The 72089-nt window shown below is 36.9% G+C and overlaps 1 protein-coding gene across 1 annotated transcript; it reads left to right on the top strand.

Annotated features, from left to right (window-relative positions):
• The first annotated feature begins 55284 nt into the window (after positions 1–55284).
• On the top strand, positions 55285–60632 carry PCDH20 (protocadherin 20). Its single transcript, XM_037133572.2, has 2 exons — positions 55285–55416; positions 56457–60632. The coding sequence occupies exons 1-2, from the start codon at positions 55285–55287 to the stop codon at positions 59181–59183; spliced, it is 2859 nt and encodes a 952-aa protein (XP_036989467.2). The 3' UTR covers positions 59184–60632.
• The last annotated feature ends 11457 nt before the right edge of the window (positions 60633–72089 follow it).

The raw sequence follows: 72089 nt of genomic DNA, 5'->3' as shown, positions 1-72089 counted from the left end.
CTTCCCATTAATTTATTAGAAATACAAGTTTATATAAATATATACATAAGTATATATATAATACACACATTTTGTATGATGTGATATATGTTTATATTATATGTATATGCATGGATATATTATATATGTGTATTGTGTATATATTTCATAATATACATATCATATATTTTATATATACATATATATTATCATCTCATTCTGTTGCTACTGACTTAATAAACAAGCTTAAATGCACGATTGATAGCAAATCATGAGAAATATTTATATTTTTGAAAATATAGAAGTATTTACATGTTTGAGGGCAAATAAAAAAAACGTTTCTACACAAAGGAGATTTTAAAAAAAGTGTAAGCAAAGATCAAAATTCTAATTTCATCATGTCCAAACTTAGCAATGGCAGTCATGTTGAGATAAGCGTTTGGTTCACTTACCCCAGTGCCATTTTATCTTTTTTACATTGACTGAGTGCAGTATTGTTCTAAGGAGCTGAAGCTGCAGAGATTTAGAAGCACTCCCAGTAAAGTATGGACCAGACATGTACGCTATTAATGAAATGAATGCAGCTAGATGCCAACTGGGGTACACATGAAGATATTTGGAACAACAGAGGAAGTAAACAAATAATAACATTTTGAGCTGAATCTTGAAGAATGTTAAGTGTTTTGTAAGATTATAAGGAGCAAGAAAGAAAAACTAAAATTGCATGGCTTAATGGGAATCCATAAATAGCCGAATGTGACTGAAGTGCAAAGCATATAATGAACAAATGTCGAGAGAGAAGGTAGGAAGACAGGCAGGACCAGCCTGCGGAGAGCCTTGTATCCCATGCAAAGAAATAGAGTTGGTATCCTGTGGACCTGGAGGAACCTCTGAAAGATGCTAAACAGTGGAGTGACATGGTTTTCTTTGTGTTTTAAGAAGAATAAATTACAATAAAATGTGACAGCAATGTAGAGACTTGGTATGTTCCTACAGAAATATTCTAGAAGGTCACAGGCTAGTAGTGCTAACAGACACACACAAAAATGTTTAAAACAACATAGATTGTGTTATCTAGTGATGTCTATAATGTGGTTTTGGATCAGAGCGGGGCCTGGATAATTCACTGAAGAGAGAATCAGATGTTGGTGGAATTTGTTCTGGTCCTTGAAGCTGAAGTCAAAGGTAGAGTGTGTATACACAGGTGTATATTGTTCAGGCAAATGATGCTCAGCCTGAGTACCCGGGGGGTATGGCAATGCAGGACATACTGGTGATACAAAGAGCTGAAATTAAAAAGAAAATTGGAGAGCCACATTTAGAGCTGCCTTATTCTGTAGTTTCAGACTTATTCTGTAAGCAAAGAGCTGCACTGAAGGAAGCCTTTTAAATAGAATGACATATCACCTTTCTTATGATAAAAGATGCCGGGAGAAAAGTACCAAGAGGAAAGTAAGAAGACAATACAGCATGATTTGTTTGATGATTCACTCCTTCTATAACATTACAGTATTAACATTAATACACTCCCTCATATTAACATTACAAAAGGCATCATAATGTTATTTTCTTTCCTGTTTGACTGAGACTGCCTTCGAAATTCCTTAGCCCCCCAAAATGTTTCTCCAGATCAGGGAACTCAAGATTCCCATCTTACACGAGTAAATGAGCTGATTTACATTCTACTCCTACTTAAGTGAACAATTTTATCTTCTTTTCAACTGATTATATTTAGTTGTATTTATTTTCTTAATGAACACTTTTTCACCTTCCCTTGTTCTTAAACACCTTAGTTACTTTAAAATATAATTCAGTTAAAACTAAAGAAAGTATTATATTAAAGAGGTATTAGACTGTTTCTTTTTCTATGGGGAGCTTTAATATTATTTAACCAGAGGGACTATACATGTTTAGTACATAAACATATATCTGGGATATGCTTTACCTTCATGCTCTTACTACTCTAGCAATAAACACTTAATTGCTGTTGTCAAACAGGATAATTTTTTAAAGAATGATAGGTTAAAATCACTGGAAAATTAAAAATAATCACACCTCTTTCTAAAATAAGAATATATCTAACCTTTTATTTATTTCTTTTTTCTCTCTCTTTTTATTGTTGTTCAAGTACAGTTGTCTCCATTTTCCCCCAACCACTTCCTCCACGCCAGCCACCCCCACATCGTACCCTCAATCCTACCCAGCTTTGGCTTTGGACAGGTGTTCTTTATAGATGTTCCTGAAATCCCTTTTCCCTTTTATTCCATTATACCTTCCCACCTTCCCTCTGGTTACTGTCAGTTTGTTATTAATTTCAATGTCTCTGGTTGTATTTTGCTTGCTTATTTGTTTTGTTGATTAGGCTCCATTTATAGGTGAGATCATACAGCATTTGTATTTCACTGTCTGACTTATTTCACTCAGCATAATGCTTTCCAGTTTCATCCATGCTGTTGCAAAGGGTAGGAGCTCCTTTCTTTATTTCTGCTGCATAGAATTCCATTCTGTAAATGTACCACCATATTTTTTTGATCCACTCATTTATTGATGGGCATTTTCTTTATTTCTCAACAAAATAAAAATACACAAAACTTAATTTCCAGACCGAGGTGCATCTTTTCATGAAAACTTGAGGAATTTACTTACAATTTAATCAATGATTAAAAATCTCATTGTTTTCTATTTCTGCCTCATATACTGACTTAAAACTTTAGTGAAACCCCAAAAGGAGTTTGTACCATCTTAAAGATCCTCAGTTTGGGGTAAAATTTGGAAAGTATAGGTGATTTGAATTGCAAATGTGGTGATAACTACTATTGTGCCCCTCTCTCAAAATACTGACCCAAGCCTTGATGAAAGGGGTCATTATTTTTCATTAACTGTATGTCAGTAATATCTGTCTGCAAATAGCAACTTTATGGGGACCACTCTTCTGACTAGTAAACTATTAGAGATTGTATGAGTCATTCTGTATGTAATGTAGGTGTTTCTTGAGATTATTTTACCCCAAACTGTATGGATATGCAAGTTTTCTGTTTACTCAGTGAATATTGATATTATCTCTTTATGGATATTCACTAAATATATTTGAGGATGATTATTCACATAGTATACTATCACAGAAGAATATCTTCATGTAAACACTGAGTAAACTTTATTTATTATTTTATTATTTTCAAAGCCTTGATAGAATGCCATTTTATTATATAATCCTATATTTGTTACTATGTTTATCAGCCACTTTAAAATGCTTTGGACTGAAATTTTCCAAAAAACAAATCTATTGATTGTTCTAAGCTTTTAAACATTAAAATTAATATCACCTATATATTCAGTTTCATTGTGGTATGGTTGCCCAAGTCTTACTATTTCAAATAAGATAAAAATAATAATGTTAAAAATTTAGACATTGAGTAACCTCACTTTATTATAAGAAAATATTCAGAGAAAATATAATTCTCCATATGAATAAATGATGCATGCTGTTAATAGGTTAAGTTAGTGCAGTAGACATCATTTTCCATCACATTTTCTTAGATTATTGCCATCCTACCAATTAAATTTCTCTTGCCCTCTCTTTTGCTCCTGGATCCTCCTCCAAAGCAGTGTCAAAAAGGAGCAAGGAATGCCTATGTTCCCATAATAAAGACATCTCAATAATTAGGTCACTTGGAATATTTAGCCCCTTGTTCAACATCAACATAAGAAATTGATAAAGAAATTGCACATAGCGATGAAAATATTGTAAAAAGTCTCCCTGAAAATTTAAATGGCAGCCACAATGAGCAAACATATTTTGGGTTTTCTTTGTTGTTTGCTTATTTTCGTTGTTTTTTTTTTTCCTCTTAAAGTATCCTTATTTACCACTTTGGGCATTAAAGATGGGTCAGCACTGCTACTGGCTAACTGCATGTGGCAATCATCTTCTTCTAAGCTCCACTCTTTAGTCTGTACAGAGTGATGTCAATGTAGACTCTGAAGTAATCCAGTTTACGGTCATTGTGTTCTGTGTTGACCAAGGGCTGTGACCAAGAAATCATCCCATTTCTTGGCTTTTAGTCTCTGATGTCTGGATATATTTCCTAGGGCCCTAGGCACCAGGTGAATTGGAATTAATAAACCTGATGGTGGAGACAGTGATGCAAGCTGTGAAAGATGGAGTAGCCAGGGAGGCACACAGAAGTGCAGGTGGACGAGTCCAACAAGATTGTGATATTCTGGATGCCACGCAAGAGCCAGCCCATCCGCAGGCTCTTCCCAGTTACCATGCCAAGACATGGGCTTTCTTCCGACAGCACAACTTACCAGAACTCATGGTCACAACTTAGGGATTCTTGAGAATCCCTCCTCTTAGACATCAGATGAGAAGGTTTCCACTCTTCATTCTTATTGCTGTTTGCTCTGTGGAGCACACTCAGTTCCATGGAGAAGCCAGAGAAAAAGGTAGAGGTGTCTGCAGGCTGCCTGATCAGGCAGGTGGGGAAAGGAACAGACTCTTTGGAAAAAGGACCTTGTTAATGGCATCTCTGGCATCCTCCAAGCTGAACATTGGTAGGCCATCATCTCAAATGTCCAATGTCTACCAGGTCAAGCTACTGACAATCCACAGTCCTAGAAATTCTGAATGGCAACAAAACTATCCCACTAGTAGGGAAAGTATCTTTCAGTGTAATATTTGCGAATCATCAGGTCTGGTTTGAGATGGCTGGCATGTCCGTGAGGACCAGAATCCAATAAATTAGAATGAGGTGCTAGGAGGGGGCAAAGCAGCATACCTAGAGGAATGACAAAAAAAGGGGACCATAATGAACAGGGCAGAAGGTGGATGTTCTGGAAGGAACACAGGAACAACTGGGTAGTTAAATAACATGGTGGGAGAGTTGAAAGAGTTGGTATTATTCACATCAGGGACAGCAGTGGGGAAGAAAATACAAAGAAGTGAGTGCTACATGGGAGTAGGGCCAGAAGAGTTAGGATTCAGGTTAGGAAATTTGCCTTAAAGGTAAATTCTTTTAGGAACATAATGAGGAGTTGGAGGCTGGGGTTGAAATGAGGAAATTTGAGGTAACTTTCTTGTTATTTTTGAAAGATGTTACTCCTCCAGTCAAGAGCAACAACTTGACAGAAGCTCCAACTAACTCTAACAGTTAGTTCACATGCCTCGCTCTGCAATGTGATGCCCATTGTGAAATGTACACAATCCTCCTCTCCCATTAGGCAAGTCACTGGGCCCCACAAAACAGGGAAATGGTTCCAGTTGCTAGGTTGCAGAGTGATCATGGGAAATGCCAAAAAGCAGAAATGGGGATGCACTGTTAGTCCAGATCCCCTGGGAAAACATGTAATTATGCCCATGGGGGCAAAGATTGATCGAAGTCCTAGGTTATAGTTAGGGTGTTGGGACTTAGGGGAACAAGTCTGAAGCAAGAATGAGCAAAAAGAAGTCATTACCTCATCTATTTAACTTATTACATTTTACAAAAAACTTTCACTTATTTATATAATTCCATGAATATAAGGCATCAGAGAAAGATATTAGGTCTATAATATGACCCAAGAGGACACTGAAACCAGAGAGGGAAGTGTACAGGAAGGCAGTGGGTGACAAAGCTGTTGCAACTACAACTTGGGCCAAAGATCAGAGAAGGGACATGCAGGAGGGAGCAGAAAACGCCACTTAGAGTCAGCATGACCCCCTCTCCTTTCTGGGCAGAACCTTATAGGGGTGCTTCAGAGTAGAATTTTACAGCACAGTTTTTGGTTAGTCCCTGTGGTTCTCAGATTTGTTGCCTAATCTTAAAGTGAGGCCAGAAACATAGCCCTGAAGCAGATATGGTGGCTCCTCACTGCTGATGCCTAGAAGCCAGTCATGGACTTTCTTGCTCACCGTGTGAGATGCTTACTCCATGTCAGGTGGTATGGGGGTTACTGCACCATCTCTGTTTATTTTGTCTGATGCAAATAATAAGGAATTATTTTTCCTTAAGATTCCTGGCTTCTTTGAGCACCACCCAAATTATAAGCACCTTTGGTCCCCTCTTCTGTTCAGTACTTTTAACACCATAATATTCTGGTGAAAATATTTTTTTTATTTTTTGAGCAAACACCCTTATCTTCCTACACTTCACAAAACTTTCAGTTGTACACTTTGAAAGTCCAACTACATGACTAAAACACTTCCAAATATCCTTAAACTGTTTTCTTACCCATTTCTTTCTTTCTTTTTTTTTTTTTTTTTTTTGCATACTGGTTTTAACTGTAACCTGGATCTCCTTTGAGGACATTGCTTCCCTTGAATATCTCTCAAGCAAAGACTTCTTTTCTCAAACTCTCAAATACTTCAAGGTGGGGATGTAGTATATCCTGGTTTCTTCTGACTTTGTTTAAGCCATTATTCTTCCTATTAAAAGTCCTCTTGCTCCATAGAAGCCTGTGCCACCCTCCCCCATTTTGCTGGCAAGGACACCTTCAAATCTCCTGGATACTCTCCTTCTTTATGAAAATTTTAAACTTGTCTCAAAGTTTTAGTCTTGCCTGCATCATCCATAGTGATTTCCATGTCCATGTAGATGAACTTATATGTTGCTCAAGCCCCTCATTTCTTTCATTTCAATTTTATTTTGTATGGTTTAGGTGTACATCATAGTAGTTAGACATATACTTCACACAGTGTTCCCCTTGATAGTTCCAGTACCCTAAATTGCGCCGTACACAGTCATCACAATATCATTGGCTATATTCCTTATGCTTTACTTAAGTCCCCATAACAATTTTTTAACTACCAATTTGTACTTCTTAATACCTTAACCTCTTTTACACAGTACCTCAACCATTCTCCCCTCTGGCAACCACCAGTTCACTCTCTGTGTCTATGAGTGTGTTTTAACTGTGTTGGTTCTATATTTTGTTCTTTAGATTCCACCTATAAGGAAAACAATATGGTATTTGTCTTTCTTTGACTGGTTTATTTCACTGAGCTAATCTAGGTCCATTCATGCAGTTCCAAATGGTAAGGTTTCATTGTTTATGGTCAAGTAATATTCTATTGTAAATCTATACTGCCACTCTTTTATGGACTTGTCTATTGATGAACACTTGAGTGGCTTCCATATCTTGGCTATTGTAAATAATGCTGCAATAAACATAGTGGTGCATATATTCTTTCAAATCAGAGTTTTGGGTTTCTACAGATAAATCTCCAGAAGTGAAATCACTGGGTCATATGACCAACCTATTTTTAATTTTTTGAGGAAACTCCATAATGTTGTTTTTTGCAATAACAACAGAATTTTTATTTACAATATCATTATTTAACATCAATGAGTAAAGAGCATAAGCAAAGCAATATTAACTTGCATAAGTATATTTAAAATTTCTCTGAATATATATATCTACCTTTGCACAAACTACTTACACTAGAAATACTGATTTTTATGGTCGCTGCACCAATCTGCATTCCCACCAACAGTCTACAAGGGTTTCCTTTTCCTCACGTGTTCACCAACAATTGTTTGTTGATTTATTGATAATAGCCATTCTGACAAGTGTGAGATGATATATCCTTGTGGTTTTAATTTTCATTTTTCTGATGATTATGGATGTTAAGGCTCTTTTCATATGTTGACTGGCCATTTGTCTGTCCTCTTTGGAGAAGTGCTTATTCAGGTCCCATGCCCATTTTTTAAGTGGGTTGTTTACTTTTTTGGTGTTGAGTAATATGAGACATTTTATAAATTTTGGATATTGGCACCTTGTCAGGTATATCATTGGCTAATATGTTGTCCCATTTAGTATGTTGACTCTTCATTTTTTTGATGCTTTCCTTTGCTGTGCAGAAACTTTTTGGTTTGATGTAGTCTCATTTGCTTATTTTTTTTCTCTTGTTTCTCTTGCCCAAGGAGATAGATGAGAAAAACATATTGCTAAGAAAAATGTCACAGATTTTACTGCCTATGTTTTCTTCTAGAATTTTTATTGTTTTGAGTCTTATATTTAAGTCTTTAATCCATTTTGAGTTTATTCTTGTTTAATAAATGGTGTAAGAAGGTAGTTTAGAGTCTTGTTTTACATGTATCTGTCCAGTTCTCCAAGCACAATTTATTGAATAGGCCATCTTTTTCCCATTGTATTTTCTCCTTCCTCTGTCAAATATTAACCAACAATATGGACATGAGTTTATTTTTCAGGACTCTACTTATCTCCATTTATCTATGCCTGTTCCTATGTCATCACTGTGCTGTTTTCTTTGCTATGACTGGTAATATAGTTTGATAACAGATAGCATAATACCTTCAACTTGGTTCTTCTTTCTCAAGATTGCTGAGGCTCTTCAGTGTCATCTGTGGTTCCATATATATTTTTGGATTGCTTGATCTAGCTCTGCAAAATACACCATTGTTTCTTTACAGGTATTATGCTGAATCTATAGGTTGCCTTGGTTAATATGGACATTTTAATAATGTTAATCCTTCCTATCCATGAACATGATATATGCTTCCATTTATTTTCATCTTCAATTTCTTCTTCAGTGTCTTATTATTTTCTGAGTGAAAGTCTTTTTCCTCCCCTGTTAAGTTTATTCCTATTTATTTTTGATCCAAGTATAAATGGGATTGTTTTATTTTAGTTTCCCTTTCTGATAGTTCATTATTGGTATATAAAAATGCAAACAATTTCTTAATATTAATTTTGAATCCTGCTAGTTTAATGATTCTATTTATCAGTTCTAGTAGTTTTTTGGTGGAGACTTTAAGATTTTCTATATACAATAGCATGCCATCTGCAAATAATGGCAGTTTTATTTCAAGCTTTCCAATTTGGGTATCATATATTTCTTCTTCTTGTCTATTTGCTGTAGCTAGGACTTCCAGTGCTATGTTGATAACAGTGGTGAAAGCAAACATGCGTGCCTTATTCCTGATCTTACACCTGTCTTGCCTCTGAACTTAAGGGAAATTATCTTAGTGTTTCTCCACTGAGTATTTTAGCTGTGTATTTGTTACATATGGACTTTGTTATGTTGAGATATGTACCCTATATTCCCACTTTGCTGAGAATGTTTTCATATATGGGTGCTGAAGTTGACAAATGCTTTTTCTGCAGCTATCGATAAAATCATACATTTTTTATTCCTTATTTTATGTGGTGCATTATATGTATTGATGTGTGAATATTATACCAACCTAATCTCACTTGATCAAGTGTGTGATCTTTTTGATGTATTGCTGAACTTGTTTTATTAATATTTCATTGAGGATTTTAGCATCTATGTTCATCAGAGAGGTTGGCCTATAATTTTCATTCTTTGTAGTATTTTATCTTATTTGGAAATAGGATAAGACTGGCCCCATCAAATGAGCTTAGAAGTCTTTCCTCCTCTTGAATTTTTTGAGAAAGATAGGTGTCAGTTTTTCTTTGAATGTGTGGTAAAATTCCCCTGTGAGACCATCGGTCCAGGATTTTTGTTTGCTAGGGTTGTTGCTGTTTTAATTTCATTAGTGGTAACCAGTCTATTCAGATTTCTAATTCTTCCTGATTCAGTTTTGAAAGATTGTGTATTTCTAGGAACTTATCTGTTTCATCCAGATCTTCCAATGTGCTTGCATACAGTTGTTCATAATATTTTCCAACAATCATTTGTATTTCTGTAGTGTCAGCTATTATTTCTCCTCTTTTCTTTTTGGTTTTATTTATTTGGGTCATCTCTCTATTTTTCTTTATGAGATTGATTAAAGGTTTGTCAATTTGTATATCTTTTCAAAGAACAAGCCCTTGGTTTCTTTTTTTTCTTTTTCTTTTTTGTCTTTATACCATTTATTTTTTCCAGTAACCTTTATACTTGTTTCCCTTCTTCTCACTTTGGGTTTTTTCCCCTAGATTTTTTCTTTTTAGGTGTGTGGTTAGATTGTGTATTTGAGATTTTTCTTCTTTCCTGAGGTAGGCCCATGTTGCTAAGAATTTTTCTTTTAGAACTGCTCTGCCTGTCCCATAAATTTTCCGTTGTTGTCTTCTCGTTTTTATTTGTCTTAAGTTAACTTTCAATATCTTTCTTGATATCAGTTTTGACCTAGTCACTGTTCAGTAACATGTTATTTCGTTTCCATGTGCTCGTGTGCTTTTCAGTTCTTTTCTTGCGATTGAACTATACTTTTCTCTCACTGCAGGCAGAGAAGATGCTTGATATGATTTCAAACTTTTTAAGTTTACCGAGACTTGTTTCATGACCTAACATGTGGTATATCCTACAACATGTTTTTATGTGCATTTGAAAGAATGTATATTCTGCTGCTTTGTGGTGAAATGCTCTGAAAATATCAGTTAAATCCACCTGGGCTAGTGTTTCATTTAAGGTGGCTGTTTCCATGTTAGTTTTCTGTTTGGATGATCCATTGATGCCAACAAAGTTTTAAAATCCTCTACTGTGACTGTAGTACTGTCGATCTTTTCTTTTATGCCCATAAAGATTTGCTTTATATATTTTTCATCTTGTATGTTCAGTGCACAAATGTTTGCAAGGGTTCTATCTTTTTTTGGTTTGATCTCTTCATCACTATATAGTGTCTTTCTTGTCTCTTATTATAGCCTTTGTTTTAAAGTTTGTTTTGTCTTATATAAGTATTACTACCCCAGGTTTTTGTTTGTTTGTTTCCATTTGTATGATATATCTTTCTCTATTCCTTTACTTTCAGTTGGTGTGCATCTTTTTTCTGAGGTGGGCCTTTTGTAGATAGCATATATATATATATATATGTATGTATATGTATGTATGTATATATACATGTATATATGCTGTCTATATATGTATATACATATATATATCTTGTTAGCATATATATATCTTCTTTTCATATCATTCAGCCACCTTATGTTTTGATTGCAGCATTTAAACCACTTATATTTAAAGTTATTATTGATAGGCGTGTATTTATTGCCATTTTATTCTTTATAACTATGTTTCTCTTTATTTTTTCTTTCTTTTTCTTAAATAAAACTCTTTAACACTTATTGCAATACTCATCTGATGGTAATGATCTCTTAACTTTTTCTAGTCTGGGAAGCTCTTTATTTCTCCTTCAATTTTAAATGATAGCCTTGTTGGTTAAATTAGTCTTGGCTATAGTCCTTGGTTTTGTTTGCTTTGAATATTTCTTGCCAAACCCTTTTAGCCTGAAATGTTTCTGTGGAGAAATCAGCTGACAGTCTTATGGGAGCTCCCTTGTAGGTAACTAATTATCTTTCCCTTGTTGCTTCTAGGATTTTCTCTTTGTATATATAATCTTTGTCATTTTAAAAAGTTCTATTCATTTATTTTTTAGAAATGGGAAGGGAGGGAGAAAAGGAGAGAAACATCAGTGTGTGGTTGCCTCTCATGCACCCCCTACTGGAGACTTGGCCCACAACTCAGGCATGTGCCCTAGAATGGGAATCGAATGGGCAACCCTTTCATTCACAGGCTGGCACTCAACCACTGAGCCACACCAGCCAGGGCTAACCTTTGCCATTTTAATTATGATGTGTCTTGGTGTGAGCCAATTTGGGTTCATCTTATTTCAAATTCTCAGCACATCCTAAACTTCTGCTGCTTTTTTCTTCACCAGGTTTGGGATATTTTCTGTCATTATTTCTTCAAATAGGTTCTTAATCCTTTGCCTTTTCTCCTCTCCTTTCTCGTACCCCTATAATGCAAATGCTGTTATGCATGCTGTTTACAAGAGGTCCCTTAGAGTATAATTAGTTTTTAATCCTCACGTGAGGATATGTTCATTGATTTTATAGAGAAAGTAAAGGGGGGAAAGAGAGAGAGAGAGAGAGAGATGTTGATGTGAGAAACATTGATTGGTTGCCTCCTGCATGTATCCTGACCTGGGGTCAAACCCGTGACATGTTAGTGTATGGGACAATGCTCCAAACAGCTGAGCCACCTGGCCAGGAATATTATCACTTCTTTTTTTTATTTTCACTGCTCTGATTAGGTGGTTTCTGCTACCTTGTTTTTCAAATTGCTGATTTGCTCCTGTGCTTCCTCTGGCCTACTATTGATTCCTTCTAGTATATTTTTTGTTTCAAATGTGGTATTTTTAATTTATGACTGGTTATATTTTATAATTTTTATGTTCTGTTTTAGGATTCCTCTCTTTTTTTGGTTCTCACTAAGTTTACTCGATCTTCCCCTGAGTTTCTTAAGCAGCTTCATAATCATTGTTTTGAACTCTGTGTCTGGTAGATTGCTTCATTTAGTTCTTTTTTCTGGGTATTTCTCCTGTTCTTTCATTTGGAGCATGTTTATTTGTCTCCCCATTTTTGCTGCCTCTCTATATGTGTTTCTGTGTATGAGGTACATCTGCTATGCTTTGGTACGTTGGACTTACATAGTAGGGGTCTGTCGGGGTTCATTCGTGTAGTCTCCCTTTTTGCCTGAGCTAGGTGGGTCAGGAATGTCCCTTGTCTGGGTTATTTGAGTCCTCCTGCATAGTGGAGTCTTAATTGTTGTTGGCCCATCATGGGTGGGTTTGCGCTGCCTGCTGACTATGAGGAGGGACCCTGAGAACAATGTATGAGCTGCTGTGAGGGGCCTGGTTCCACAAAGCTGAATTTTCCCCAACAGAGTCTGTTGCTTTCCAAGGTCTCACTTTGTGTGTGCTGTTTGTGGAACTAATTGTGTCATGTCCTGATGCGGTCTGAACCTCTGGTTGTATTGGTTCTGGAATCCTTGGGGAAGGATCTAGTGCCTGGTATGTTAGGGGTTGGAAGTGATAGGGCTTGATCTACCTGTTTGGAGCTACAAAGTGATCCACACTTTGTGGCTGCCTCTGCAGTGTCTGGTTGTGCCTGGAAGGAGCCCAGCTTCATACTAAGTCTAGTTTCCACCAGCCCCAAGTCTGGGGCCAGGTGAGTAAAAAAGCCAAGTATCCCTAAGACCCACATTTACCTGGTAGCTGCCTGTGATCCTTAGTCCCTAAAGGACCCTCTAGCAGTTCATAAGTCATTTAAAGGAGACTCTCAGTGAGTCACCAGGTAGGGGTGAGTGGTAACTACAATACTGATACAGATTCAATGTTGGTGACAGTGCTAGGTTTGAGGCCACTCAGCAAGTGTCTCAAGATACACCAAGGTCAGCTGTCCCCTGATGTGTGCCTGTGTACTTTTGTAATGGAGCAGGGTCTCAGGGACTCATTGGGGTGAGGTCAGCAGTGTTCATCACACCCAACAACCAAGATGAGGCTGTGTGAAGGGAAGGCTTTGCACAGGAACAGTGGCCAATGGTGCTGATCTGGTACACAAGGAATAATGGCCCCCCTCAAGAGTTACAGTTTACTTTTTTCTAAAGTCTGCCTGGACCTCCTTCAGAGTCTTCTGCCTTAGGAGAACAGAGTGGCAACAGCCCACTGACAATAATGTAGAATGCAAGCTCGGTAGGGTGGAGACTCCTGAGGGGGGAGGGGGAAGGTAGTGATTCTCTCTGGAAGGCTAGTGGATCTCCTGAGAGGTTGGGGCATGGCTACTGTGGCCTGTAGAGGGTGGACACTCCTGTTGCAAGTCCACAGCTGGACAAAGTAAACTGGGTCTATTTAAAATTCTAGAATTACTGATATTGTCAATAGAAAATAATCCAAATATACAAGGTCTGTCCATAAAAAGCCCAACCATTGTTAATATAAAAAGAATGGTTCGTGTAACACCTATGTAATCTGGTAGCCAAGCAGAGTGGACTGGAATGCACATGCATGAACAATGCATATACTAGTCAGTGGGGGCAGTAAATGCCATTGAGGGAGCATGTGTACTGTGTGGCCATCACATACAAAATGACTGAGCAAGTAAAGGAATGAATCTGCATCAAATTTTATGTTAAGCTTGAACATTCCTCTGCAGAAACTATTCAAATGATTCAGAAGGCCACAGCTATGGGCAACTTCATCACCACCATGCCCCTTCATGAATCATCTCATGCAGAGTTTTTTGGCAAAACATCAAATCACCCAGGTGACTCAGTCCCCCTACAGCCTAGATTTGGTGTCCTGAGATGTCTGGCTTTTCCCAAAACTAAAATCATTTTTGAAATGGAAGAGATTTCAGACCATTGATGAGATTCAGTAACATACTGGGCAGCTAATGGCAATTGGGAGAACTGTGTGAAGTCCCAAGGTGCTTACATTTAAGGGGACTGAGGCGTCATTGTCCTACGTACAATGTTTCTTGTATCTTGTACCTTCTTCAATAAATGTCTCTATTTTTCATATTACTTGACTGGATAATTTCTGGACTGACCTAGCTGGCATAGCAATGGTAGAGAAACAGTATTAAGTTTTCCTTGCAATAGACTACTTGGTATAATTATCTTATACTTCTTGTGAGCTAAAGAATTATTGTAGGCATATAAATGCCTTTATTAACTAAAGAACTAAAAATATATCCTACATAATACTGATATGTTTCAAACTGGAATAATTTAAAAACTTCTTACATATGCAACAGCACTATAATGTTCCTATTATATACATACAAAATTGTTATGCTTATCTATAATTATCTCAAAGTATAAAAAGCTACCCACTTATGTATATTTGTGCAATTCATATAGGTTTTTTATAGGAGTTATTCATTTCATAAACTCTGTTTCAATGGTTATGCATAAAATTAAATCTGAGAGATAAATGACGCAGGTGATCAATGAATCAGAAGACCACTATATACCTCTTCAAGAAAATAAATAGCCCTGGCTGGTGTAGCTCAGTGGATTGAGCATGGGCCTGTGAAGCAAAGGGTTACCTGTTTGATTCCCAATCAGAGCACATACCTGGGTTGTAGGCCAGGTCCCCAGTGGGGGACACATGAGAGGTAACCACACATTGATGTTTCTCTCCCTCTTGTTCTCCTTCCCTTCCCCCTCTCTAAAAATAAATAAATAAGATACTTTAAAAAAGAAAGAGAAAAATGCATAAAACATGTGGAAACCTAAAGTTTTATAATAAAAGCATGGTCCTCATTTAAGCAAACAACTGTAGCACGTTTTGGAGCAATTATAAGGAAAGAAGGCAATATGATTCCAAATTTTAATGCCATTGGATTGTATGTCCTTCACAGTTCTTAGTGTAATAGTAAGTAATGATTACACAAAAAAGCATCTTTTGTCAATGAGTTTTTACTGGTTTTTAACTTTTAAAGCAACCATGCTTCTCTATAAAATACAAATTATATAATTTTTTATAATATAAAATAATGTTATGGCTCACAAAAAAAGAGGAGAAAAGATAAGAGTGGAATTATCTAGATGAAAAATATTTAAAGTGAATGGATCAAAAGTAGGTATCTAAGTATATTTCTTAAAAGATCAAGGGTAGAATCTAAAATAACCAAAATACAACTAAGAATAGTGTGGGCATGCAGTTCAAAAAAGAATTAGAAGTAGTGTGTTCAAATTTTCTCATATATTTTTTTTAATTAGTAAATAAAGGTTTATGCTTCTCACTTAAATAACATTATGGCATATCTACCAGAAATAGTTACGATCACTAAAGGCCAAATGCGATTACCTCTAAAACTCTAAAAAGTGATAGAAGATATGAAGAAGAAGAAGAAATGAGGCAAGATTATACATATGTGTTTGTGTGTATCACACACACATTTTTAGCCTAGTACACTCTTGATATTTGATTTTCTATCACATAATGATTAAAGGCATGTACCTGAGACCAGACTAACTTGGTTCAAACATTAGTTTCTCTACCTACAACCTGTGGCCTTACTCAATTGACTAAATAAATATCTATCTTAGTTTTCTCTTCTAAAGATGGAAAGTTAATAGTACCTATTTTAGTGAGTTCCTATCAGGACTTAATGAATTAATATTTAAAAAGTGGTTAGAACAGTGCCTGACACTTAGTAAGCACTGTGAAAATGTTAAAATAAAAAGAAAAGAAATTCTATGTATATGAATAATGACTGATGCATTTCTTAATAACACATTACTTACATAAAAAATAACACTAGTTTTCAGTTTTTAGTATAAACATATACTTGGTATGAATTATTAAAAATAGTACTTTGATGATAGCCTCTGATGTATTACTAATATTTAACTTTATACAGATAATTTTTTGTATAAGATGATAGGCTCTCTAAGAGAGAGATAGATATACAAATAGATGTAAGTTTTGAATAATTTATTTTATAAGAAGGGAACACTACACGTTATAATATTTGGCATCACATATAATATAATTTATAATATTAGAAGCCCAAGTGAATGGGAATTGCAGAATTTCTGAATTTAGTAGTTGTAATTTCACTAGGCAATTGAAAGTGATTGTATATTATTTTAGCTCTAATCACTCAGTATGCCAAATAATGTGCTTATTTTCTATATATTTTACAAAATTTAAAAGTTTAGAAACTCTATGCAACATAGAAGGCCTCTTGAATCTTGAGTTATAAACCTTAGTCTGCCCCAAACTATTTTGATAGCTGATTGAATTGATGTATATCTTCAAATCCTTATCTGGAAAAGAAATAAAAATAAAGACAACCATCTCTCAATCTCACTGTTTTATTCAATCGTTTATCATAAATTTAATGTGCAATAATCAGTGGGTCTCATCCTGTAACACTTCAGAATAATTAAGATTATTTGTAAAATACTGGCACTTCCAACTTACATGTAAGTTGTATTATAAAGTTCATTTGTAAATCATAGAATATAAAGGTCAGAAAAGACCTTAGAGGCCATCAACTTCCCACCCTAGTATTTGTATAAACCCTTCTGGAACACACATATTACTGACAGATGGTCATTCTTCCTTTGGCTAAAAATGTCAAGTGATCACAAGCTCAGTAATTTAAAGGCAGCCATTTCACACATGGACAGCTAGGGTCTTTATTAAAATTACTGCTATCAAATTATTTCCCTATATTCATGAATTCTTACTACAAGTACTTACTTAATGCAAGATATGTAATCATTGAAATTACATAGCTTATAGTCTAATGAAAAACACACACAATAGTCCATTTATAACACAAACATATTATTATAAATTGAGATAAGCATAGAAAAGGGGAAAAGAGTCACCATTAATCTTAGGCTAGGAAACTGACCTCCTGCAGGGGCTCACTCACACACAAAATGCTTACACGGGACCATTATATGATCTGAGAGAAGGGAGGTTAAATGGAGGCTGCAAGGACAGGAATGGAGGATGCCCGGAAGAAGGGAGGAGAGAACAGATTCTTTCCCCTCAGAGGTCAGCATGAGCATATGTAGGTTCTAAAAAGAGAGGCAGGCAATTGCATTCAAGAAACCAGAAGAGAGACAAACTCACTGAAGGAAAATGTACAAGAGGGAAAATGCTGCAAAGATAAACCAGAGAAATAGAGAAGGCGAGGCACAAGAAAGGCCCACATATGGTCATATTTGAAAGTCTATCTGTAGTTACGTGAAGACAGCAATGTGAACGAGTCCTGTCCATGGCAAACCAGGGCTTATAGTCGCTCTTAGTTATTGCTTGCTCATCTTTCATTGTATATTTTGCTACTTCTCTTTGACCTCTAGTATTAATATATACAGGACCCAATTAAATTTGAAGGTCAGATGGACAATGAAAGGCACATACACTAAAAATTATTCATTGTCCATTTGACTGGCCTTCCAATTTTTCTGGAGATCCCATATTTTTACTTGCTAAACCTGTCACACTTATTTGCATGTATAGCACTCTTGGTGGCCTCGCGAAAACTACAAAATGCATTTAAAAATGCATATTTAGGAAACATTGTACAGTCAATCCAGTGAACATGGGAAGATAGAGCTAAAGATGAGGTTAGGAAAGTGGACTGTAGCAAAGGGCCGCTATGGGGGTATACACTAACAGTTCTCATTTACTGGATGTATGATGTGCTAGGCAGAGTAGAAATAAAGTTACATGTAGAGCAAAAGATAAATTTTGCAAGTTATTTGAACTTGGATATATGAGAGAAAAGCAAAGATGATTGTGAAGAACTCAGCTTATGCAATAGGGTAGATAGTGATGCCATTTACTGAAAGAAAGAAAATCAGAGGAAGAGTGAGTTTTTCACTAGGAGAAGAGAAGAGAAGGCAGAATGGAGCTTGGGCATGTTAATTCTAAACAGTATTTCCCTTTTTTTCAATAAGGCAATGACAAGATCATTTTGCTTGATGACCAGTGAAGTGTGAAGTTGGAAGAGTATTAGTTTTCTCTGGATGGTTGATTATTTTTACCTTCTCCATTGTCAAGTACAGGTTTGTACATGAACAACTACATAAGTGGCAATGATGAAAGTTTCTCTGGATAATATCTCTAGACCAATACAGTCAGTATCATTTCTTAGAGTAAAGGTCTCACTGTTACGTGACAGAGCTGACTTCATACAAAGGGTGATGGCTTCCCCTATTGGGATATAAAAGTAAATTGATAAGAAAGTGGATGAAAGGTTATTTCCTGACTGAGCTGCATAATTACAAAATTAGCATCAAGTTCTGCTTTTAGAGACTGAAGTTAAAATTTACTTCTAGAGAATGGAGGAGATCATATATTAGGCATTTAGGAAAAGAGTGAATAGCATAAATCAGCAATGCATTAGCTTTTGACAAACCAAAGCTATTTTCTGAGAACCTCAGAAGTTTCCTTGAATTCTGTTTACTCTATTTACCTTTTAGATCTTTTACTGAGTTGTTAACAAATGAAATTTGTATTTGTATAATAGCTTTCTAATATATGGTGTTTCACTTTTTCACTCCTTTTCTCTTTGCTTCTTTGTTTAAATAACATTAAGGAAACAAGGAACCATTTAGTAATTTTCTCAGTGTTTTTCCTCCCAAATAAATAAGCACTCAATGAATGTTTCAACTGATGGCCCAATGCGTGTCATTACAGTGAACGAGTGGGAAGTTCTTTCTTATTGAAGAGAAAACTTAACTTGGCTCATTACTTTTTGGCATAGAAACTAAGTTTTGGTTCAATGGTTCAATGATTCTGCTAAGGAAACTGTAAAAATTCAATTTATAGAAATGTAAAATGAAAAGTGTTACTTTAAAATAACTGAAATAAAGTAAACCATAAACATTAATCACAATAATTCATTTTACCAATGCAGACTCACAAGTAGAAGTAATTTTCCAAAGCATAGCAAAATCACTTTGCTCAATCATCTGATTAATGTATTTATTGTGCTTTATACTTAGTAAACTGTAGCTTTTTATATTTTATAATTAAGTGTATTTGTAACACTGACATTCTTAATAATATTTGGATCTTTAACAATTATTATTGAGGCATTCTTTCTACTATGAAAACATAACTACTATATCAAGATCGTAAGTTATTACGCCATGTGATTGATGTAACACATGCTTTACTATTTCCAAGTCCCCTCTCTCCTTTTTAGTCTAGACCAACAATTTTCAACTAGTGTCACTCAAGAGTTTTTAAAACATGCAAAGCTGACTATTTAGTCAGGGGCACTGACCTATTTTCTCTTAGCTACTTGAATGAAAAAATTGAAAACAGGTAACATAATAGCCATCTTGTGTAAATGAAGCAAAATTATACTTAATTTTTGTCAGATTGGCAAAAAATATATTTTGGGTGTGCTGCAGAAATTTTAGTAAATAGTTTGTGTGCCATGAGGTGAAAATGGTTGAAATCACTGGTATAGACCATACATGGAATAAACCACAACCCCCAGATGCTCCAATAACACTAGGATATGGCACATAACTACCACACATTCCAAAATTCTGGCAGCCCTAGGCTGTATACCAAGTCAATGAATATGTATTAAGTACTCATTTTGCAATTAGAAGAGGAAGATTGGTAGTGCCCAGAGGCAGGCATCTGTTACTTTTACCAACCTTAAATTTCCTTCAAAATAGGGGTGGGGCCCCATATCATTTTCTGAGCATATGCAAAAGTCTTTGTGTCAGCCAACTATTGAGGATTGTTACAAACTATTCCAATTCTAAGTGGCTTAGAACAACAAATATTTGTTCCCACAGACCTGTGAATAGAAAGAGCAGCTCTGCCCCTGGCTAGAGCCCAGCGGGTGCAGGGCTGTGCTGCATTTGCCCCACCCTCCTCCATCATATCTGAAGGAGGCACTGAAAAACTCAATCCTTTTAAGCATAGACTGGCTTTTCCTTTCCCAGGCTGCTTCTTGGATGTAGAAAGTTGAGGGCCTTGAAGTATTTTTGGTTTGCTTTTGTTTTTTAACTATTTAAGACAGATTAGTACCTTTTAGTTTATACTTAGGGCATTTTTTTTACTAAGACATCTCTTCTGTGGGCAGTCTATGTATTTGATGTTGTAATTTTGGGGGCAAATGTCCTTCTCTCCAGACTGAATTACTTGTGTTTTTGGCATATCTAGCTCCTATGTTTTCTAGAAGACCTTCTGCCTGGCTGAATGTGTCCACTAGGGACTACCTCATCACTTTCAGAGAATTTTAAAATGGGTGTTGGACCATATCCTTGATTCCATCCTTTACTCTAAGCTAGACCTGACTGTCCACACCCTCTATCTGAAATTTTTCTGGTGGGAGAGGCTAGACATAATAACAATTGTTTTTGTTTCCAAGCCAACAATTCTGCCTATGAACTGGATGATTTTTCCTGAGCTCTTTGTGTTGAGGAATAGTATTATATGCACCTAAAAGCATCAGGTTCATGATTTCCTTGTCTGCCTGGCTACCATCATACCCATATGGACAAGCCCTAAGGTACATTTACCATATTGCATGCAACTATTTAAAGGCAACAACCCTATCAAACATTTCTTTCAGTGATCAGCTTATCCTGATTTGCCCAGGAATTCCCCACACCTCATGTCCCACATTCTAAGAAACCTCTCAATTCCAGGCATACTGTGATAGCTGGCCATTCTTATACTACATAACACATAATGTTTAAGCATCCTATAATGATTTCCTTATATCTTATAATGGGTTTCTCACCTATGACTTCTTACTTTTACAGCTAATAGTATATATACATGTATACTATTATATAGATATGTGTGTGTGAGTAGCTGCAATACCTTACTTGTCAGTACCCATTTCTGTATCAGTGTTACAATGCATCTCCAAACTCAGTGGCTTAAAATAACAATAGTGTATTTTTGCTCACATACCTGGGTGGTTGATTCATCGAAGCAGGGCTCATCCAGGAGCAACTCTGTTGTTGCACGTGTCTTTCCCATCCTCCCTGGACTCCAGAAATAGCCTCGGTAAATTTCCTTCATGGCAATGGCTGAGATGTGAAAACAAGCCCAACTAACTATGCAAGCACAGTTTAGCACAAAGCTTCTGCTTTCTTTATATCTGTTACTATTTCATTGGCCAAAATTAATCAGTCAAGACCAACATCAATAAGCAGGAAAATACAGTGTGCCTTTAACAAGAAGAAAATCACAAAGACTGTTGTAGACCGCTCTGCCTGATTTTAGGGATTGTATCTCTACCCCTTGTGGCTAAGGGCGAGAGATGACCTTTGAAATGCCAGCTGCAGGAGACAAAGCCTGTCTCTGGTAGCAAACGCTGCCTCAGTTTCCTCTCCCTGTCCCCAGAGCTTGGTCGGAAGTCAATGATGGGTAAGACCCCTCACAGTGGGGGGCAACCTAAGCCAGACTCCATCACTTGGGAGGCCTTCATGGAAGGACTCAGGGGGCTGCAACAGAGAGCAATGGACTCTCACCACCCCCCCCAGCTTTGTCAAAGCCCCAGTCCCCATGTTCTCTGGGAGAAGTGCTTCTTGGCCCTAATCCTCTTAAGCCTGAATACCTGTTGGGGAGAAGTGCAGCTCCCTGCCTAGCCAGACCGTGCCCTGGGGAAAAAATCTGGCACCACAAAGACTTGCTGATAAACCTGTGAAATCTGCTCTGCTAAGAGTGCTTTCATTCATATGTTAAGGGTCCAAGAGGAAATGAGTATGTCTCCCAAAGTTTCTGCAACTCTCTTCCTGACAGACACTGACTCATAGTAAGCCCTCAGATTTCTTTGTAATGTTATCTACTGTTTGATCCTTGTCGTCTTGTATTCCTGTGTATTACAACCCAATAAAAGGCTCTGGAGAAAGATGCTCGGGGCCTTTTTCTCCTGGGAGAAACTGGCCACCGCTGGCCTTTGTCTCTCCCCTGAGAAACTAGCCACAGCTCACTCCTTCTCCCCAAACAGATCTCATCTTGTCTTGGCCATATTTACTTATTCACGCATGTCTGTGACACCGGAGGGACCTCTCATGGAGAGGTCACCCCCACAGAAGACAACTATAGCAAATAGATTATAACACATTTTAGGTATGCATTTTTATTATAAGTTATACTGTATTTAGGCATTTGGTACCTAGGAGGTTTAAGTTTTTTAAAACTATTTCAAATGATCTAATGAGGTCAAGCCACCATCCTAGAAAAGAATACTCACTGTCCTATTAAGTATTTTTTTAATTAATACATACATTTCCTATCATAAAGGTAGTTTATGTTCACTATGAAAAATTAAAATAGAGGTTAAAAATTCATAATCCTGCAGACCAGATACAGTCATTCTTAACATGATACAGCATATTTTTATATTCTTTTTTCTATGTGTATTTGCCATAAATGTGATAAAAATAGTATGTAAAATTGAATATATTATTTGACTTCACTCGATACAAAAACAGTTTTTTTATTCAAATTACCCTTTCATTATACAGCTTATCAGCCTGTTTATATGCTTAGCTTCTATCTCAAATACTTATATCAAAATGGATTTTCTTTCACTATGGTTTTTCTGAATTAAAATAAGATATTCTTTCCCTATATGCTAGGTTCCCTGATATTCAAAAGAGACCAGGTTCATTGGAAACATAATTGTAATATACAGTTCTATACAAACTAAATGCAAAACACAACACAAACATGCAAACCCTTTTGCACTGCTACTAGGGTTTCTTTCTGGTCTTGGCCATATCTAAAGCACTTTGATTATCGAAACTCTTTCATGAAAAGTAATGCTTTGCTGATGACCATCACTTCCCCCGCCCACACTTCAGCCACAATCACAAAGACTTCCTGATGAAATGTTGCCCTTGCAGTCTGGCCACGGATTCAGGAAAATCGTCGGCCCAAGGGCTCTTCCTCTGGCTATTCTGGTGTGGCACGTAGCCATCACATCGGAAGGCACAGAGGCCCAGCTTTCAGGTGGCATTTCTGAGAGCACTCAATGTCCTGAGCCAGAGAGCAGACATTCATGAAGAGGATTTATTTGGGATGAAAACGCACACAATGTAATTTTTTAAAAGAATAGTCTGTGGCTCTTCAGCCTTGTAATTAGAAAAACTTCCTCCTGGAGTCTGGCTTATTTCAAATCATAGTTTTGTAGAGAGGTTTCATCTTATTCTGTGTGCAAGTTATATGTGCAAGTTAAACATCAGAAGAATTTGTTCTAGTGAAGCTAATCAATTAGTATTTTAAGTGGAACATAATAAAATTAAATTTTTGTTATGTATTTGTTTTATTTGATTTTGATTTTCTTTAAAATGTAATAATAATAACTGTATGCATACTTTACAAAGTTGACAAAAAGCCCATTATATACAGCAGGAATTCCTAACTTTTCCAATCCCCAAACCACTCCCAACAAGCAATAAGTTTCCATTTTTTAAGTTATGTTTTTAGTATTTACTCCAATTTTTAAAAATAATCTACTTTGCTACTTTTTTCTTAATTTTTTCATTTTATAAATTATCTGTTGATATTTTGTGACGCTAGATGAGCATTTAGCCTTCTCAGAGTTATAACACTCTTTACTCATGTTGATAAATAGTATTTATATTATTATGATGATCTTGTAAATGTTGTTTAATATGGTTAGTGGTCTATGATTACTCTTTATATTCTCATATTTTTCCTTCACTTACAGTTTCATTTTGTTTTACTTATATGGCTGATATACAATGATAGTTCCAATGAAGCATGCCTCTTTGTCTATGCCCTTTGCAACATGACCTAGCTATTCCCAATCCAATTAAAATGTAGAGTCCGGTTCCCTGTCTCTTGAATTTGGGCTGGACTTCAACTTGTTTTGACCAATGGGATGTGAAAGAACTGATATTGTTCTACTTCCTAGACTAGGTTTTAAGAGTCATTTCAGTTACTGCTTTTGCTCTCTGGGAGCTGTGAGACAACGTGACGTGATAAAGCCCAGACAAAGACTGTAAGTACTAAGAGGCCAAGCCAACCCAGCTGCCTCTGTTCTTAAAAGACCTTATATCCAAATGCAAAGATGTAAGTAAAACCATGTACCATGAGCAGAACTGCCCTAGAATCATGAAAAATAAAAATGATCCATGGTTACTCTATGTAAATTGTTCGTCCCATAGAAACAATGGAATAGAGGCTAGACCAACATGCAGTGTCCATATAACATAATATTCAATGGAACAAAGAAACAAAATGAGATATATTATTCGTTGGTATTTATATTAATTAAATACTGTAGTCCTCCCTTACCTACAGGAGTATGTTCCATGACCCCCAGTGGATGTCTGAAACTACAGATAGTGCCAAACCCTATATGTACTGTGTTTTTTCCTATACATATATACATTAAGTTTAACTTGTAAATTAGGCATAGTAAGAGATTAAAAACAATAAAGTAGAACAATTATAACAATATACTGTAATTAAAGTTATGTGACTATGGCCTCTTTGACCCCATTTTGCTCTTTGAGATCAAAATATCGTATTGTACTGTACTCACATTTTCACTCAAAGGAAGCACTTTATGACTTCTCTGTAGTGCATGCAAATTGCCAGCATCACTACTCTTGTGCTTTGAGTACTTTATTAGGTAAAATAATAGCACTTAAACAGAATACTGCAATACCACAACAGTTGATCTGATAATCAAGAGGGATACTAAGTGACTAATGGGTGGATAGTATATGAAGCTTGGATATAGTAGATTCACGTTCTGAGCAGATGTGAGATTTCATCCTACCATTCAGAAATAAAGTAAAATCATGGATACAGAGGAACTACATACATGTGTTCAAAGCAGCACACACCCTATATAGTTATACAAATAGATGCATATAAATACATAGACAGTTAAATACATAAGACACATACATGTCAATGTAACCCGGCAGCCAAGGGGAGTGGACTGAAATGCACATATGTGAACAATGATGACTTCACTGTAGTAGTCATTGGGGGCAGTAGACATGGTTAAGTAGAGCAATGGATCTGCATCAAATTTTGCATTAAGCTAGAAAATTCCTCCATGGAAACTATTTGAATGATCAGAAGAAGGCTGCAGCTATGGCCAACTGGTGATTTGGCAGCTTCATCACCACAACACGCCTGCTCATGCATCATGTCTTATGCAGAGTTTTTTTGTGAAACATCAGTTCACCCAGGAGACTCAGCCCCACTATAGCCCATATGTGGCACCATGTGACTTCTGGCTTTTTCCAAAACTAAAATCACTTTTGAAAGGGAAGAGATTTCAGACCATAGATGAGATTTAGGAAAATATGATGAGGCAGATGATGGCAATTGGGAGAACTGTGTGAGGTCCCAAGGTGCCTATGTTAAAGTGAACTGAGGTGTCCTTGTTCTATATACAATGCTTCTTGTATCTTGTGCCTTCTTCAGTGAATGTCTCTATACTTTCTGGATAGACATCAGGATACATACATACATACATACATACACATACAATAAAAAACACATCATTTCCTATGATGGGAGAAGAAATAAAGTTTGGTATAGGGATAAAAGGAAATAAAGCAGGAGTCACTGCAAAGACCAGTGACAGTACTGGCCATGAAATGAAGAATGTGATGAATTCAGTGCTCTGCTGAATATGCTCTCCTTTGAAATATGCCCTCCCTCACAAAACCCACCACATGCACTGCTTACCCAACTCAAACTCATTAATTCAAAACTTTTTAGTGGTGCCTAACTATTGATGTCATTTTAAAGCTATGCAGACTATATTACTATGATGAGCAATCAGGGTTGATAATCATTAATCTGGTATAGTAAGGTTATTTTCTAAATTATAATTTATTTATTAACTTATTCTCTTTGTTGGTTTTCCTGGACTTCTCCTGGAATCTTCTAACTCCAATGTGCTCTCTTCTGCATATTGATAGCCCATACTGAGAATCCTTGTTGCTACTCTGTTCAGTCAGTAGTATTATTTGTTGTTTCTAAGCATTTTACCTCAACTGGTTTACCAGCTCATTCTTCGGTGTCTTAGTAATAAAACATGTATGAGAGATAAATATTATTAATCTTTTCATGCTTATCAATGCCTTTGTCTTTACATTGACTTTATAGTTTTGCTGGAGTTAAATTTTTTGGGCTGAAAATCAATCTGTGCTCTTCTGGCTCTCATTTTTTCCCTTATATGTAACTGAATTTTGTTTCTTTACCATTTTCTTTTTTTCACATCTTTCTCCATAAGCCCAAATCCAGGAGCTTTTAGATTTTACTATTTAGCTTGTATCTGGTTCATATAGCATTACATATCTTAATTCTCACATACATGAGAACAAGAGACCCAAGCTGTGACAATTATAGGGAAAACATCATATAAAAGTTTTAATTATTTTTTCAAGTGAGAATAGCATCTACATTTCCATATATCCAGAATAAAAAGAAATAAGTTAACAAAGTTTTAATATTTATTTTGTTGTGCTCTGTGCTGAAGACAGTGTCCAAAGCCTGTGATCACTGAATGAGTGTGAATTCATTGAATAACCATGGCTATGCTGAATCTACATACACCTAACACATAATAATTTTACCTAAATTTTATTAAAACAAAAAAGATTACTCAGAAAGAAAATGCATTTTCCTAGGAAATTATATCTTTACTATTTAGTAATTATCAGTATGTTATATATGTATTAAATGAATGTCTGACCTGTTCACTTTGCAAAAAGAAAAACAAATTAGAATTCACAATGAAATCCAGATTCACTTACTGCTAATGTATTTTTTTCTTTGGGTGAAAATGAATCAGGTATAATACAGTATAAAACAGAATCACACAGGCAAATGCACGAAATGGTCTAGTGCCTATGCAAAGTATTTATGCAAAACTATCAGCTTTAGGGGGATCAACAGTAAACTGCTAAATTGCTATATCTGCAACTTCAAGAAAGTCAACAAGAGCTTGGCAATGAAGAAACAGAGAACTCTCTGAATATACATACCTCTCCTTTTGCTACCGTTGGCTCTGTGCGGTCCACTGGATGATACAGAAAAGTATCAGAGAATCCTTGCCTCTGAGGATTACCTGGGAAGGCCTGCCTCTTTCTCTTAGGTGCTGTGCTCCACTGCAGGTGATAGAATCTTTCTAAAGAGAAACAAGTTCTGGGGGGGACAAAAGCAAAAACTAAACTTAGCTCTTGAGCACGCAGTCAATAAGAGCTTAGTTTTACACTTTTAAATATTCATGTATCTCTCATAGTTGCAGGCAATAGGGAAACTAAGCTGGCCAGTAGAAAGGATGCTGTTCTGTGTTAATGTGATAAGAAATGGTATGAAAGATTTATGGTATTAAGCATTTCAGCTGTATCATACTAGCACTGTATCACAGACCTTACTTTTCCCCAGCAAAGCACAGAAATCATTATTATGTTAAGATGTTTTTCCTAAAAAATGACTGGAGAAAGAGCTAATGGGATAGGAAATAAAATTAATTGTGAGTTCAATTTTTTAAATGTATATTATTAAAACTGTCCCCCACATCTAAACATGTCTGAAAACATTTGATTTACAATGTCCTTTGGATATACAATAAAATAATTTTGTTAGCTAAATTTTATTATTCTTTATTTTTACCATGTATTAAACATTGACTTGATATTGTTTATATGTTATATATTCACTGTTCACTATGTAAAAAAATTATATAATATTTGTGTTTGAATCAACTTCCTATTTAAACAATAAGTAATAGAAAGAACAAGAGAAGTGAAAAGGAAATGACATTTCTTGCTGGTTTGAAAGAAAGGTGGAAAGTCAGGAAAGCAGGAAGGAAAGAAAGCAGGCGGGAAGTAGTAGAAGGAGGAAAATAAGTGGAAAGAAAGAAACAAAGAAGGAGGGAGACAGAGAAGAAGGGAAGAAAGAAGAGAATAAAAGCTCTGATCCCCATAAACATCTGGGCTTACCTAGGCAAAGTATTGAAAGTTCCCCTCCCTAACTGCTTTCACAGAACCCTCAGGCTGAGTTCTGTGATTTTTTTTTTTAATTTCCTGAAGTTTGGGGATTAGTGTTGAGGTAAGAACAAAGAAAAAGATGACAAATACCAAATTCTAGAAGAACCTCTTCTAGACACTGTCAGAACTAGGGTCAGAATAACAGCAAATGGCTTTAGGGATTTTCTAGCCCAACTGCCTCATTATACAAATTGATTAACCAAGTAAGTCCTGGAACATAGTTTCACCTGGTCCAAACTACTATAATGAAATACCATGGGCTATGTGGCTTACACAACAAGGATGTATCTCCCATGGTATGCAGGCTGGACATCTGAGATGAAGGTGCCAATATGGTCGGGTTCCTGGTGAGGGCTCTCTTTTGTTATGTCAGCACGTGGCCTTGGTGTGTGCATTCCAAGATAAAGGGACCCCATGTTTCCTCCTCTTTCTATAAGGGCTCCACTCTAGTCTAACCCTAATTACCTCCCAAAGGCCACACCTCTAAATACCATCAACATATGAATTTGAGGGAGACACAAACATTTAGTCTGTAGCATACACTGAGGGATTTGTCCAAAGTCACTCTGCTATTAATGGCAGAAGGATTGGACCCTGGCTCATATAGTCTGAAAATTTATGTGCTGTTTAGACTGAAAGATGGCCCAATATCTATTATTCAAAGGGGGTAAGAAGAAGGGCAAAAATAAATTATCAGGGGAACCACTCAAATTCAATCTTTTTCAGGGACATGATTCCATTTTATTCTATCAGGGTCCCTTTTAGGTTCTTCTCCACCAATATTTCCATCTTTAGTTTATCTCTATATTCCATAAACATTTTTTCTCCTTTAACCCTCTTGACCCCATTAAACTACATCCCCAGTGCAATTCTTTTCCCTGCCAAATGTTTGAAAAGTATTTTACATTCACTATTTCTACTATCACTTTTCTTATCTACTATTCAGCATTTGCTGTCTGGTCTCTATTTTTCTCAGTCCTCAAAAGTTGAACTGGGAAAAACCATCTATTAAGTGATATCAAATATTATTCTTATTTGAACTTCTATTACACACTGCTCATAGTGATATCAAATATTATTCTTATTTGAACTTCTATTACACACTGCTCATAGTGATAGTAGATCTTATGTATATTACTTAATTTATTCATCCAAAATAGTTTGAGGATTACTTACACTTCAGAGAGAACTGATATCGAAATATTAAGTAACTTGTCCATATTGTTCATATTTGTCTAACAATACAGATCATTGCTACTTATATTTGCCTTACAAATTTCTTTTTAACCTTCTTTGTTTCAAGTTACATTAAAATATTTTTTCATAAATTCCTCAAGATTCCTTATTCTACTATACCAAACTTTATCTTTTTTTACTGATGGCTAAATTTATGGCACCTTTTTAATTTTGATTTTTATTTGATTTTCATTTGATTACTTTCTTACTTCGGGCATTACCAACTCTTGCTGTATTATGGGACAGAGGGGCATTTAAAAATGTGAGCTTCTGTCAGACAGACCAGAGTTTAACTTCATCTCCAAAATTTAGCAGATATGTGTGGCATTATGCAAATTTAACTATTCTCTTCTTTAGTCACCTCGTTTGGAAAATTAGGAACATATTACTTCATACTGTGGGGAGGAGGACATGAGGTAAAGTATATAAAGAGCTCAGCACAGTGTCCAACACCTGAACACTCTATTGAAGGTACCCTTTTCTCCTCACTGAAATTATTACTCCCTTCATCTTCTCTCCCTAAAGTCCTACCTCTCTTACTTCTCTTTCTCACCCTTTTATGACTGTCCCTTTATTATTATAATGCAGATTTCTGCCTTTGACTCTCTCTCAGTCCTCTACCATTATCTTTGGATGATTTTACCAAGTCCATGATTTTACCTGCCATATCTAAGCTGACTGTTTTCTCACCTCTTTCCATATTGTCCTGTATTTCTAAGTACTCTCCTCTTTCTCAAGTAAGAAATATGATTCCCCACAAGTTCAATAGATTACTCACCCCTTTTCCCCTATAAAAACATGCTCAAAGTTATCAAAGATAAAAGGTATAGTCATGCAGAAATTGTCTCAGTTCATTAATAATTATTAATATGGAACACACTTCCCATGTTTTGGTTTTCTTCTCTGCTATTAAACCACCTCCCTCACTCTATCAGGGGCATCCAAACTTTTGATGTCTCTGGGCCATATATTAAATACACAAACACTAATGAAAACTGATGAGCAAAAAAAAGGTTTTAAGTAAATTTACGACTTTGTGTTCGGCCACAGTCGTAGTCATCCTGAACTGCATCCGGCCCGTGGGCCCAGGGTTAGACACTCTTGTGTCTACATGATGGCCTCAAAATAGCTCCCTCTCTGGGCAACTTGTCTTCCCCCAAGTGTTTGGCTTCACCATCCTGGGCATCTTTGAACATGTTATTCACTCTATGTCTTTTTCTGTTTAGCAAATTTCTTTTATATAATTTTTAACTTCTAAATGTTCTTTTGTGTTTTCCTTCATAAATTCCCCAGGAGTTAATAGATTTTGTTTTTATGTGCTTGCATGAACATTTTGCGAATGCTTCTCACCTGACATGATATTATAATCATTTTGATGTCCCTCAACTTCCAGAAAAATAGTCTTAATATTACGCAATTTGTATGCAACTAGATGTTGAAGTAATTTGATATCAAGTAATTGAATATTAATTTATTCCTCAGTTATAATATGTTAGGTCAGAGTCGTTCAAGAAACTGGACAGATGCAGTGAGCTAAGGAGAGCAGGGTTTATTAGCAGGGAATAAGAGGGAAAGTGAAGCCAACCAAGGGAGGTTGGGACTCACTAGGTTGTTCTTAGATGAGGGTTTTTAAATGCAAAAACCTGCGGTTGGGGTATTAGAGTCTGATTGGCTAGAGCTGGTTGCTGGGTGAAAGCTGCAACCTGTTATGCCAAATAGGCCAAACCCCATACCCTAATCTTCCTGGGTGGGTTCTGCAGGCAGCTTCCCACAGTGCCATTTTCTCGCCTGGTGATTTTAATTCCTCCTAGGCCTGCCTAGATCTAACATAATATATTTTCTTTTTGGAAAAAAATCAACTTTCTCATTTAAAATTTCTTACATTATGGTTTCCAAAAAACAACTGACAAAAAGTTAAGATGGTTTATGAAAGTACATATTTGCTATAATTACTTGTTAGTTCTTACATAATATAATGCTTTATACCATGAAACAAAAGAATATGTCACATATAAATAAGTTCTGAATAAAAACAATAAATTAACCCACCAACCAACTTAAGAACTAGACCAAAAACCACTGTTCTTGAATCGCTCTTTGTGCTTTCTCTGTGCCATCCCAGCCTTGCTCTCAGATATAACTGCAAAAATGAATTATATATTCACAATTCCCTTCTTTTAAAAAGAAAGTGAAGGTCTTTTACATATGTAGATATCTTTAAACAGTGCTAAACTGTTTTCCAAAGCAAGAGGATCGATTAATCTATCATCATCATACTATTAGTATATGAGTTTTCCTACTGATTTACATGGTCACACATGCCTGTTTGGGTCAGTTTGATACAATAATGTTATTCTATTTTTCACTCTATATTTGAATCATAAAAAGTGTTATTAAACTCAGAATTTCTAAGATAAGTAATGAAATTTAGAGATAACTTAATTCAACACATTTTTAAATAAATTACAATATGGAATAAAGTCAAATGATACAGTTAAAATGATAGAAATGGTTAAGGAGAATCAGAATTAAAGTCTGTATCTCGTTCCTATTAGTTCAGGCTTCTCTGCCACCCTACAGAATGCTTGACAGACTAAACTGAGAACACTTTATAATAGACTCAAATAAAAAAAACTAGAAATTTGTGAGCAGGTAAAGGTAATGTTCAATATATTAATAATTTAGATCTATTTTAGCTATTGTTTTATATTTTTGATTGATAAAATAGAAAGACTTCCTACTGCAGTACATTGCTTTGGAAAAACACTGATAATTTTTCTGAAGAAATGTAGTACTAGCAGATAGCAGAACAAATATTAAAAAAATAAAACCCTAGATTGGTTATTAAAAATTGCTTTGTTACAAAAAATATAAATATTTGCAATAAACAGCCATTTTACATAAGTGTTTCTGTATCTGAAACTAATAGATCATATAAAAAGGAAATTTAGTTTTTTTAAGATGACTAAAACCATGTTGGAGAATATGTGGAATAAGAAAGAATATATAGTATGTAATATGTAGAATAAGGTGAGAAGCCAATTGAGCTATCCAAAATTACAACTAAATTAATAATAATGTCAAGCTAATTAGCACCTAATTCATTATATGCTGCTGTAAGTTTACTTTTACATTGTTTTAATGCTGTTGTTCCTTATTCTCTGAAATTGAAGGCTTTTGTAATAAGAATATTCATCTGTAATTATAAGCAGATCATAACATCCAAAGTTGAAAATTTGTCAGAACTGTAATTTGATGAAACATAAAACATAATTAGATAACACTATAAGATAACCATAAATAGAATTACTTGTCCTTCCTTTCCATTAGTTAGATTTTTAGTGGCATGACCTTTACCTCTATAAGCCTAGTTTTCCCATATATAAAATGAGAGGTTTATAGCATCAATTGGACCCTAAGGCATCTTATAACTCTGAGTGTGTATAAATCTAATAGATAATTCTAACTTTACAAACTGTATAAGCCAAGTTTGTATTAATATAAATTAATTCTATTCTATACCCTTTAAGGGATTTATGAAACTCTTAATATTTGGCATTACATTGATGTCCAGGGTTTCAATAGTTTTCTGACAATGTAATAAAATAATTGGTAAAAATGAGTTAAACTTCAATTCAAATCGAAAGAAAAACACCTATCCTAATCACAAAAAAACCTTTAATATCCCTAAATTATTTACTTCAATGTTGCATATACTTTTCATAGCAGGTCCATACAAATTTGCAACCTTACACACACCTGGAATTTCTTTAGCAACAAAATGTCTTTCTTTCCCCCAGTAAACACTCTCTGAAATGAGTTTAACACACCAGAGAGCACTTCTATTCATTTCCCAAAGGAAATTCAGCATCTTCTTCAAGATTTTATGATCCTTGTATTATTTGCTATTGAGCAGGCAATAACAGGAAGATGTTTTGAAATCCAGTATGTGGCTTAGCTTTTTGTTTTCCCTGACTAGAGTAAAGGCATGGATAGGAAAACCAAACATCTTCGTGTAAAGCTTCTGCAGAGTGTATGTAAATTTATTTTATTATTATTATTTTTTAATCCTCACTCTACATATGTTTTGAGAGAGAGAAACATTGATGTAAGAAAGAAACATTGATAAGTTGCTTCCATGTGCACTCTGACTGGGGACTGAACCCTCAAGCTAGGTATGTACCCTGACCAGGGATGTACCCTGATCAGAGACTCAAACAAACAAGCAAGCTAAATACAACCAGAGACACTGAAATAAAGAACAACTTGAAAGTAATCAGAGAGAGGGAGAGGGACAATAGGGGATAATGGGGCAGGCACCAAGGAACATGTATGAAGGACACATGGCAAAGCTAAAGGGAGTGGGTTCAAGGGTGAGAGATGGGGATGGATGGAAGGGGGACAGAGTGGGGTGAAAATGGAGGCAATCGCACTTGAACATCAATAAAAAATAAATGAATAAAAACTTAAATATTAAAAAAATGCAACCTTTATGGTGTATGGGACTTCAACCAAGTCACCTGGTCAGGGCTAGAGTGTATGTAAATTTTAATAAAAAAATCGAAATCCCTCTGTTGTCTATTTAGGACACTAAAGAGTTTGTCTGTGCATACAATGACTAAAATATTAAGTTTTCTTTGTAGCCCGAAGAAAAAGAATTTCTGTAGCCCCAGCATACGGGTAGAATATCCTGAATGCTTTGTCCTTCTTCATGATTAGTAACCTTGTAAAGTGATGTATATAGTGTGTCATTTAAAAATCTAAAGAGAATAAACAATTAAGATGCACTTCTTTAAAAAAATCAGGTAAAGGAAACATTGAAACAACCTCAGTTATGTTTATTGTAAATATAGTGTATATTTATATAATATTAACTGAGAACATGTTCAATACATGTACTCATTTATGGATGTGTATTAGATGAGAGTAAAGCTGTGGTTTTTTAAGGAGCCATTTCCTCATGGATTTTCAATTAAATGGGTATTTGGAATAAGCAATCCAAAATCTGTTAATAAGCTTAATTGAAACAAGAGATGGAGGTCATACAATGATATCAGGTGTTATCTTATCAGATATTACCAGTAGTGAGATTGTTAGGAGTGCTATTCTGCACCCAGTTTATCTGGATTTAAATCCCAGTTCCACAGTTTACCAGCTACCAAACCTTGGACAAGCTACTGTCTGATGAAATTATTCTAAGTGTTCAAGTTTTATTCCCCTCTCTTTCCTCAGCACAGGGGAGCGCCATAATTAGCTACTTTTACTGAGAGACAAGAGATGTGGTAAGTTCTGGCCAATGAACTACAAGTGGAAAAGAAGTGTGTACTGCTGAGCCAAGATCGATATGAGTTCATGTCTTTCTTTTCCTTCCCACAACAGTGACCCTGAAAGCTAAGAAATGAAACAAAGAAGTCACAAATGCTGGGAAGTTCCATCAGCTTGGGTCTTACATGGGAACACTTAGAGACCAACAATGAACATGTAATATAAGCAAGAAATAAGCTTGGTTGACTTAAATTGCTGAAGGCTTAAAATTAATTTGAAACTGGGATATTAACAGTGCCTCATTTCTTTTATCGTTGCCAGCAAGAGATCAATACTGTTTTTAATTCCTTTTACTAGTGTATATATATATTTTTCCCTCATTTAACAGATTTTAAGTTGTAGAATATTCCACCTGCCATAAAACCCAGCTTTGACCAGCAGTGAGTTCACATTTCTGCAATGCCTATGATCTCAATTTAAAAAACAAAGGCTTAAATTATGCTTTAATATAAAATAGTTCTACTAAGATATATAAATTGTTATTATATAAATTATTTGAATGTTGACAAGAATATGTCAGTTGCTGACTTAATGGTATGTTTGCTTTTAGAAACAATACATATTTTCTATTACATAGAAGGAAATATTAGCTAGGTAACAGGGAGAAATGAGGAAAGACAGAGAGAGACAATGGTGAAGAGTGGTAGATGTGAGAGTGCAAGAGATTGCTGCAAGATTCCTTTCATGTTCTGAATATAGCTTTATCTGTTGAGCTTTGGTGGAGAAAACCACTGGAATTCATCTCCAATCCTAGGAGTGAAATAAAAAGACTTCTTTTTTTTTTTTTGCTTCAGAAATATAAGCCTTTTATAGATACACTTCTTATTTAACTCATATAATATCAGAGGAAGGTATTATTTCCTGTACTTTGCAGATAAGATAAAAAACATGCCATAGACCACAGGAGTCACTCCTTACTCAAAGCCATTTGCTCTCTAGAAAAAGCAGCTCTAAGGTCTTCATTTCCAATCAGTTATTCAGTCATTCTCTCTCTTGTTTTAAACTAAAGCCAAAACTGAAAAGAACAGTTTCTCAAAGAGCACAGAGTAAAGAAAAGTTTTCCCTGGAGAAGTAAAGTATTTTTACATTATTCTCATTTTTCTAAACTTTAGGGAAGAATTTATTGACCAATGAAAGAAATGAAGGGGTTAACAGATCTCACGGAACCTAGTCTCTGAATGTTAGGAGGTCCATCCAGCAGAGACAAAAATGACAATGTGATGTCTCCAGTATATTTAATTTGAAGAAAAATGATTTCATAGTTCTTTAATAAATGAAATTAGCCATAGTACACTTTAACTGTGGTAAAAATATTAACTAAATTGCTTATGCTTACATTAGGGTACTATATAACACATATTACAGTCAGAGAAAATTTATGTTAAAACATTATATCCATTAAGAATAAATAAATACTATTATGGTGAATACCATATGAACAGCATTTTATAAATAAAATAAACAGGCAAAAATAAATAAGCAGAGTCTCCTGTATCTAGAGATGTGTCATCTATGCCATAAAGGCATTGCAGAATATTTAATTAAAAGTCAAAATCTAAGAGATCAGTACTTTCAGCCATATAAAACTTATAATTTGGATATAGACTACCAGCCCAGTCTGTGTTAACCATTACAGTCTCTGTTATGTATTTGGGACAATACAAGTCAAGATATAGCAGATAGAGAACTTCCAGCCAAGATAAAGGCGTACATAGATACACCGTGCCTCCTCCTCACACATCCAAAAGATGAACAACAATTTAAAAACAAAAAACAACCAGAACCAACAGAAAATTGAACTGTATGAAAGTCTGACAACCAGAGTTAAAGAAGAAACATTCATCTAGACCAGTAGGAGGGGCAGAGATGGGAAGTAAGGCGGAGAGGACTCACGCCAAGGCAAAGGCTGAAGGACCAGGGTGAGCAAGGCATCTGGTGGACCAGGCATGGCAGTGGCTTTTGGATCGGGCAGTCCTACATTTGTGTGTGGATAAACTAGGAGGAAAAACTGGGGAGCAAGACAGACCTTGCAATCCAAGATTCCAGTGTGAGCAAAGAAAGCCTCAAAACCTCTAACCAAAAAAACCTGTGGTGGTTGTGGTGGCAGGAGAAATTCCCAGCCTCACAGGAGAGTTTGCTGAAGAGACCCACAGGGTCCTAGAACATACACAAATGTTACTCACTTAGAAATCAGCACCAGAAGGGCCCAATTTGCCTGTGGGTGGAGGAGAAAATGACTGAAAATGGGCAGAGACCGAAGCAAGCAACATTGTTCCCTCTTGGACCCCTGCCCCACATACAGTGCCACAACACAGCCCTGCCATGTACAATAATTAAGGCTCCATCTATTACCCTATTACTGTGTAACAGGTGCACCATGACAAAAAAAGATGGCCCAAATGAAAGAACAGATGAAAGGTCCACAAAAAATATAATTAAGTGACGAAGAGATAGCCAACTTATCATATCCACAGTTTAAAACACTGGTAATCAGGATGCTTACAGAAATGGTTGAGCATGATCACAAAATAGAGGAAAAAGTAAAGCAAAAGTAAAATATTAAAAGGAAAGTGTACAGCGAACCATTGGTGATAGGAAGGAAACCAGGACTCAGATCAACAGTTTGGACCAGAAGGAAGAAATAAACATTCAACCAAAAACAGAATGAAGAAAAAAGAATTAAAAATGTGACAAGAGGCTTAGGAAATTTCAGGGCAACTTTAAAAGTTCCAACATCTTGAATCATAGGGGTGCCAGAAGGAGAAGAGGAAGAGCAAGAAATTGAGAACTCATTTGAAAAAAAAACAATAAAGGAGAACTCCCCCAGTCTGGGAAAGGAAATAGACTTCCAGGAAGTCCAGGAAACTGAGAGATTCACAAAGAATTTGGACCCAAGAAAGCAAACACTAGGCACACCATAATTATATTACCCAACATTAAAGATGAGGAGAGAATCTTAAAAGCAGCAAGAGAAAAGGAGACAATTACCTACAAAGGAGTTCCCATAAGACTATCAGCTGATTTCTCAAAAGAAACCTTGCAGGCAAGAAGGGACAGAAAGAAGTATTCCAAGTCATGAAAGGCAAGAACCTACATCCAAGATTGCTCTATCCAGCAAAGCTATCATTTAGAATGGAAGGGCAGATAAAGTGCTTCCAGATAAGGTCAAATTAAAGGAGTTCATCATCACCAAACCCTTTTACATAAAATGTTAAAGGGACTTATATAAAAAAAAAGAGATCAGAAGTATGGACAGTAAAATAACAACAAACTCACAACTATCAACAATCAAACCTAAAAAACATAAAAACAAAAACAAAAATGAACTAAGCAAACAACAAGAACAGGGACAGAATTGAAATGGAGATTACCTGGATGGTTATCAGCAGGGAAGGGGAGGCAAGGAACAGGGGAAAAGGTACAGGGAATAAGTAGCATAAATTGTAGGTATAAAATGGACAGGGGAAGGTTAAGAATAGTATAGGTAAGGAAAAAACCAAGGAACTCATATGTACGACCCATGGACACGAACTAGGGTGGGAAGGGAATGCAGGTGGGAGGGGATGGGCAGGATGAAGGGGAATAAATGGGGGAAAATAGAACAGCTTCAATGAAATAATCAATAAAATATATTTTAAAAGATTCAGCAAATAACTAAGAAATTTACCAAATGTGTGAAAGAAAAAACACATCACTCCATCCTTTATTCTATAATGAACTTTATAAAGCAGTAAGAAAAACTATCAATTTCCAATCCACCCAAAATTTTTAAAAAATAAAAGAAGTTTTCCATTTTCCAAACTTACTATTCAATAAAAATGATAAAAATTCTATTAGGGCCTATAATATTGGAAATAGATAAAAATATGTCTTATCTAGGAATAATATCAATGTAGCAAATAAGCACTTTCGCACACAGCAAGTGCTGTTGCAAATTACTAAAATATTCTTGAGATATATTTATTAAAACATCCCAGGAAACCTCAAATTTTTATTTCTCATTTTAAACACATATTCAACACTTAATAACTTATACTAAATAATCATACTTTTTTACAAAGATTGGATAAAGGAAGCTTCAATGAGTGTACTTTTATGTGAAATACTGAAATAAGTAAAATGTTTATATCCACATGACAAACCTATATGAATAAATTGTATTCTGCCCCAAATGATAAAAATATGTAAAGACATACCAAATGATCATAACTTGCTATAAATTATAAATTAAATTATTTGAAAAACCTCTAAAATCAATAGGATTCAAAGGAATCAAAACTGAGATAGATTAAGGCACCAAAAAAAAAAGAAATGAAGAAATTCACATATGCTGGAGTGTGAAGTGTCTTGTGGAAAAGCTAAATACAATGTAGTAATTTCTAATTGAAGAAAAATATATTGGCAAAGGTACAGAAATAACAATAATTTTATCATGTGCTGGAAATAAAAAGAACCATGTCCTAATTCAAGTAAAAATGAAATGGGAAAGAGAAGGAAAGGAGAGAAAGGAATGAATGTATTTTACAACTAGCATTTGTTGAGGCTCTTCATGCCTCATATTAAAATAATGACCATAACAGTATCTAACTTATATAAATGTTGTGAAGATTAAATTATTTAATATGGGCCATGCTTCCAGTTGTTCATTAGATTCCAGATATGAGCGAAATCACATGGTATTTGTTTTTCTCTGACTGCCTTATTTAACTTAGCATAATGTTCTCCAGGTCTATCTATAGTGTTGCAAAGGGTAAAATTTTCTTCTTTTTTATGGTCAAGTAGAACTCCATTGTGTAAATCTCCCATGGTTGTTTTATCCACTCGTCTGTTGATGGACACTTGGGCTGCTTCTATATTTTAGAGATTGTAAATAACACTGCAATGAACATAGGGGTGCTTATGTTCTTTCAAATTAGTGTTTTGGGTTTCTTCTAATATATTCCCAGAAGTGGGATTGCTGGGTCAAAAGGCAGATCCATTTTTAACTTTTTGAGATATTTCCATACTGCTTTCCACAGTGGCTGTACCAATCTGTATTTCCACCAGCAGTACAAAATTGTTGCCCTTTCTCTTCATCCTCATGAGCACTTACTGTTTTTTGATGTACCGATGATAGCCATTCTGACAGGTGTGAAATGGTATTTCATTGTCTTTTTTATTTTCGTTTCTCTGATGACTAGTGACATTGAGCATCTTTTATTATGTCTATTGGCCATCTGTATGTCTTCTTTGGAGAAGTATCTATTCAAATCTTTTGCCTGTTTTTTAATTGGGTTGTTTGTTTTTTTGGTGTTGAGTTTTGTAAGGACTTTATACATTTTTATATCAATGCCTTATCAGATGTATTGGTGAATATGTTCTCCCATTCTGTAGGGGCACAGGATGGATGGGGGAGATCTGACCAGCACACCCCAACCAGGGAATCCCAGCCAGCTTCTCAGGGACAGGTCACATGGAGAGCACATGCCCTGATATAATGTAATATATGGCCCTTCCCCACACCCACAGCTCTAGTCAATTGTGACACAAACCCCAATAGATGACAGCCTGTGAACACCAGCTGGTTCTCCTCAAAACTGTCCCCAAGTCTCAACAGCAAGGACAGCCTGAGAAACCATCCCAGCAATTGTTTTATTTTGCTATATATGGCTATCTATCTATCTATCTATCTATCTATCTATCTATCTATCTATCTATCTATCCATCTATCTATAATTTGCTAGGTATATAGCTATCAAGTGAATAAAACAATAACAATAATTTATTGCAATTTAAAGAATGTGTGGTATTTTTTAAAGATTTTATTTATTCATTTTTTGAGAGAGGTGAAGGGAGGAAGAGAGGAAGAGAAACAATGTGTGGTTGCCTCTAGTGTGTCCCCCACTGGGGACCTGGCCCGCAACACAGGCATGTGCCCTGGCTGGGAATAGAACCGGTGATCCTTTAATTCATAGGCTGGCACTCAATCCACTGAGCTACACCAGCCAGTGCCGTCCTAGCATTTATATATATAACACACACATATGCACAAACATAAACAAATTTACATGTATGTGTGTCTCTGTGTACAGGGGTAGGCAAAAACATGCTGACAGTGATTCATATGGAAAAAGACATGCGGGTTATGATTGATTATAATAATACAAGAATAAACTGTTTTGCATACTCACAACTGTAAATCTACTTTTACCCACCCCTGTATATGTGAGTAGGCATGTATACATATATACCTTATTCAGTGAATGCTCAAAAACTAGTAGCTGTTATTTTCTTACCACTCTAATTCAACTTTCTGGGCCCTCTAGGGAGGCAGGCTGCTGACTTTTCTCAGGCAACAGTACTCTGTACCACTTTGCAAGTTCTTCAAACCTCTGTTATCAGCTCCATTCCAGGAACAGTCTCCTCTGTATTCATATGGTAAAAGCAAAACTATATACCTCAGTTCGGCCTTCCTCCAAAGACAGAAATAGTAGTGATGGGCTTTCACAGTATTTGTGAACTACTTTCAGTACTCAATACGTTGCAAGTGTGAACATTGCTCTTTTACTCTAGAAGCATTGCCATATGTTAGATTAATTGGCCTTGAACAGGTCATTTTGAATGAGAAGTAGCAAGTGTCCTTAGGGGAGGACTTTTAAGTGTCACCTGGGAGACAGGCATTTTAACTCCAGGTGACTTCTCCTAGTGACAGGAAAAATTTTGGATGTGTAGAATTGCGGACTTTACAAGTGGAATTGGGAGGCCTATATATAGAAATGGATGGCTAGAATTATAATGAAATGCTCTCAGTGAGTAATTACCTGGGAATTACTCAGGTAGAAGAAAACAAAAGAGACCTTTGGAGGAACCTATAGTTAAAAAGTAGGAACAGACCCTGGCTGGTGTAGCTCAGTAGATTGAGCGTGGGCCTGTGAACCAAAGGGTAGCAGCTTTGATTCCAGGCAGGGCATGTGCCTGGGTTGCAGGCCAGGTCCCCAGTGCGGGGTACACAACAGGCAACAGCACAGTGATGTTTCTCTTTCTCTCTTTCTCCCTTCCCCTCTCTCTAAAACTTAATAAACAAAATCTTTTTTTAAGTGAGAACAGGAAAAGAAAACCCAGCAGAGATGAAATAGGTTAGAGATATATGGTACAAAACACAGATAAGTTGAGGGCCACAGAAGTCAGGGAAAGTGTTTATAACACCCAACAGCAACAACAAATAAGAGTATAGAACCTTCCGTACTGTTTCTACCATTTTCAGTCAGATATCTTCCGAGGAATATGTTATTCACTTGCCAGAATATAAAATTGACTCAAGATTTCTAAGATTTTTGATAAATGGTAAGAGGTAAGTGAAACCACATCCTTTTGCCACACAAGGTCACTGCTGCTTTGATTATGGTGTTAAGAAGATTAACTACAGGCTGTGATGTAACACCTCAGAGCCTTTGGCAGTGGTGCAGATTCCAAGGATCCACATCTGGCCTAGGAGAGCTTCTCTTAAATATTATACGGATATGTGAAGATGGCACCTCGAATGAGTCTTGATCCAGAAGCCCCTCAGAAATGCTAAAGTATTGGCACTCATAGCTAGCAAGGCCATGGGAGTTTTCTCATCTTTAGGACTAGCGTGCTGCGCTGGGTGTAAAATGCCTTTTATAGTCATTACTGAATAGTTTCACAAGCTCTGGCAAGGCTCTCATAGAGTTAGGGATTTTTAAAAAGATATTGGGATATGGAAGTGGCGGTAACTGTGTTTTAATGCTTTTTGAAAAAAAGATAGCTCGCTATATGCCCACATTGATAATAAGGAAAATTGCTTCCATAGAGAACATATGTCATGCTGTGGCACCTTCAAGGAATCTCTAATCTTTTTCATTTAAAGAATATTTGCTTTCTACATAAATCTTCCAATCTTTTTTTTTCCTTTCTAGCTTTCTCATCTCCTTTGTCTAGGTGAGTGTAAATTGCACAAAATCTAAATTCTGGGCAATGACAAATATTAGTCTAGTAATGTTCATCTTTCTACATTTTTGGACTTATTTCAAATCCTAAAAGGATGTATGATTATTTAAAATAAAATTAGTAATTACAAATTAAAAGCCAATTGTTAGCAATATCTCATTTAAATATAGTTAATGAGAAATTTATTTATTCATAAGGAGAAGCAACCATAAAAATTATAATAATCCTTATTGTATTTCAAATAAAGTTGGTATTAGTTTGACTATATTTAAATGTTATCTCCAATTAAGAATTGGTCTGCCTTTAGATATTTATAATTTCATTATCAAGAAATACATTACTGTCATTGCCCTGGCTGGTGTAGCTCAGTGGATTGAGCGTGGGCCTGTGAAGCAAAGGGTTGCTGGTTTGATTCCCAGTCAGGGAACATGCCTGGGTGGTAGGCCAGGTCCCCAGTGGGGGCCTGTGGGAGGCAACCACACATTGATGTTTCTCTCCCACTCTTTCTCCTTCTGTTCCTTCCCTCTCCCTAAAAAAAATATACATATATATGTATATATAAATTTTTTAAAGAATATTTAAGAGAACTGATAAAAAATTTAAAAAATAAACACATTACTGTCATCAAATAGTTTTATTGTCATATAATTTCAAAGATTAAAAAATTCATTTATAAAATCTTATTGATAATCAAAAAATATATTTGTTATTTCATAAATACAGTATTTACATTTTAAGTCCATAGTTATTCAACTCATCCACAAGTGTGGCATTTCCTGAAAGGATTCTGTTTCCTTCAGATTTGCTTCAGTTTTGAAAGTGCACAGTCACTATTAACCCATGTGCCTACTTTGGAGAATACTCAAATATCCCCAGTATAGAGAACAAAGATTCACTGACATGAAATGAAACTACCTCAAATTCTCCTTCTTCAATCCTAACTTGGCCACTTCCCAGCTGTGTGACCTCAGGTAACCTACTTGCCCTCTGAAAGCTTCAGATTCTTCATCTTTAAAATGGGGTTCTCCTTAATTTGCAGAGAACTTGTGAGGATAATGCTCATCACAGCGCCAGGCAAAAGTTAAATGCTCAGAAATTGGCCTGTGGGAGGCAAATGAGACAGAGGTCAGCAACCTCTATCCTCCTCCTAAAAAGACCTCCAGGAGGGAGCAGCTAGTGACCCTGGCTATACCACCATGAGAATGTTGACTGTATGGCCTTGACCCTATAATACCATTCGGTGCTTTTAGAGCACACACACACCGAGCTCAGCACACTCATGCAGTTTTCAGCAATCCCACCTTAAATTCAAAGAATCAGATCAAAAGAGATTTGTATGAAACCAAGCAAAAGATCTGTCTATCTGAGTAAAATCATTATCTGAGCAGAAATTTTCCTTAAGCCTTCAAAATGTACACTTTAATTACGAAGCGTGAAGAACAGGTGTCTGAAGGATACAAGGCATGCAGGATCGGTGCTCTAAAATGCAGTTTTAAATTTCTCCCCTTGTATGGATTTGTTTTGCTCTGGCCTAATTTTTATGCTAATTCATAAGGTCTGCGACAGCTTTATTATCACACGGCTCATACCTCTCCCTTCTTTCAAGTCTCCCGGGGATTGACTCCAGGGAATAAGGCGTATGTAACAAAAATATACTGCACTCAGTAATTTCATTATTCAGCAACTGCTGATCCACTTTGTGGGTTTTCCATGCCCTTCACTTCTTTTCCTCCTCAGTCCTACTACCTCTCTTTTAATGATTTCACTGCTCATTATCACCTCTACCAGAAGTGAGAAGGAAGAATGTGAGGTTTAAATCAGTCGAAAATAATTTCTAAAATTTATATCGAGGATAAGAAGAGACAGTCAAATAACTGAGTTAAAATTAAGCCTGGGATTTCCTGATGATTTCACCTGGCTATATGTAGGTTTGTTAAAGTGATGCTAATTGAGTTCTGAAATAAAAGCACCTGTCAGCCTTGTCCTATTCCCTTCCCCTTGGAATATATGGAAAAAACAAGGATATGTAAAATCTATTTACACAAAGTTTTCTTAAACAAAATAAAGTACTAGTGGAGATAGACGAATGTTTACAAAAGTCACATTAGGTTGCACAGTACAGCGGTACATGTTTTAGAACACAAGATTGTATTACAATAAATTAGCTTTTTATACAAGTATTGTAAATCTATATTCATTTACTAAACTAATCATCCAGATTTTTTAGCGGAACCAATTCTAAAATGTTTAAGTACTTAAAAGAACCAATATGCCGATTTTCTATTAGTGCCATAATTAATTTTTGAGTTGCATAGGGAAAAAACAAGTCTCTTTTTTAAAAAGAGACTTTTAAAAAAGTTTGCCTGATATACTTGAACAACAATTTACCCAAATTAGCACTCTTCCTTAAAAAAGAGTACTGTTTCTTATAAATTTGAGGAAGTAGTAATATGATATAAAACAGAGTAACTAACCACTACTTACAACAATGCTTAAGATCAAGGCTTTTGTATATAAAAGATGGTTAAAGAAATAAATGGTGTTTTACCAAGTTGTCTTCTAATATCAGAAACAATCCTGAGGCCAAAATCTCCTACTATTTTAAGAAATAGAGAATTTATTTTTTTATTATTGAATTTATTGCAGTGACACTGGTTCCCAAAACCCTACAGGTTTCAAGTGCTCAACTCAACAAACCATCATCAGCACACTGCATCGTACATACAGGCAAAGTGTCCTTCTGTCCCCCTTTCTCCCCCTTGTCTACCTCCAGCTATTCCCTACACCCCTTTCCCTGTCACCACATTGTCGTCTGTGTCTAGGTGTTATGTACATATGATTTTGTTAATCCCTTCACCTTCTTTCACCCAGTCCCCCAACACCCCTCCACTCCGACAGCTGTCAGTCTCTTCATTGTAGCCATGCCTCTCTTTCTATTTTGTTCGTCGGTTTATTTTGTCCATTAAAATCCACATATAAGTGAGATCACATGGCATTTGTCCTTCTGACTGGCTTATTTCATTTAGCATAATGATCTCCAGATCCATCCATGCTGTCACAAAAGGTAAGATTTCTTCTTTGTAGCCGAGTAATATGTTCCGTTTTGTAAATGCACCATGCTTTTTTATCTTTTCAACTGCTGATGGTACTTCAGCTGTTTCCAGATCTTGGCTATTGTAAATAATGCTACAACGAACATAAGGGTGTATGAATTCTTTTGAATTAGTGTTTAGGGTCTCTGAACACATGCTTCCAGAAGAGGGGTCGAAAGGCAGTTTCACTTCTAATTTTTGAGGAAATTCCATACTGTTTTCCACACTGGCTGCACCAGTCTGTTTTCCCACCAACAGTGCACTAGGGTTCCTTTTTCTCCACATTCTTGCCAGCACGAGTTGTTTGTTTGTTGATTAATTGATGATAGTCATTCTGACAGGTGTGAAGTGATATCTCATTGTGGTTTTAATTTGCATTTCTCTGATGATTAGTGGCATTGAGCATCTTTTCATATGTTTATTGGCCATGTGTATGTCCTATTTGGAGAATTGTCTATTCAGGTCTTTTGCCCATCCCTTTTAATTGGGTTGTTTGTCTTCTTGGTGTACACTTGTATAAGTGGTTTATATATTTTGGCAATTAACCCCTCGTTTATAAGATGTATCATTGGCAAATATTTCTCCTACTCAGTTGGTTCCTTTTTCATTTTGCTGATGGTTTCTTTGGCTCTGAAAAAGCTTTTTAGTTTGATGTAGTCCCATTTGTTTATTTCTTCCTTTCTTTCTCTTGCCCTAGAAAATATGTTGGCAAAAATATTGCAACAAGAGATGTCTAAGATTTTACTGCTTATGATTTCTTTGAAGATTTTTAATATTTCATGACTTACGTTTAATCTTTTATCCATTTTGAGTTTATTCTTTTGTATGGTGTAAGTTCTGGTCTAGTTTCTTTTTTATTGTTTTTGCATGTACTTCTCCAATTTCCATAATACCATTTATTGAAGGGACCATCTTTATTTCATTATATGCTCTTATCTCTTTTGTCAAATATGAACTGACCTTAAAGCCATGGATTCATTTCTTGACCTGTTCTGTTCTGTTCCACTGATTATACACACACACACACATATATATATATATGCACCTGTCCTTATGACAGTAAAAAGTTGTTTTGTTTACTATGACCTTATAAAATAGTTTGATATCAGGGTGGTGGTGGGGGTTGGGGCGGTTGGGTTTCGTTCGCGCTCCGGGCCATCCATGTTCCTCCTTAATTAATCTTTGTTTGATATCATATATTGTGATATCTCCTACTTTGTTCATTTTTCTCAAGATTGCTGAGGCTATGTGAGGTCTTTTCTGTTCCACATAAATTTTTGGATTATTTATTCTAAACCTGTAAAATATGCCATTGGTATTTTAATAGAAATTGCACTAAATCTATATACGGTTTCGAGTAGTACAGACATTTTAATGATGTTCATTTTTCCAATCTTTGAACAGGGTACATGCTTCCACTTATTTGTATTTTCCTCAGTATCTTTCTTCAATATCTTAAAGCTTTCTGAGTACAGGTCTTTTACCTCCTTGGTTATTTTCTTTTTACCTCCTACATACTCTATTTTTGTTGTTGCAATAGTAAATGAGATTGTTTTCTTAATTTCTCTTTCTGATGCCATGGATATCTGAATATTAATTTGGTATCTGGCTGCTTTGTGGAATTCATTTATTATATCTAGTAGTTTTTGGTGTAGTTTTTAGAGTTTTCTATGTACAATATTATGTCATCTGTGAATAGTAACAGTTTACTTCTTCCATTCCAATTGGGTGCCTTTTATTTATTCTTCTTCTTTGATTGTTGTGGATGGAACTTCCAGTAAAGCACTTCCACAAAGATGGAGGTGTCGGTGGAAACACTTTGCTTCCTCCCACAACCAAATCTAAAAACGATAAAGTTTTAACAATAATAAACGCAACCAAACCACAGAAAATTGAACAATACAGAGTCTGAAAATAACGAACCGCTCAGCTAAACCGGCGAGAGGGGCAAAGCCAGCAGTGGAGTGGGTTGGGCAAAAAAGATCTGGGTGGCTCGCAGGCAGCCGAGGGCGAGGATCCCAGGTGCAGGGTAGCTATGGGCGGACCCAGGGAAGGCTCGGCGCGCCTGGCTGTCTGCGGTCTCGCATTTGTGCTAAGATAAACCAGTGAAGAGACATGCATTGAGACAGATTGTGCAAGCCCCAGTGCAGGGCGGAGGGCTCGCACATTTGTGCTCAGATATACGGGTGGGGGAGAGCGGTGAGGCAGACCAGGCAAGTGGAGAGGACAACCATTGCTCCCTCTCTGACCCTGCCCTCACATACAGCGTCACAAAACAGCGACCTGGGTGGCCCTACCCTGGTGAACATCTAAGGTGCCTCTCCTCATATGTAACAGGCACAAACAGATCAAAACATGGCTCAAGAACAACTCAGAGCCCCAGAGCTAATAAATCTAAGCAATGAAGAAATAGCCAAACTTTCAGATGCACAGTTAAAAACACTGGTGATCAGGATGCTCACAGAACTGGTTGATTTTAGTCACAAATTAGAGAAACATATGAAGGCTAAACTAATTGAAATGAATGGAAATGCACAGGAAACCAAGTAATAGAAAGGAAACTGGGATTCAAATCAAGGGAGTGGACCAGAAGGGAGAAAAATAATGACCAAACAAAAAACAATGAAGAAACAAAAGTTCAAAAAAATGAGGAGAGGCTGAGGAACCTTCAGGACATCTTTAAATGCTCCAACATCCGAATTATAGGAGTACCAGAAGGGGAAGAGGAACAGTCACCAGTGGAAACCTTATTTGAACAAATAATAAAAGAGAACTTCCCCATTCTGGCAAGGGAAACAGACTTCCAGGAAATCCAGGAAGCTCAGACAGTCCCAAAGAAGTTGGACCCAAGAAGGAATACACCAAGGCACATCATAATTACATTAGCCAAGATTAAAATGAAGGAGAAAATCCTAGAAGCAGCAAGAGATAAGGGGACTGTCACCTACAAAGGAGTTCCCATCAGACTGTCAGCAGATTTCTCAAAAGAGACCTTACAGGCAAGAAGGGGCTGGAAAGAAGTATTCCAAGTCATGAAAACCAAAGACCTACAACCAAGATTGCTCTATCCAGCAAAGCTTTCATTTAGAATGGAAGGGCAGATAAAGTGCTTCTCAGATAAGGTCAAATTCAAGGAGTTCATCATTACCAAGCCCTTATTATATGAAATGTTAAAGGGACTTACCTAAGAAAAAGAAGATAAAAAAGATGCACAGTGAAAGGACAGCAAACTCAGTTATTAACCACACCTAAAACAAAAGCAAGCTAAGAGGACAGCTAGATCAGGAGCAGAACCATAGAAATGAAGATCACATGGAGGGTTAGCAACAGGGGAGTGGGAGAAGGAGAAGGGGGGAGAAGGTACAGAAAATAAGTAGCATAGACAGTAGATAGAAAATAGATGGGGGAAGGGTAAGAATAGTAGGTGAAATATAGAATCTAAAGAACTGGAGACACGTGTTCATGAACTAAAGGGGGAATAGTGGGGGAGGGGTGTGCAGGGTGGAAGGGAATGAAGGGGGGAATAGAACAAATGTAATGGCATAATCAATAAAATAAAAAATATATTAAAAAAGACAAAAAAAAGAACTCCCAGTAAAATGTTGAATAAGGGTGAAAGCAGACACCCTTTCATTGTTCTCAATCTTAAGGGAAATTCTTTTAGGTTTGCCCTTTCAGTATGTTGGTTGTGGGTGTGTCATATATGGCTTTTTTTATATTGAGGTATTATCCCTCTAGTTCCAATTTCCTGAACTTATTTAAAAATCATAAATGGGTGCTGGATTTTTAAATGCTTTCTTGATATCTATTAAAATGATCATGTGGTTTTCATTCTTCATTTTGTTTATGTGGTATATCACATTTATTGATTTGCGAATATTGTACTGACCTGGCAGGCCCAGAATAAATCCCACTTGGTCATGGTGTATGACCTTTTTAATGCATTTCTGGATCTGGCTTGCTAATATTTTCATGAGTATTTTAGCATGAATCTTCATCAGGAATATTGGCCTAAAATTTTCTTTTTTTATAATGTGCTTATCCAGTTTTGTAAGTAGACTAATGCTGGCCTTGTATAAAGACCTTGAAAATCTTTTTCCTCTTTAATTTTTTGGAATAGCTTTAAGGAGGATACATGTTAGTTCTTATTTGAATGTTCGGTAAAATCTGCCTGTGAAGCCATCTCCTCCAGGACTTTATTATTTCATTCTTCCTACTTACCCTGGGCTTTGTTTGTTGTTGTTGTTTTTTCTAGTTCCTTTAGGTGTAGGATTAAATTGTTTATTTGAGATTATTCTTGCTTCTTAATGTATGCCTGCAATACTTTGAATTTCCTCTCAGGACTACTTTCTGTGACCCTTAGATTTGAGCAGCCATCTTGGAATCCTTATTTTGAGAATTTGAATTAGCTATGGGTAATCTCTCTTGTTCTCAACTGATATGTAAAATGACAGCTAACTAGGTGGTCCATAAAATGATCTAAAAGTTTGCAAAATTTTCACGTATATATACAACTATACATATATAATATATTTTTAAGTCTACAAGTTGGGAGAGCCAAGATAGATAACACATAAGTTTGTGTCTGTGTGTATGTATCTGTTTAAAAAACAGTAATTAACTAAAGAAGTTTTCACTTCGAAAAGGCATCATGCAGCAAATCTATTTCTACATTTTTTATTGTAGGTGAGTGATAAATGTTTGTTAGTTCGTGGTACAGTTAAACATATATAGGTCCTTGATCCACCCATTGAAGTGGGAAGGGTGGGCCAGACTGTAGAGTTCACCTGCTTCAGAGGCCGCAGATCGGAGTCCTGTTGCTGTAGACACTGACGAACATGCAATTTATGGTTATAAAATTAATGATAGTATCTGTATTGTAACACTGTCATGAGTTTTAAGTAAACATATAAAGCATCCAGTAGCATGCTTAAAACATAATTGACAATTAATTGTTGATATTATCATTTCTCAAATATTGCATTGGTTTTACAAATAAGATTAGCCCTTCTCTTAACTACTGTCTCAGAAAAAGAATATTTTTATATTTATTAGTATAAATTTTGTAAATTCTGTATTTTAAATATATTTGCTTTAAAAATGGTTATATTGATATATGTTTGTGTATTCATAATTATTGCATATTATATTTATGTGACAGGCCATATTTTTGTACTGTTTATATTTACATGTGTGCGTACCAAGGGGGACCCCAAAGATGGAAGTATCTTCGGGAAGGCAGGAGCCTTGTAGTGCAGGCTTCCCCCACTAGGCAAGTGTTTTAAGATCTCATCTATATCAGTGAAGTAGCTGGCTTTTTTTTTTTTTGAGAGACTGTTTTTGGCTTCAGTGAAGTTTTTCTGGCGACTTTCAATGTGTTTGCCCATTTCTTGATGGGTGACTCATAAGCGCGCCTGCTCACGCTGCGTGGGCCTGCTCTCACCAAAAACAGCATGAGGCCTGTGTCCCACGCTCCCTATTCACCTGATCTCGCCCTAAGCAGCTTTTTTTGTTTCCCAGATGAAAAAAGTTCTCAATGGGAAATGTTTTGCTGGTGTGGAAGAGGTGAAACAAAAAAAATGGCAGAAGCACTGAAAGGCATCAAAATTGATGAGTTCAAAAACATTGGAGCAGTGGGGAAAATGTTTTGATAGGTATACTATATCAAATGGAGAGTATCTGAAGGTAACTGAAATTTAAACATGTAAGAATAAATACTAATTTTTTATAAGTAAATTCTGGGTATCTTGAGTCTCCCCTTGTAAATAAATATATACATATATGCATATATATGTATACACACATTTAAAGTCAGCTAAAGGAACTCCTAATTACATATTATATTTGCAAGCAAAAAATGACATAGTCCTAAAAGAAGTTATATTCTAAATTTATATTTATATGCAATCTTGAATTGATTAGAAGACTTATAGAACTGTAATTCAGAATAGGTATAAATATCTGCGTATACTTTGTAGATACCACACTGCTATTAAAATACTTTAAATGGTAGAATAAGAACTCATTGAAAAGTACAAATAAAAGCTACTTTTAAAGTGTTAAAAAATTTTAAAGTTTTTAGGGTATTTTTCTAAATGTATAAAGTTTGCAGATTGTATCCTCACAGACATTTATAAGAATCCTCACAGCTTTATATAGAGAGAAACTATCCAGAAAGAAGGCTTGCAGTACATAAAAAATATTATTGTTCAGTGATATAATATGATACATAATGATCAAATTAATTGCTTACTAACATTGGGTGTCTGTTAATGACAAATATTAGGTCATCCAATTCATATGTCCATAGGGTATGGGGAAGGTGGTTATAGGAAATTGAACAACAAGGTGTGATGACTTATCTAAAGTCACACAGTAACTTAGCAACCACCACTAGAACAGAATCCAATTCCCCTGGCTGGGCTCAGGGTATCATCCATTGCATCAAGCTGTTTTCCTTGTATATAGAAAAAATAGGCTCGGAAGACACATAATCTAACTATTCTTCTGGATCAATTTTTATAAAACACCTGGGAATCAGGCCCAGGGAAATCAGGACATCTGAGAAGTTTGTAAATATTGTTTTCAAGGGAATATTTGTAGCATTGAAGCTCTCTAAGTCATCTTTGAAAGAAATATGTGACACCAGATGGTAGGTCACAGGGCTGATATTACATGGAACAGGAGTTGAGAATTTTTAACAGAGCCCAGAGAAGCGGTACAGGATAAGGAAGAAGGGCCTTTGGTATTTTGTGGTGGGGAAGGGGGAGGAGGAGCAATTACCCCGTACACCTTCAGGAAACCTTTAGATCTTCAAAGAGGAAAGACAGTAACAAGAAGCTCAGTTAACAGTTTAGAATGTGATTGTAAGGTATTACCCAAAATTCTGCCAAGGCCTCCCAGTCTTGACAAACTTTCATACAGATACTTTGCAATCACCACAGTAACTTAAAGCAAGGGCTGTTGTTATTGTCATTTCAAACATTATTTCCAGAACATGTTTAATTCCTCAGTTTTAATGTACATTATAGTTCCTGTTTGTGCTTTTTAGAAACACTCTACAAACTTATTGTTGCATATGTAGATTTAATTTCTTGCCAACTTAGCAAAGGGGAAAAGGAATAAGAACCTTTTCCATGCAGAGCAGCTAAAGGATGTGGCCAGAAGACCAAGATTTTGCTGGGAATGGGCATGGGGACACTTGAATGAATTGCATCCATGATCAAAGCATCCACTGCAAAGCAAACGACCTAAGATTTCAGGGTAAATTAAAGGTAATGGAGAAAATAATTACAAAGGAGTGATGTCACTTCAATTAGATTATCTCCATAAATAAAAGTTCCTATATAGTGTCCTCATAAACAAAGGAAAAACTAAAGAAAGAGATTCCTATATATCCCCCTCCAAAAAGACAAGTGATCTTAACTTGCTGGAGCAGGTGTGAGCTGTGAGGGGACATACAGCCCGCTGCTGTGGTTACCTGTGTGACTGTAGAATTAATTCAGATTGTGAGGCTAGCCTGCACATACGCTGATGGATTGCCTAATCTTGGCCAGGTGCCCCAAACTTCCAGAAGCTGTGGGTACTGTGTGAAGACATAAATTCAACACAGTTCAGAAGCAGCTTGATACTGATTTTTGGAGTCCAGTATGTTTCAACTACAAACCCCAGAGTAAATACTTACCATTCGGAACTTGCAGCTGAAGAAGCAAGGAGAGGCAAATCACATTTCCTGACTGTGCTTTACCAGTTGTACCATGGCCTCACACATGTGAGCATGTCCTTGTGTGTGTGCTTTCTTCATCAGCACTCCAATTTCACTCTAAAGAGTTTAAGGGAGCCGATTGTATATGCCAATTAGATTATTTGCCAGGTTGTGTTATAGGGAGTTTTGTTCGTGAACTCCATGTATAGTTCCATTTGGTCAATACGAAGCTGTTACACACACCAGGTGTTTTGATGTGTGGTGTCAATATTAAGGACTCTGTGTCTTTAGGATTAGTGCATGAGAGAAAATAGGAAGGGACAGAGAAAAAACAATTAGCTCTGCCCAGTAATTTATATTCTAGTTAGCATACTGTTGCATTAAAAAGAAACTTAAAAGTGGTTCCTGTGGAAAGCACAGGAATGTCGGATCTTTCTAGGAGAGGAAGACTTTTTCTATTCCAGGCTCAGTCACTAGGCATTCAGCCTGGAGAGTTTTAAGTTCAGGGCAGAGCATAGGGTATCTGGAAACCTAGTGATGAAGAGGGATGTCTGCTCAGGGAAAGGCCAGTGGTCCTTTTCATTACTAATATGACACCCTGCAGATCAAAAAGTGTCTCACTGACTTAATGCACTGAACTCCCTCCAGCCCCAATTTTATAAATGAGGAAACAGGTCACATAGCCATTTAGTGCCAAAGCCAGAGAGGTTATCCAAGTATTTTGCCCCACATCCCTCCCTTCAGGATTCCTTTCTAAAAGAGCACTTTCCAGCCCTGGCTGGTGTAGTGTGGATGTTGGGGGGTAGGGCCTGAGAGCAGGGCAAAGTGTGTTTCTCTCTCTTCCTTCCTTCCCCTGTTTGAGCACTTTCCCAGTGAGCATTACAAAGAGAAAAACATGATAATTTGAAAAGTAACCAGTTTTTTAAACCCAGGCTTCAGTGAGCGCCCCCTCCCTAAATGCATCCCTTAGAGAAATATGTTAAAATTGCCTGCAAGGCAGAACAGTGTTCCCCCACAATTGTGTCCACTTTTCCCCTTGATTCCTTCCCTTGGCCAGAAGCCGCAGCTGCCTCTGAACTAAGGCCACAAGGCAGACACCCAAAGAAGACACTTGTGCCTGAAACTAGGAAACTAGCAGAAGCTCTGCCACCACCAATGGCAAAGATTCTAACGTAGAGCATGTTGAGCCATCACCGAATTCATCTATTTGCTTTTCTGGTTCAGGCTGCCTTCCAAAGAGTTTGAAATTCCTACTCTCCGCAAAGAAGAGTGCTGTTTTTTTTTTTTTTTTCCCCTCTGTGCAAAGAATGCTGGCTCCAAATCTTTCTTATAATAACTGGTGGCAAAGCAGGCGTTTAGGGATTGCACCTGCGACCGCTCTGTAGCGCTGAATCCCTCTCTCTATAAATTCAGATATACTTCCAGGCTTATTTATTCTAATTCTCCCTCCCCTGCTCGCCAACTGTGGACTGAGGTTCTGACTGGTGCGGCGAGGAGGTGGGCTCTCGGCAGGCACTCCGGTGCGGACCAGGTGACACCTCGTCGCAGTCTTCAGAGGCAAGTCCCCCATTCTGGCTCCTCCTGTGAGACCTGGACTTACCCAAGTCCTGGGCAGGAAACCATGGCCGTGCCCTTCTGCCCCCCTTAGCTCCCGTCCTAATTGACGAGCTGATGACTATTGGCTGAAGTTCCCCAGCGATTTGCATGAACAGAGAGGGAGTGTCTTCTGCCGTCCTCCCAGCAGGAGCGCGCGGACTGCAGCCTCGCTGGGGATGCGCTGCCGAGGGCATGCACGCGGCTCGCGGACCCTGGCAGTGAGCTGGCGTCCGGCGACCTGGCACCTGCGCCTGGATATGGGGCGGCTAAGTCGTCCCAGCAGCAGCACCAGCCACAGGAACCTGCCGGTAAGGCTTGGGGAGCAGAGCCCCGCGACAAGTTGCAGTGCTGTGGGCAGTTCACACTCCTTGAGGGTTTTCAAACCTTTAACCTTAATCCAAACTTCGCGGGAAGATTGAGGGGAGGGAAAGGGAGTTTGGGATAAGGTATTTTCATTTTAGCAAGGAATAGGCAAGCCCTTGGGTGGTGAGAGGAAGTTTCTGAAGCAGAAATGTAGGCAGATGAAGTGGAGGGGATGGGGGTGCAGGCTCCATATGCTTTAGATACTGGGGTTCCGAGATCGTTTCCCGCTGCCGGCATCTGGCTGTGACTGTCCACTGCAACTGACAAATTGTTTTTTGGATACTCATTGTCCGCGTTTACTTCTTTTCCTCTGGGGGAGGGGGATTAGTGAGGGCTTCATAAGGAGATCCAGATCTTTCCCAATTTAGATCCATGCTGAAATGAAAATCGCTTCTTCTGACCTAATGCGTTTATTTACTTGGGGGGGGGGGAGTTGATGAGCAGAAAGCGTGATTGTGTTTTCATATTATTATTACTAACATTGTTCTCGTTGCTATTGGTTTCATAGTAAGGGGTGTAATATATTTCGCGTCCCCCGGGATCTTAGTGGTGGAAGCATTTCGATGGGAAAGGAATTGATAAATTGCCCACCTCTGAGCCCTCTCCACCCCACCCCGTCCCCTTCTCTGCCCTCCGCGCGTTTCCCTGCCGCGTTGCGCAGTCCCGAGTCCCAGTCCTCTCCACTCCAGCGGTGCTTCCAGGGGTGCTCTACGCTTAGGGATTCCCGGTGTTAACTGATGAGGATGGTGAGGGGGCCTGGAGGGAGGGGGTAAAGAGTGAACGCAAAAAAATAACTTTTGGAGGCAATATTGCTCTGTAGATGTCTTTGCAGTAAGTTTCCTCTTCACCTCGCTCGGACTGGAGAAGGTTTGCCTCTGGGAATGGTAATGAGAGCGGCCATAACCCGGGGCTCTGGTTTCTGACTCCAACCTCTGTGTTGCCGCGAGTATGTAATGAGGTTTCTCCCCCCCACCCCAACTTTCAGCATCTGTTTCTGTTTTTCCTCTTCGTGGGACCCTTCAACTGCCGCGCGAGTTACAGCCAGGCCACGGAGCTTCTGTACAGCCTGAACGAGGGACTGCCCGCGGGGGTGTTCATCGGCAGTCTGGCCGAGGACCTGCACCTGGTGCCCGGGGCGGCGGGCAGGCAGGATCAGCAGTCGCAGCCGCCGGAGCGCTCCGGCGCCGAGCCGAGCCCTGCTCTCTCCTTCAGCCTGGCCTCCCGGGGACTGAGTGGCCAGTACGTGACCCTAGACAACCGTTCTGGGGAGCTGCACACTTCTACCCAGGAGATCGACCGAGAGGCCCTGTGTCTTGAAGGAGGCGGAGGAGCTGCCTGGGGTGGCAGCATTTCCATTTCCTCCTCCCCTTCTCCTGACTCTTGTCTTTTGCTTCTGGATGTACTGGTCCTGCCTCAGGAATACTTCAGGTTTGTGAAGGTGAAAATAGCTATCCAGGACGTCAATGACAACGCCCCGCAGTTCCCTGTATCCCAGATCTCGGTTTGGCTCCCGGAAAATGCACCTGTGAACACCCGGCTGGTCATAGACCATGCTGCCATGGACCCAGATGTAGGCACTAATGGGGTGCAGACATACCGCTTACTGGACTACCACCGTATGTTCACCCTGGACGTGGAGGAGAATGAGAATGGGGAGCGCACTCCCTACCTGATTGTCATGGGGCTGTTGGACCGGGAGACCCAAGACCAGTATGTGAGCATCATCATAGCAGAGGATGGTGGGTCTCCGCCGCTGCTGGGCAGTGCCACCCTCACCATTGGCATAAGTGACATTAACGACAATTGCCCCCTTTTCACAGACTCGCAGATCAATGTCACTGTGTATGGGAATGCTACAGTGGGCACACCAGTCGCAGCTGTCCAGGCGGTGGACAGAGACTTGGGGATCAATGCTCAGATCACCTACTCCTATAGCCAGAAAGTCCCCCAGGCATCCAAGGACTTGTTCCATCTGGATGAAACCACTGGAGTCATTAAACTTTCCAGGACGATTGGGGGGAGTGTTCTGCAGACACACAAGCTCACCATCCTGGCCAATGGGCCAGGCTGCATCCCTGCTGTGATCACTGCCCTGGTGTCCATTATCAAAGTCACTTTCAGACCCCCTGAAATTGTCCCTCGTTATATAGCAAATGAGAGAGACGGTATTGTTTACCTGAAAGAACTGGAACCTGTTAACACTCCAGTTGCTTTCTTTGCCATAAGAGACCCTGAAGGCAAATACAAGGTGAACTGCTATCTGGATGGTGAAGGCCCATTTAGGTTATCACCCTACAAACCGTACAATAATGAATACTTGCTAGAAACCACAAAACCTATGGATTATGAGCTACAGCAGTTCTATGAAATAGCTGTGGTGGCCTGGAACTCTGAAGGATTTCATGTCAGGAAAGTTATTAAAGTGCAACTTTTAGATGACAATGATAATGCTCCTGTTTTCCTTCAACACTTAATAGAACTAACCATTGAAGAAAACAACACACCCAATGCCTTTTTGACCAAGCTGTATGCTACAGATGCTGACAGTGGAGAGAGAGGCCAAATTTCATATTTTCTGGGACCCGATGCTCCATCATATTTTTCCTTAGACAGTGTCACAGGAATTCTGACAGTTTCTACTCAGCTGGACCGAGAAGAGAAAGAAAAGTACAGGTACACGGTCAGAGCTGTTGACTCTGGGAAGCCACCCAGAGAATCAGTAGCCACTGTGGCTCTTACAGTGTTGGATAAAAATGACAACAGCCCTAGGTTCATCAACAAGGACTTCAGCTTTTTTGTGCCAGAAAACTTTCCAGGATATGGTGAAATTGGAGTAATCAGTGTAACAGATGCCGATGCGGGGAGGAATGGATGGGTCGCTCTCTCTGTGTTGAACCAGAGTGATATTTTTGTCATCGACACAGGAAAGGGTATGCTCAGAGCGAAAGTCTCTTTGGACAGAGAGCAGCAAAGCTCCTATACTTTGTGGGTTGAAGCTGTCGATGGGGGTGAGCCTGCCCTCTCCTCTACCGCAAAAATCACAATTCTTCTTCTAGATATCAATGACAACCCTCCTCTTGTTTTATTTCCTCAGTCTAATATGTCTTATCTGTTGGTACTACCTTCTACTCTCCCGGGCTCCCCAGTGACAGAGGTCTATGCTGTTGACAAAGACACAGGCATGAATGCTGTCATAGCTTACAGCATCATCGGAAGAAGAGGTCCTCGGCCTGAGTCCTTTAGGATTGACCCTAAAACTGGCAACATTACTTTGGAAGAGGCACTGCTGCAGACAGATTACGGACTCCACCGTTTGCTGGTGAAAGTGAGTGACCACGGTTACCCCGAACCTCTCTATTCCACCGTCATGGTGAACCTATTTGTTAATGACACTGTCAGTAATGAGAGTTACATTGAGAGTCTTTTAAGAAAAGAACCAGAAATTAATATAGAGGAGAAAGAACCGCAGATCTCAATAGAACCGACTCACAGGAAAGTCGAATCTGTGACCTGTATGCCCACCTTAGTAGCTCTGTCTGTAATAAGCTTGGGTTCTATCACACTGGTCACGGGGATGGGAATATACATCTGCTTAAGGAGGGGGAAAAAGCATCCCAAGGAAGACGAGAATTTGGAAGTACAAATTCCACTGAAAGGAAAAATTGACTTACACATGAGAGAGAAGAAACCAATGGATATCTCCAATATTTGATACTTCATTGAGGAGTAAACCAGAGATATTTTAACTGACTTTGGTAGTCTTCACCACCTAATCAAGATGGTGTGGACAGCAGTTCTAATGAACGACAACTAATTTATAATTTGTACTATATTGTAAATAGCTGTTTACAGGTTTTTAAAATTCAAAATGAGAGGTTATAAAATGTGTACAGCATTTTTTAATGAAAAGTAGGACTAACAGCTATAAAACTGTTATAAAAAACCTTGGATGCGATTTGCAGGGTTCATACACCAAGCAGATGATTGATAAAACCTGGGAGTAAGGTAAGAAAATGGCACATTGCATTTTTTTTTTGTCTAAAAAGTCTTTTAACCACAAGAGGGCATCAGCTGCTCCTTTGCAGGGAACTGTTTTGAGGTATTGTACAGGATAGCAGTTGTACATCAAATTAATGAAAGAGTATATTTTAAATATATTGTTTTTAACATTTAACAGATATGAAATTAAAGTGAATTGAATTTCACCCCACTTAAATGTATGACAAAAAAGGCATTTGTAAACAGAATGTTTACCTCATAAGTACATCATTCGTAGTTTGAAAGAGAAGGCATTACAAAGAAGTGCACTTTTTTGTTAGCAAGGATAAAAACATTGCCATGTGTAAAGATTTGACCTGCTGAAGACTATTTTACTTTCTGTGTACCCCAACTGCTTTCTGTTTGCCTTACCATTGCACTTGCTATTATTACAGGGGCAAATATATATATATATTCTTCTTTACAGAAAATGTAACTAGAAATTGTATCCAAGAAAAACAGCCAGAAGCAAGAGATGTTTCGATCTTTAGTTGCTTCATAGGTGTCCATGACATTTTGGTCCTTTCAAAACGTGTAAGCAGTGCTTCATATTTGGGTTATATACCAGTTCTTATGTGCTTAAATGCATCTATCACATAAGAAATTTTTAGGAACCATATTAAAGCAGAAATAATCTAAAAGCTGGTTGTTTTAGTTGGGCCTTTTATATGAAAATTATACTTATCTTTTTGTTGTTGTTTAGGTTTGTTGGCTACCATTTCTGACTTCCTTTATTTGGCATTGGATTAAGTCCAAGAGTATTTGTATGCCTAGCAGCAGATTTCTCTGATAATTTAGCTTTTGCTGAATCTTTTGCAGTGATGCAAACTGGTTCATCCGTGATTGATCACTTTCACTTTCTTGTGTGAGCTGGAAATTTATTGTCTATGAGAGCTAAAGCAAAATTATCTGTATAAGCAAGTAATGTATTAGCTTAAACTGGATCATTCTACTTTTTTTGGCATCTTGTGTCCGTACTGTACCAAAAGTGTTTATATGTCTGCAAATTAAAAGTATATATTTTCATAACTTCTTTCTCATTTTTACCATTTTCTATTTTAACCTGGCTTGTTCTTTCACTGAAGTGCCTGTTATTGGCATTTGTTTGCTTCTAAAGGTAAATGTGGGTGAACTGTAAATATTCTGTTGTGCTAAAGTTTATATTAAACTAATTCACTACTCAAACATTGGGTAAATGATTAAATATGCATGTGATTACAGACACATATATATGAGAGCATGCCTGTATGTTTGCTAGAAGTTCACACAATAATTTATACTCATGCATGTGCACATGAATATTAATTTAATGATTTAATATCAATTATAAACAATCATATACTACATAATTATAGCAATTCTATTAGCTGTTTTACAACAGCTTCCAATAAATTTTAAAATAAGAATATACTGCAAAATTTTTATTAATGCAAACACCCAAGACCTTTAGGATTTGTATCAACCTTATTTTTCTTGTTTTCATCAATTTGACAATATGAATAAAATGTAAACATATGCAACAATAGTGTTTGTTACAAAAAGGAAGTATATTTTTTACTGAAAATTTATTTTGTAGGAGAAGCACCTGAGCTAAGAAACTAAGATCATTTAATCCTTAAAACTTTTCATTTCTAATTGATGTAAGGCCATGGAGGAAGCCATTCTTTACCAGACCATGTACGTGTGTATGTTTGTATACATCTTATTTCTCATTTTTTTAAAGGAAGGAACTACACATGAAACAAGTAGCACCATTAATTAAAAAATTCTCCATAAGTGCGATGACTTAACCATCAATAAAAATAACAAAATATTTTATTCACTTCTAAATTTGGAGAAGGCTCATGTGTTTGGGGGTATGGACCTCAGCTCTGGCATGAGAAACACCTGTAACATTAATAAAAAGACGTATTTCTGAGTAACTCACTGTGCCAGGACTTCCTTTACAAAAACATTTCATTCACATTTTAAAAAATTCATAACAAGGGACTTAAAGTAAATTAAACTCAAAGATAATAACCTCTTTTTACTAACACCTTGTGCTAGAACAGTTGCCAAAATGTATGCTAATTATGTCAGTGTTGTTTGTTGAGCTGGCACAAAAATAAACGTTCCATTCATTAAAACCCCTAATATCCATTTAACAGTTTGAGAACCAGGAGTCCTCATTGCCCAAATTAACGAAGAAGAGATTGCTCTGATCTCTGTACTGCCAAGTCCATTCTTCTACCACAGAAAAAAAATATTCATTAATTTGGATTGGGAAATGTAAAACCAACATAGTAATTTCAGCGACAGAAGAAGCAGTTTACAGCATTTGATTCTTTAAAGTAGATTCCACCATCCTATTTTTTTAAAGAATTTTCTTGGCATTTATGCTCCTAACAGTGGTGGCTTAAAAGGGAAAGAAAATGCTTCTTTAGAAACAGTTTTATCATGCCAGTGTATTTTTTAAAAATCCATATTTTGTGCTGGCTGGTATAGCTCAGTGGCTTGAGTGCGGGCCTGCAAACCAAAGGATTGAGGTTCAATTCCCAGTCAGGGCACATGCCTGGGTTGCAGGCCAGTTCCCAGTAGGGGATGCACAAAGGAGCAACCATACATTGATATTTCTCTCCCTCTGTCCTTTCCTTTCCTTCTAAAGATAAATAATAAAATCTTTTTTTTAAATCCATATTTTTTGTGTTTTGGGAGCTCTGCATAGAAGTGTTTTATGACAGGTGTGATCGCCCTATGGCATGACACCATTGAAGAAATATTAGAGGTGGTGTATAAAGTTGACCTGATGGCAGTAAAATCTCCCTAAAAGATTCTAATTGGTGCTCCCAGAAAACCTCTCGGTTGACAACTGTTAAAGGAGAAAGTAAACAGCCTTCCCCCTGAAGGCTCAGGTTCCAGTCTCTCCTCAGTGAGGTGAGGACTCCATGGGGTCCTGACCTCTAGCAGATGATGGGGAAGGTAATGAATGGAAGGACAGGCAGCCTGAGCATCTGGTGCTCTTCAGCGCCACTGGCAGCCTTGCTCCTGGAGGCCAGAGACACAGGCGCCCAGGCATTTTCTTTCCTGTGAGGTAGATTTGCTCACTGCAGGAAAGCAGTCATTTGCTCAAAATGTTATTTTGCTGACTTGTTTAATTCCTCCCTAGCAATATGCCTTTACAGTGTAGGTCATCAATGATTATATATTGAAAGAGCTTTAACAGTCTTTCATTTAGTTATGTAAATGGACTTACTGCAGAAAAAAATCAGTCAATAAAAAAAAAAACTGGGGATTCCCAGGCAAAAAGATGCACCATGTTTTTTCTAGTTACTTCTATTCCTGATAAAAATATGTATATTTTTCAGAGGCTAGATACATAAATGCATATATTATACAATAATTTGTAAATGTCAGTCATTGTATATAACTGCTTTAAAAATAGTAGCATGCTTTTCTCTAATAAATTTCTAAACTGGGAATGCATTCCTTTATAGGCATAAAACAAAATTGGGTTGAACTTTAACACTTAACCCACCAATGTTAAGAAGTAAAAATATTGTGATGACTAAAAAAGAAATAATTTAGTGATTCATTGTATGCATATTTGTTTTAGTACTCTAATCACCAGGGATGTGGCTGAGAAGACAGGGTCCCTTGATGAATTTAGATGAGGGTGTGAAAAAGGCCAACGAGAAATCCTTTCATCTTAAAACATCGTGTGGGATAAACACCTATTGCCAGGATTCTGTGTAAGCAGGACATACACCAGTAATGGGAATTCTTGGAGAAAGCTTCCCAAAGGAGGTGATTTCTAGGTGGGGGCCCTCTCAGAGGAGGTGGTATTTAAATGGAGATTAAGAGAAGAGAAAACAGTATGCAAGGCACACATGTAAAAGTGAGCATGTCATGATTGGAGAACCACAAATATTATTATTCTTGGCTGACAGGATGAACAAAATGAAAGATACTGTTGGCACTAAACTTGGAGATGTAAGCGTATTTGCAAATAATAAAGGGTCTTATATGTCATAATTAGAGGTTGCAATTTTATGGGAATTTTGAGGATTTTTGTCAAGGAATTTTTATTTTAAAAAAATCTCTTTGGCCACATGTGGAATTTGTGTTGAAGTTTCTAGAGAATGGATAGAAGGTAGCCATGACAATTTACATGAAAGGTGGACCCTTAAACCAGAGAATATGAAAGAGATATGTTATAGTATAGAATACAGTAGGTAAGTAATTTATTGCTGATAAAGAAATTTGGTATACTAATAGAATAATCCACATGTGATAAGTGAGAATGTTTACAATGTTCATCATTTCCTTTCAAGCCTATTTTACAAATTTGAAAAGGATAGGGAAATCATTTACTAAACATTACATCAGCTACAAAAGCACGGGAACTGTAACTCCCTTTTTAATGTTGGATTTTATGATACAGATGGAATTTTAAAGACATTAATTTACCCAGTTCATTTCACACTTAGGACTGTCAATCCTATTCAATTTAATAAACACTACTCTGTGTGCATGTGCTAGATACTGCGACATGAGGCTGACCATATCGAGAATAGTTTATCCAAGGCATTTGCAATATTTTGCTTGTAGTTGCACTAAAAATTCCACATGCAGAAGGGTCATATTGAAAACTGAAAAAAGACAATAAAACGTCAAGTGTAAAATGTAAGATATAAATATAATTTCATGTGTTACTATCGAGAAAGAATGATGTACCATATTTTTTGGACTATAACATGCACTTTTCCCCCCGAATATGGGAGAAAATGGGGGTATATCCCTGCTCCTACCTCCCGTGACACCGCTACAACCCCCAACCCCCTAGCGAGCCAGGTAAACTTCATTTGGACCATAAGATGCACCCCCACTTCCTCCCAAATTTGGGGGGAAAGTGCATCGTATAGTGCAAAAATACAGTATCTGTTTCAGGCAATTCTGAAAAAGATCCAGGAAATATAAATAGGTGAAATGGGTAGTTAGAGCCAAACAGGACATAAGCCTTGAGATTAAATATCATTTTTGGATTTTAAAAAAGACACTTAACATATCTTATGCCTCAGGTTATCTTGTGTAAATGAACTTAATAGTATCGGTACCCTGGTGGAAGTGTCAAACCCAGACTAAGTAAACACATAGTAGACATAGAAACAGTATTATATGTAGCCCTGGTTTCAAGAAAAGTCACTTGTCCTATCTTCCAAAAATTACCCTCCATAACTCATCTGTATGGAAATAATGAACTTACTCTGTCTCCTGGTATAATTTTAAAGATCGAATAAGTTAATTGATGCAAAATATTTCATACAAATAAAGTACTCAAATATTAGCTATTATCATTGCTATTGGAATTAAACGATGTATTATGAGGTTGTCTTAGCAGTTTTTTCACTCCTCCTTCTGTCAGATTCATTCAATCAACGTTTTTATTACACAAGAAAAATCCATAAAATTGGAAGTGTTTTAGCTTAAAGGCTTATTTGCTCAACACATTATAATATGAAGGTAAACCAAGAATGACTGAATGTTAGGAACACACTAAATCACAAATTTTACAACCTTAAAGGAACTTTGAATTCTTTTCCCTCTTATAGTTTGGGTACAGTATCCTGAAGCTTTAACAAAACTAAAAACTATTATCATCAACTATTTACTTTCTAAATATATTGGTTATGTTGTTTACATTAGTTTTCCCAAACTGGAGAATAATCTTTGGAAGAATGGAAGAAAACTTACCCTTGCACTTAGCTCCATGTCTTGCTTATAATAGGCACAGCCTAAGAGTAAATCTCCATCCTTACAATGAATCATCTAAGCATTCAAATTTAGCAAAGCCAACTATCCTGTATATATTTGACACCTTGATCTAGTCCTGCAAAATATTTTTTCCTACAAAAAAACATTCTAGGGCAAATCATTTCCCATCACATATACAAATATAGTTAGCAGATATATATACAGATTTCATGGAAGAATAATTGGGTCTAAGTGGGCCTATAAGATTTTTCAAACTAAGAGATTTAATAGAATTTAAGTGATTAAAACTAGTTCCTTTTTGTGCTTTATGCTTGAGTCAGGACACATTGTTTGACATTCTGTGACACACCAGCATTACCAATCAAAGTGTTTTGTGGGGCATGTCAATCAGCCCAATTGAAGATGATTTTCCAAAAGACCTAAATATTGAATGTACATATAAGAAATGAAAAGCAAAACTTACAAAACATCTGTTGCACTGAACCAGGAGGAATCTTCAGATATCAATTTTTCTTCCCTTTCAAGCTTCCTTAGTCATACTCTATCATCCTGTTGGTCTTTCATAAGGGAAGCTCAGTATTTTCAGAATCCAGGTGTTAGCTTGTCTGTGGTAGGCAGAGCAACTCCCCCAAAGATGTCCATGCCTTAATGCATGGAACCCATGAATACGTTATGTTACATGGCAAGACCTTCCTTGCAAAAGTAATTGACATTATGAACCTTAAATTAGGGATAGATCCAGGCTTAAGCAACTAGAAAGACTCCTAATGGGGATTTCAGTCCTATAACCACATGGAACTGAATTCATCAACAAGCTGAATGAGAATGGAAGTGAACTCATTCACAGAGCTTCCAGAAATCCATAGGGCTCTCTTGACACCTTGATTTCGGCATTGCAAAACACCAGATGACCAGCCAAGCCACTCTGTACCCAGACTCTTGATTTAGGTCCTGGAATTACTAAATGGGTATTTTTTTAAGCTGCTAATTTTGAGGTAATTCATTAAAACAGTATTAGACAACTACTCTAGTATCTTGAAAAATACAGGATGCATCAGCTAAAGGCCAAGTTTAGTTGACTCATTCTAAGAAAACATTGTTTAATTTTGGATAACTTTTATAACAGATGGCTTGAATATTTTTTTTGCAAAAGAAGGTTATTGAGTACATATCTAATTATAATTTGCTAAGTCAAGAAAAAGACCAAAGTAATCAATATAACTATAATAGAAAAGAAAACCATGTACTGTGACCCTACTGTTTTCCAGGCAGTATGTCTCTGCTGTTTAGATCCTATGCTCATTTTTCTTTTGCTAAGTCACAGAAATAAACAGAAAACCATAAAAGACTTCCTCAGTTGACTAGAGCTCTAATGAATAGGGCAGAATTGTTGAATTCATCTTAGATCTAGTTTGGGATGAGATGAACTGCATAGCTGATATTTGTAGTGGAGGTGTACTGTGGAGGATGTGTATGTTGCAGTGGCATATACAAAAGGATGCTCTAATGAAAAAAGATGTATGTTAAATGTATCTCTTTTGTTGTTATTGCAGACAAAATCGCCTTTCTAATGAATAAGTCTACAATGGATGAATTATTTGAAGTGACCTATAATCTCTAATTCTGTGAAAAGAAGCACTTTAGGGAGGTTTTTATTGTTTGTCTTTTGTTTTAAATACATTCATATTCTACTTTCTTACCAACTCTACTTCCTATTCAAAAGCTGCTTCACTCTATACAATAAATTCACATTAGAAGATGAAATTCATTAGAAGTACTGGTTTAGTATGCATTGACTTTTTATTGGGCCTTTACTATTGGCATATCCAATACATAATGCATAGGACTATATTAGAGAATACATTTTGTACTGGTAAAATGATGATATTTTGCAAAAGCAGTAGAATGTTTTGGATTCATGTCAGAACTTCTGTGACTGAAAGGTTAAAATGGTTTTCCTCATTTTGAAAAAAGACAGGTTTCTTCTTAAATGGGTACATTTTTGACACATCATTTTTTTGTAATAGAACTAATTGTAGTTCTATTACAATTATCCCAAAATTTCCCCTATTGCTCTCCCCTGCCCTGCCCACCATCTCCTACAGTCCATTCCCACCTTGTTGTCCATGTCCATGGGTCTTCTATACATGTTCTTTAAGCCCTTCCTCTTCTTTCTCCCCTTTTTCCTCCCTCCCCTCCCCTCTGATCACTGTCAGTCTGTTCTTTATTTCCATGCCTCTGGTTCTATTTTGCTCATTTGTTTATTTGTTTGTTAGGTTCCTGTTATAGGTGAGATCATATGGTATTTGTCTGTCGTCACCAGGCTTATTTCACTTAGCATAATGCTCTACAGTTGCAGCCATGCTGTCCCAAAAGGTAGGAGTTTTTTCTTTCTGCTGCATAGTATTCCACTGTGTAAATGTGCCATATTTATTTGATCCAGGTATTCACTGAGGGTACTCAGGCTATTTCCAATACTTGGCTATTATAAATAGCACTGCTATGAACTTTGGGTTGCCTAGGTTCTTTTGCATTGGTGTTTCAGGATTCTTAGAGTATAATCCCAGCAGTGGAATTGCTGGGTCAAAAGGCAGTTCCATTTTTTGCATGTAGCTGTCCAGTTCTCCCAACACCATTTGTTAAAGAGGCTATCTTTATTCCATTTTATATTACTACACCCTTTGTTGAATATTAATTGACTGCAGAGAGTTGGGTTTATTTCTGGGCTCTCTGTTCTGTTCCATTGGTCTATGTGCCTGCTTTTATGCCAGGACCAGGCTGTTTTGAATTGAGTGGCCTTGTAATACAGTTTGATATCAGGTATTGTGATCCCTCCTACTTTGTTCTTCTTTCTCAAAATTGCAGCTGCTATTCAGAGTCATTTATGGTTCCATATAAATTTTTGAAGTGTTTGTTCTATGTCTGTGAAATATGCCATTGGTACTTTAATTCAGTGTAATAGGTATTACATTGAATCTGTAAATTGCTTTGGGTATTGTGGACATTTTGATGATATTAATTCTTCCAATCCATGAACAAGATATATGTTTCCATTTGTTTGTGTCTTCCTTGATTTCTTTCTTCAGTGTTGTGTAGTTTTCTGCATACAGGTCTTTTACCTCCTTGGTTAGGTTTATTCCCAGATATTTTATTTTTGTTTTTGCTATATCAAATGGGATTTTTTCCTTGATTTCTGCTTCTGCTGATTTATTGTTAGTATACAAGAATGCCTTTGATTTCTGGATATTGACTTTGTAACCTGCTGTTTTGCCAAATTCATTTATTAGTTTGAGCAGTTTTTTGGTAGAGTCTATAGGGTTTTCCATGTACACTATCATGTCATCTGCAAACAGTGACAGTTTTGTTTCCTCCTTTCAGATTTGGATGCCTTTTATTTCCTTTTCTTGCCTGATCGCTGTGGCTAAAACTTCCAATACTATATTGAATAGAAGTGGTGAAAGTGGACAACCTTCTTTTTTTCCTGATCTTAGTGGAAAAGATTTTAGATTTTGCCCATTGAGTATGATGTTGGCTGTAGGTCTCTCATATATGGCCTTTATTATATTGAGTAATGCTCCCTCTATTCACACTTTGCTGAGTGTTTTTATCATAAATGGGTGTTGTACCTTATCAAAAGCTTTTTTCTGTGTCTATTGATATGGTCATGTATTTTTTGTCTTTGCTGTTTTTTATGTGATGTACTACATTTACTGATTTGCAAATATTTAACCATCCTTGCATCCCTGGGATGAATCCCACTTGGTCATGGTGAATGATCTTTTTGATATATTGTTGGATACAATTTGCCAATATTTTGTTGAGTACTTTAGCATTTATGTTCATCAGCGATATTGGCCTGAAGTTTTCTTTCTTTGTAGTGTCTCTACCTGGTTTTGAAATTAGGATGATCCTGGCTTCATAAAAAGAGTTTGGGAGTTTTCCATCACTTTAGATTTTTTGGAATAGTCTGTGAAGAATAGGGGTTAGCTCTTCCACCATTTAAGTCCTAGAAGAGAACATTGGCAGGAAAATCTCAGATATTTCACGCAGCAACATTTTTACTAATATGTCCCCTAGAGCAAGGGACATAAAGGAAAGGATAAACAAATGGGATCTCATCCAAATAAAAAGCTTCTGCATGGCTAAAGAAAACAGTATTAAAATAAAAGAAGAACCAACTGTATGGGAAAACATATTTGCCAATGATACCTCAGACAAGGGTTTAATCTCCAAAATATACAAAGAACTCACGTGACTACACTCTAAGAAGACAACTAACCCAATTTAAAAATGGGAAAAGGACTTGAACAGACACTTCTCCACAGAGGACATACAGAGGATCCAGAGACATATGAAAAGATGCTCAATGTCACTAGTCATCAGAGAGATGCAAATTAAAATCACAATGAGATACCACTTTATATGGGTCAGAATGGCCATCATAAACCAAGCAACCAACAGCAAATGTTGGAGAGGTTGTGGGGAAAAGGCAACCCTAGTTAACTGTTGGTAAGATTGCAGACTGGTACAACCATTATGGAAAACAGTGTGGAATTTTCTGAAACCTAAAAATAGATCTGCCTTTTGACCCAGCAATTCCACTGCTAGGAGTATATCCTAAGAACCCTGAAACACCAATCCAAAAGAACCTAAGCAGCCCAATGTGCATAGCAGCAAAATTTACAATAGCCAAGTGCTGGAAGCAACCTAGGTGCCAATCAGTAAATGAATGGATCCAAAAACTACGGTATGTTTACACAATGGAATTCTATGCAGCAGAAAGAAAGTAGGAGCTCCTATTCTTTGCAACAACATGGATGGAACTGGATAGCATTATGCTGAGTGAAATAGGCCAGGTGGTGAAAGACAAATACCATATGATCTCACCTTTAACAGGAAGCTAAATAACAAAACAAATAAGCAAGCAAAATATAACCAAAGACACTGAAATAGAGAACAGGGGGAAAGCAACCAGAGGGGAGAGGGGAGAAGGGAGGGAATTTCAGGGGAAAAGGGAAAGGATTTACAGGAACAAGTATAAGGGACACATGGACAACAACTAAGGGGGTGGAAATGGGAGGGAGGTGGGGAGCATGGGGCAGGGTGGGCTGGGATGGGAGTAATAGATAGAAAACTGTACTTGAAAACCAAATAAATTTTTAAAATGTAAAAAAAATAAATAAAAGAAAAAAAAGAAAGGCAGTTCCATTTTTAGTTTTTTGAAAAAATTCCACACTGTTTTCCACAGTGGCTATACCAGTCTGCATTCCCAACAACAGTATAATAGGCTTCCCTTTTCTCCAAAACCTCACCAGAATTTGTTTGTTGATTTGTTCATGATGGCCATTCTGAAGTAGTATCTCATTGTGATTTTAATTTTCACCTGTCTAATGGCTAGTGATGCTGAGCATCTTTTCATATGCCTGTGGGCCCTCTGTATGTCCTTCTTGGAGAAGTGTCTGTTCAAGTCCTTTGCCCATTTTTTTATTTTTTATGTTTAGATTTTATTTATTTATCTTTAGAGGGGGAAGGGAAGGAGAGAGGGAGAGGAATATCAATGTATAGTTTATTTCTCGTACATTTCTGGCTGGGAACTAGCCTGCAACCCAGGCATGTGCCCTGACTGGGAATTGAACAGTGATCCTTTGGTTCACAGGCCCGAGCAATCCATTGAGCTACAGCAGCCAGGGCCTTTGCCCATTTTTAATTGGATTGTTTGTCTTTCTTGTATTGAGCTGTATGAGTTCTTTATATATTTTGGAGATCAAACCATTGTCCAAGGTATCATTGACAAATTTGTTTGCCCATATTTTTGATGATGTTTTCTTTAGCCAAGGAGAAGCATTTTTTGATGTAGTCCCATTTATTTATTCTTTCATTTCCCTTGCCCTAAGAGATATATTGGCAAAAATATTGCAGAGGGATATCTGAAATTTTATTGCCTATGTTCTCCTCTAGGATTTTTGTGGTATCCTGGCTTATATTTAAGTCTTTTATCCATCTTGAGTTTATTCTGGTATATGGTGTAAGTTGGTTATCATTTCTTTTTTTTTTTTTTGCATGTAGCTGTCCAGATCTCCCAACACCATGTATTGAAGAGACCATTTTTACTCTATTTTATGTGTCTGCACCCTTTGTCAAATATTAATTGACCATAGAGACATATGTTTACTTATGGGCTCTCTAGTCTGTTCCATTGATCTATGTGTCTATTCTTATACCAATACCAGACTGCTTTGATTACAGTGGCCTTGTACTATAGTTTGATATCAGGTATTGTGATTCTTCCTACTTTGTTCTCCTGTGTGCCAGTCATTTCTGATGATTGTACAGATTTTGTTGTAAATTATCTAAGAAAAAAATGAAAATTAGAGACACTGATTCAAATAAATTTAAAATCCAAACAAAAAACATATTCCAAGAATAAAATTTTCTTAGTTAATAAAGAAAGAATTGGGGTGGAGAGCTAGGGGATTGCATGTGATCATTTAGAGCACATTTTAGAAAGAAATTGGGATGAGCATTCATGAAGCAAGATATTGCATTTCTAAATGTTGCCCAATTCCAAGCTACACTTTCACAAAGAAAACATGTTTTTCCCATCATTTGTCTAATCACCCGCTGGGTTTTGGAATATTTTGTACTCAGGTTATTCACTCATAAAGCACATTTAGGATATGGAGAAGCAAAAAACCCCTGCAATTTCACATACAGATGATATGCCTGTTTTTTATTCTCTTCTGGGAGGACTATCTGCTGGTTAAACTGATGATAGTACTTCCTGAAGAACTTGAAGGAGATCAGCATCTCCAGCTGTATGTCCAAGTGG

This window comes from Artibeus jamaicensis, unplaced genomic scaffold (genome assembly GCF_021234435.1).
Source record: "Artibeus jamaicensis isolate MK-2021 breed Jamaican fruit bat unplaced genomic scaffold, CSHL_Jam_final contig_415, whole genome shotgun sequence".
NCBI lineage: Eukaryota > Metazoa > Chordata > Mammalia > Chiroptera > Phyllostomidae > Artibeus > Artibeus jamaicensis.
This window is presented reverse-complemented; position numbering and strand designations above follow the sequence as displayed.

Bases quoted from the DNA above. Each gene is read 5' to 3' on its own strand.
- PCDH20 (XM_037133572.2), top strand. From the start codon at position 55,285: ATGCGCTGCCGAGGGCATGCACGCGGCTCGCGGACCCTGGCAGTGAGC. The intron at 55,417-56,456 runs GTAAGGCTTGGG...CCCAACTTTCAG, and splicing joins CCAGCCACAGGAACCTGCCG to CATCTGTTTCTGTTTTTCCT.